Raw genomic sequence first — 72,089 nt, 5'->3', positions numbered from 1 at the left:
AACTAAAACATAAAAGGCCTTCGCTATATTGCTTGTCATTTGCTAAAACGGCCGATAACTCAGACGGCAAACCTAAACAGGAAAGCAAAAGGTTAAAACATGGACATTCCATCAGGAAGTGGCTGACAGTTAAATCTTGAGTACAATGTGGACAAAGTGGTGGGGTAGCGCCACTTAGCAAATGACGATGGCTAAAAAGGCAGTGCCCAATACGCAGCCGAGTTAAAATAACCCCCTAACGTCGGGAGGACCGAGAGGAGGTCGTTAGAGGAGGTCGTCCAAGCCGCTGGGAGAGGCTTAATAAGCCGGAACTTATTCCCATGAAGGGAGGACCATTGGCGATGCCAAAGGGACACCATCTCCTGACAGACGGCAACACAGAGATCATCGGAGGATGCATAGGAACTAGCGGGCTGAGGTATGACGACTGCAGCCTTGGCAGCAGCGTCAGCAGCCTCATTTCCTGGCAGACCGACATGACCAGGAACCCACAGAAACATCACACTGTCTGCACCAAGAGTGAGCAGTTGACAGTTTTCCTGGGCAGAGGACACAATTGAATAGGTTGTGTCGTTATCTGTATTCCGTGGCCTGATACAAGGCGAAGAGCTCGGCTGTAAATACTGAGGAGTGTGCCGGAAGCCGATATCGAAAGACACGGGTGCCAACGACGAAGGTACTCCCAACCCTACGGTCAGTCCGAGAGCCATCAGTGTATACAAAGGTACTATCGCGAAGCTCGATGCGAAGGTCATGAAACTGAAGACGATTGACCGAGGCTGGAGTAGTGTCCTTAGGAAGCGAATGAAGGCCAAGGTCCACACTGGGTGCTTCACGAACCCAAGGTGGTGAAGGTTTTACAGCCACTGGGAAAGGTGCAGGTAGTGTGAAATTAAGGCGCCATGGCTAGTGCAGAAAGCGGTTTCTAGGAAGTAACAAAAGAAGGAAGAGCACCATACTGACGATCAAAGGAATCATCAAAGAAGGAGGTATAGGATGGTAGACAAATAGCATGCATACCTGCTGAGGAGGTCAATGCGGTAGGATAGGGAGTTCAGCCGCTTCAACATACAGATTCTCAACCGGGGTGGTGTAAAAGGCGCCCGTGGCCGAACGCACTATGGTCGATAGTGTTGAGACGGCTTAAGAGGGATCGGTGTGCAGACGCATAAACGAAGCACCCATACTAGAATTTCGAACAGACAAGGGTCCGGTACTAACGGAGGAGGGTGGTTCAATCGGCACCCCAGGAAGTACCATTGAGGACACGTAGGATGTTGAGGAACCGTGCACAGCGGACTCCCAGGTAAGATACATGGGAGGACCAAGAGAGTTTATTACCGAGCCAGAGACCCAGGAATTTCGTAGTTTCAACGAACGGAAGGGCAACAGGCCCAAGATGTAAAGATGGTGGGAGAAACCACTTCCGTCGCCAGAAATTCATACAGACGGTTTTGACTTTTACACATAGAGAAGGCACTCAACCTACCTAATGTAGCAGTAAGATACACGGCGAAGCACACAAGATAATATAATCGGAAGAAGCCAGCTGAAATATATCGTTCCGGGAAACCTGTGGGCCAGGTTCCAGCGAGCGGAGTGACAAGGCAGGGAAATCTTGTGACTGCACAGCGAGGAAGCCAGCCTAGCCGATAAATTGTGCACATTGGGTATTCAGCGTGCGTCGCCGAGGGAAGAATTCGAGTTAAGGCCGCGCCAGGACGGGGAGGCGGCTGGCAGTGGCCCGTGTGTGTGTGTGTGTGTGTGTGTGTGTGCGTGGTGTGGGGGGGGGGGGGGGGCGCCCTGCTGCGGATTTACTGCGCCCCGCGGGTACGCCGGCCACTCTGCGGTCGGCAGGTACGTCACACTGGTCGTGTCTCCCTCTCTCTGTGACGTCAAGTGTACTTAACTGCGAGAAGGTGCACTCTAGTCTAAGCTTAATCTCTGATCGAAGTCTTATTACGATGAAAACATTATACGGACGTCCTCAGAGAGGAGCGGATTTTGAATGTGTATTCATGAAATTCTGGCATTCCTCCAGAACAATAAACTTAAGGGTGTAACTCCTAATCTAAATTGTCGAGTCACATTGTTATGGCCACCAATTAGTATCAATTGACCAGTATCTGATAGTTAACAGTCTTCTAATTCGCCAAACTAAAGCACATATTCAGGGTGATTATTATTAACGTTCGAAAACTTCCGAAGCGACATAGATGTCGTTGAGAGAAACAATTTAATGTAAGGCGCAATGAGTCGCAAATGTCGGCAAATACTCCAAAACTGGATGAGTTATGCTGGACATGTGAAGTCATCAGATGACGTACCTCACTGCATGTCCAGCTGTTGGGTTTGGGCGTGAAGGGATGACTGAACGATGCAATACGAGCATTCGAGCAAACGATGCAAATTTCGAACATCTTTTGTAAATGTGATCTGTTGTAAATGTAGAATATACAGAATTAGTGTCCTCTCTCTAACCAAATAAAAGCTGTTCCCATTTGCTGTTTCTTTCCTTCTGTCCCTTCCTTTTTCGTTTACAGACGCTATTTAGTAAGGAAAACGTTCATCATTTACTGGTAACGATGCAATTCGTATTCTTATACTCATTTACTTGTGAACCAATACGGTGGGTTTTCGTTGCACTATACTTTGCAATATGTGAGAGGAGATGGCGGGAGGGCAAATGAAATAATGAATACCCCGTCAATGTAAATACCTAACGCAAGACTCGTGAGCTGCCGGAGCTGAAGTCGTGCACGTGGGCCCAAACCCACACCGACGTGAATAATTGACTTGGGTTGGGGTGATCAAGTGCGACAGACCGACAGGGTTAACCTTTGGTGACGTACATGTACTACGTCTGTCATCCACTTTTGAAGTATTACCCAACATTTGCGACCCTATGTGTCTTATATTAAATTACTTGTATCAGCGTCATCTACGTCGCTTCAGAGGTTTTTACATACTTAGGACTACTGACACATCAAAAGCTAGCATATTCTCTTCCAAATCATCCAAGCCTGAATGAACCACAAGTACTAAACTGCAGAACAGAGGAACAGAATCCACGACTATCATTCACACACTGAAGGTCTTCCTCACCTATGAAAATATTGCAGGAATCTTCTGTCCTGCCAATAGTACCAATCCCTTTCAATGCGGCGAAGCAGAATTCTATTACAGCGATGCGTTATAATGCAAATTACCCTAATTTTGAGTGAAAATTTGATAACTAGGTCAATTAAATTTCAAATTAAATCCAGTCGAAACTGAAAGACTACAGAACCACACGTTTATTTTCAGTTTCAATACAACAACAGTGATTGCGTAGGTGATTACTTCATTGTCTTCCATCTAGAGACTATGAGATACTTCACTGCATGTACTGCGTATGGCTAAGGCGATTTTTGCTTGTTGTGCCAACCACAGAAGAATCATTCCAGTTGCTGCTGATGTGCGGCGGCCTCTGTTGACAGAGAGGGTGAGGACGGATGTTAGACATAACTGTGCACTGTGCTGTATCTGCTTCCTAGAGAGACTGTCAGCTGGGAACACTCTTCAACATTTTTCTGGTAAGAAAGTCCGCGAAATGTTTTTTCTGATGGAAAGAGTGTTTGGTAACGAACTTGGCCACTTTTCTCTGGACCATTTTTAAGAAGAAAGTTTCTAAGGGAGGTAGCTATCACGAACACTTTCTAAAAGACATGTGCAGTTCCTGGGAACACACTTCTGACATCTGTCCGGCATCTAGCCTAACATTGTTTCACTTTCTTTTTTCTGTTTCTTTGCTCCCAATCTGGAAACAGCACGTAGAAGCCGACGAATGTAAGACATCTTGATTGACTGGGATATTATGTAAAATTTTTAGACGCAAGTTTCTGGAACAAGAATTTCAGTACCCGTGACTGGAAGGAGAGCATTTTTCCTTCGTGATGGGAATCTGCTTAATTTTTTTATGGGTAGAACAAAAATGTTTCTTTTTGATTGGCGATTGCTGCTTGAGGCGCAGGAAATGTCCGCAGAGCTGAACGCAATCTGCTCTTCTAACTGCACTTCGAATTTTGCTCTGAGTAGAGCGACTTCATGCACAACTTGCGGAGGGGACACTTCAGCCTGTGTTTGCAGCAGTCACTTCACGTCTTAGACACTTCGCGTTCCGCAAGCTACTGGGACACTCCGCGGCCACACACTCAAGATGGAGACTTCAAGTAGCAGACTGATGAGTCCACCCTCTTCTGAGGGGGATGCAGCAGCGCCACACACACAGCTACTGATTCACTCATGCGGTAACTCATTACCGACCAGCCCAAACCACTAACATAAACTTGAAATATACAGACGGTATTGATCGCATAGGCATCTTTTAAGAACAGACTTTTCGAAATTCTACTCCTAAGAGGGTGAAATAGGTGGTGTAAAAATTTTTGAAGGTATTTCATAGGGAAATTATTTTTAAAGCTACATATAAGAAAATTTTGGTTTCTGAGTCAGAAAAAAAATGTCTCAGTGTTTTTGGAAATTCAAAAATCTAAGGCTGTGAAGTAAAGGATGAAAAACTTAGTGAAATTATTTCATTATGAAAGCATTTCCAAAGCTAAAGCTATGAAAATTTATATTTGGGTATTTCACTATTTTTAGAAATGCAGTCCCTTAAAGCAGTGAAATAGGGGATGAAGGTTTTTAAGAAAGTACTTTATTTGGAAATTCTACAATCTAAGGCAGTTAAGTAGAGGATGAAAAACTTAGTGAAATTATTTCATTATGAAAGCATTTTCAAAGGTAAAGCTACGAAAATTTACATTTGGGTTCTCTGTTATAAATATAAAAATCAGGTATTTCACTCTTTTTTAGAAATTCAGTCCCTTAAAGGAGTGAAATAGCGGATGAAAATTTTTAAGAAAATACTTTGTTACATTAAGAAAGTTTTGAAGCTAAGTCTATGACAACTGGTACTTTATTCCTCGGTTAAATGTAATAAAAATATGTGTTATGGAACGCATGTTACTATGGAAATTTCACTACAAGAGCCCTAAAGCCGTAATTAACAAAAAGCTTGTACTTCACCCAGCAGAATCGCTTTTTGGCCAGAAGTGCATTTGGAAATGATCATGCTTCTCTGGCTTTAGTTACCGTGAAATGTTTGGAAGGTGTTGCAGTTTGTGAACAACATAAAAATTCGATCAAAGGAAAACAAATAAAATCCATGAAATGTATTCGCAATGGTGGATATGGACGACAACCAGCTGTATGTAATGTATTGACGATAATGGAAATTTTTGCATGACCGGAACTCGAACTCGTATTTCCCGCTTATCGCGAGCGGTCGCCTTACCATTTTTTTTTTATTTTACACTTACAAATATTGAAATATGTTCCGGATACTCAACTGAACTGTAATGATTATAAATGTACTACCTAACGCGCCATAGGAAAATTCGTCTCCCACCGGGATCTAACACGGATTTCTCGCTTATCGCGAGTAGACACCCTACCACTTTCGTTCTTGGTGCCCAAAGCGAGGGGTGGGGGCAAAGTGGGCAGGGGTCGCAACCCGAGGCCTGGTCCCCATGTCCCGTTCCTAACCTCCAGGAACCAAGGAAAGCGTAGGGCATGTCGAACTAAGGCACAATGAACATCAGTGATTCACGTATTTATTTTCCTTTTTTGGTTTTTGTTTTCTTTTTAAATTAACATTATCACAAACGAGAATTGCAGGAAACCGACCTCAGGAGGGGGAGGGGGCGGACGCATCGAGATGTCAGACTCAATACGACTATCGACGCATATATTTTTGAAGTCGAACATTCCGATGACCGGAGAATATATCGATTCTATGTGTGGAAGAAGGAGGGATCAATTCTTCATGGCAGGACCACCCCAGCTCAGAAATAGGGTAAGAAAGGCACTGCGCCGGCCAGGGTGGCCGAGCGGTTGTAGGCGCTTCAGTCTGCAACTGCGCGACCGCTACGGTCGCAGGTTCGAATCATGCCTCGGACATGGATGTGTGTCATGTCCTTAGGTTAGTTAGGTTTAAGTAGTTCTAGGGGAATGATGACCTCAGATGTTAAATCACATAGTGCTCAGAGCCATTTGAACCATTTGAAGACGCTGAAAATGAAATTGGAGAAAAATTTTCAGCATTTGGCATTGTATACAACTGCACAATGTCGCTCATTAAGGAAGTTCCGAAGTCAAGGATACTTTTCTCGCTATCAGAAAACAGGTAGTGAACTTCGTGTACCCAAATCCACTTCACGAAGTTGGTCAACGCTTGCGGGAAGTGCCCCGCGTCCGGAAAGAGGAGCAGTTCAGTAGGTATCTGATGAGGAGTGTATGGACAATTAGGACCAACGTATGTCGCACCAGTCACCTGACACCTCTTGCCGATCTGCACACTAGGCGATGATCGTCTGTGTCCAAAACATCACAGGCGACACACAATGGGGTGTCTGAGAGGTGAATCCTGTGAAGGCGTACTTGCCTCCCATTGACAGTAAGGTACCATGCAGACTGGACGTCAGTCTCAAGATAAGGGGCGCACACTGATTGCCAAATGGCACGCCAGTCGACCGACGTGGGGATGCTTTTCCTCAACCACATTCAGTGACCTGCTGCTGAAGAGAGCCATATATCGCCTTCGTGAGTGTGAAATGCGATGGCATTATTGCAGTACGGACGTAGCTCGGGCAGAGGAAAAAATGGTGGAAAAAGAGCGGCGGGACGTCCGAAAGCGGTATAGGTGCTGAGAGAGTGTGTGGTGCAAGGGTCTCCAGCAGCAGGCTGGTAAGGCACGTAGGATAACGGCGTCACAATGCAATGCGAGAGGCAACGAAAAGGGCTATTGCTAAGTCAGGCACATTATACAGACCTAAACCACCCCCGCACTGGGTGAGGGTGAGGGTCACGCATCTCATCTTGAACAGCAAGCCGTGGCAAACGAATGAACCCAATGCCGCCAGCAAGCGGCAAGCCACGAGTGTTGGAGTAGGAGCGGACTGTGCCACGTGGGTGATACATGACGCCAAATATCATTTACATATTGTGACCGTTGCGAAAGATCGAGTGATTGTAAGCTGTGATCTCAGAGCTCAGTTGTGAAAGTAAGCGCAAACAGTTGAGGGCAATTATGCGCCCCATATCAGTGGTGAAATCGAGTGCTAAGCATAGGATAGTATCAACTGCACGTAAAGGAGCACCGCTGTCCGCAGGAAGGCCAGCACCTACGCTATTGCGGTCGTCAAAGCAGCCACTAGAAGCTTCGCCGTAGGTGGTAACCCACGTCGGTAACTCCCTGACCTCAGCATCGCTACGGAGAATGATGTCGAGATCTTCTGCATAAGCAGTGCAGCTAAATAAATGTGGCCTCCGAGAGCCATCACAGAGAGACGTTGATGGAGCCCGCAGAGCAACGGTTCTATGGGGAAAGCATACAACAGTACAGAGATCGGACAGCCTTGACGCACCGCAGTGAGACGGCCATTGTAGGGTACACGGAACGTTGCTATACGAAGGAGATGCATTACGATTTCGACGATAGTATGAGGGTATCCTATATTGCGGAGCACCTCCTCCAGGTAGTCGTGATCGAGCCGATCGAATGCTTGGCTGAAGAGCTATCAGAAGTCCAGACACGAGCAGCGTGAGCAACAGCGAATTTTTCCCGATGGCGACAGAGGGCAGTGCGGCTCCAAAAGAAGTTTAATAGAGGGAAACCACTTATCGACCCGTCCGTTTAAGTCGTGCTGCCAACAGATGGGTAAAGATCATAATGTCGCAGTTGAGTAATTCAAAGGGCAGTAATTGCTTGTCCATGAGATACCCCGAGGCTTGTGGGTGGGAATGAGGAAGCCGTCTGCGGTCGGCACGAATGGTGACATAAGGTGCTGACAAATTCCCGTTCAAATGGCTCCGAGCACTATGGGACTCAACTGCTGAGGTCATTAGTCCCCTAGAACCCAGAACTAGTTAAACCTAACTAACCTAAGGACATCACAAACATCCAAGCCCGAGGCAGGATTCGAACCTGCGACCGTAGCGGTCTCGCGGTTCCAGACTGCAGCGCCTTTAACCGCACGGCCACTTCGGCCGGCGACAAATTCCCGTCCACACTGGCGTCAGTAGGGGACGAAATGCCCGACAGAACTGCAGTGGAGGCCATCAGGGCCAGGCGACCTGATCTCAGGATCCGCCTGGAAAGCATCCTCTGTGATGTTAGCAAACACATCCGTCGCTGCATCAACAACGGTTCAAATGGCTCAGAGCATCATGGGACGTAACTGCTGAGGTCATAAGTCCCCTAGAACTTAGAACTACTTAAACCTAACTAACCTAAGGACATCCTGTCCGAGGCAGGATTCGAACCTGCGACCGTAGCGGTAGCGCGGTTCCAGACTGTAGCGCCTAGAACCGCTCGGCCACTCCGACCGGGTATCGCTGCTTCCATGGGACCCAAGCCAAAGGAGAGTCTGGAGATCAAGGGTGAGGTGCTGGAAAATTATCGCTAGCGCCGCGCACGGGGAGTGACGTGTTAGTTGGTGCAGTTGAAATCGCCTCCCATGATAATGCATCCTACCGACCCAGGAAAAGAGGCGTTACTGTCTCAGAGAAGAAGGTGGAACGCTCACAGCGGCGACCAGAACCAGATGGCTCATAGGTATTGTCTATCCTAATGTCACTAAATGTGAGAACCATACCTATGGCACCAGGGAGACAGGCAAGTGGATCAGCGAGGACACCGTCACGTAGGAGGATCACTCCACAGTTATGCGCCTTCTTGAGCTGCTATTGTTTGGCTTAAGGAGTGCTCCAGACCTGGCTCCCAAATATCGTGCAGAAAGATAAGATTCTGTTTGTACAGTAACTCTAGTGGTTCAACTGGCCAGTACAGCGGTGGCTGTGTCATAGACGCCGGTAAATGAATCATAGGTCTTACTGTATCACACCTAGTCCCGGAGATTGTCTTCAATAGTCTCATAAGCTCGTGCAGAAATACTTCAATCACCCCTTGCACCTGCTTCTTTAATCGTGCATATGCTCTAAGCAAATTCGTGAGTTCCTCTGAGACCTCTCTCTGCTTTCCGCTGCAAATCGCCAATTCTGGCACCCCTGAAAATACTTCTTCCCACCTATTAAATACTAAAAGACCATTTGTGGCTAGAAAACACAACATCTGGCTGTCTGGAAAACAAATCTCCACCATGCAGGTGATGCAGACTCCTTACTCTGCAGAGATGTACGGTATTCCCAAAACTACATTCTTCTTCTTCTTCGCCTGGGAACCTGAAGATGAGGATCCATATCACATCTTCCCTCCCAAAAAGCCTGCTGTCTCTGAACCATGATCATTTAATTGTTCTTCTGCCAAGACGACCACAAATACATACATAGGTCTACCCTTACTAATATCAACATTATATCCTGCACTACGCTTAAAAATAAACTGCACAAAATGGATACACATAACTACTCTCTTGACAATATATAACGAGCCTGAGGTATCGAGACTTTACTCTCCCGTTGTTCATCGTTTAATTTTTTCTTTTAATATCCTTCCTTATCTCTACTAGCACTTTTCGTGGGATCGCCTCTGGCGCATCCTTGAATGGTCGCAGACGTTCCACACCCACAATCGTCGTCCTTCTTTACCGGTGACATAGTTTCGACTACTTTTAAGGTACTTGATATTTATCAAGCCTGTAAGCAGCTAATGGTCTGGATTTCATTGCAATATCATACATGGTAAGGGTCCTGGTACAGTGTAAGAAACTTGTTTGTTTCTGCATTCGACGTATATGGACTCGGCACATGACCCATTGGCTCACGTTATACCGCAGTGACGTCCCAACATGCCTCACTGCCTCTTCTTGTTTCACCAAAGCCTTCGTATTTGATGTTTGTACGCTGTTTCACACCTCCTTTAATTTTCTTGCAAATTTGCGGGCTGTTTTATCCCTTTCTGCCAAAATGATTATCTGCTGATGGTTTGCTGAATAGTCCTAATACGCCCAACCCAATGAAACTAAAAGTTCCGTTGCTTCTGGCAGTCTTTGCAACAATACGTGCTGCCAACTAGAATTAGCACTCTGAGCATAATCCATAACATTCTTGCTTCCGTTCCACCAATACTTCTCTGCCACCCTTCTATTTGTTGCCCAGCATCCACCACGGACTGACAAAATGTGATCATGTATCACACGTAACGCTTCCAATTTTAACTTGGCTGGCACCGCCACTCGTAGTCCTAATTTTGTCTCTCTGCACAATAATCCGTCACGCATACCAAATTGCTCCTGTTTCCTCTACTTTTCCACATTCTTCGTCATGTTCCGTGCTGCTCACCATTCCGCAAAATCATGACCCAGTGCGTGTATTACAGCTATCTTTCTCCTTAGCCCGTCTGCGTTTCCATCTCTCTTTCCTGACTTGTGGATTACTTCGTACACAATCTCACCGAGTTTCAATGCGTCTGTCGTTTATCTCCTAGACGGGTCCTTCAAGCCTAGCAACCGCTTTTAAGCGGCATTATCCGCAAATGCAAAGGCAACAGACTGTTCTTGACCATCGACTTCCTGGCTCAAAACACAGCCAAGCGCATTGTTTGGCTCATCGCGTGACAACCTAAATTATTTCCGAAAGTCTGGAAACACCAAAACTGGACTGGATTTTAACACCTTCTTTAACTAGTCAAATGCTTCTCCGACCACACAAACTTAATACCTTTGTTCAACAATTGCGAAAGTACTCTTGTAATATCTGCAAATGCCTTCACGAACCTCATATAATTATTCGCAAGACCGACCAGAAATTGTACTCCTAGCAGTTTGTGGTGCTGAAAAATCATACACTGCTTGCGCCAATCTCAGATCAGTCGTTACACCATCCTTACTTATGACATGCCCCAAAGTTTTAACTTCCTCCAGCGCAAAGCAAAATTTTTCAGAATTAAGTGTGAGACGTCCTGCCCACAATGTGCCGAAAACGTCTATAGTCCTGCATATCCTTTGAATGGACGATTACGTCATCAAGATATACTGAACACTAGTGTGGTTTCAATTCTCTCAGTACTTCGTCCAACAACAGTTGATATGTCACTGATGTATTTTTCAACCCAAAAACCAACCTCCTATATCGGTAGTGTTCCGCATTCGCTGAAAAACTTGTTTTTGGTCTATCTTCAGGAGCCATTAATATGTGATGGACCTGCTCTTTAAATCTAGCGTCAAGAAATACTTTGTTTTGCCTAGGTTATCTATGGTCTGAGTGATATTCGAATTAGGGTATGAATCTGTTGTAGTCTTGCCATTCAAACAGCGATAATCGCAACCAAACCCCTACTTCTGTGAACCATACACAGATTTCTTAGATACGATTACAATTTTTGCCCCATGCACTGTTACTTCCTTCTGTCATTCCGTCAGTTAATTTTTGATCTACGAACTCTTCTGAAACTGGCTGCAACGGCAGCGATGTTCTATATGGTCTTCGGTATACCACTGCTTCATTTCCTGTTGGAATCCTGTGTTGTGTTACTGGCTTGGCAGGCAACGGCCTCTCGGAAAACAACAGATCGTGGAATTCCAGCATCAGATCTTCCTACAGTGCTCTTTCTGCTCCTTTGAAATGTTCAACTTCTCACGAACTGTAGTTCTAGCAGCGTCCTGCACTCCCTTACGGCTCATACCTTCTGTGTGGCCATCTTCCTCATCCAGAATCTCAAGTGTAGGTAATAACGTCCTCTTCAACAAGTTAACATCTCCGGCGGCAAAATTATCGACATTGAGAGGTACCACGTTTTCTCCGTCCCTTTCCTGTACTCGTAAATTACTACCAAATAACATGCTGCGTCTAATAACCTCCAATGGTTCTATTAAGTATGTCAGACCTTCTGGTAAGTTCGGTTCCACATTCGCCCATAGTGAATTTTCCAGTGCCTTTCGATACACTATCATGCGAATCAAGACTTAATGTTATTGCTCGCGTTTTAACTGGACTAAGCACTCCCCACGACAGAGAACATTGAAAACAATATTCCCTAGTCGGAATTCTTCCCACTCCATTCCACTATACATCGTCGAACGTCAATTATGGCATGACGTTGATGCAGAAAATCTAGCCCTAGAATCATGTTTTACTCTGACCTACAAGAGACACTACGTCCACACACTGCCTAAACTTGGTTGTCCCATCCGAAAAATTCACTACTAGTGATCCCAATGATCCTATATTATCATACCAAACTCCACGTACATCGTATCGTGGTGGATTACACTGCCTCATATCCACTAAGTCTCTCCAGACTACTGACACATACGATCGTGTGCCCAACTACATACACTACTGGCCATTAAAATTTCTACACCGAGAAGAAATGCAGATGACAAACGGGTATTTATTGGAAAAATATATTATACTAAACTGACATGTGATTACATTTTTAACGCAATTTGGGTGCATAGATCCTGTGAAATCAGTACCCAGAACAACTACATCTGGCCCTAATAACGGCCTTTATACACCTGGGCATTGAGTCAAACGGAGCTTGGATGGCGTGTACAGGCACTGCTGCCCATGCAGCTTCAACACAATACCACAGTTCATCAAGAGTAGTGACTGGCGTATTCTGACAAGGCAGTTGCTCGGCCACCATTGACCAGACTTTTTCAATTGGTGAGAGATCTGGAGAATGTGCTGGCCAGGGCAGCATTCGAACATTTTCTGTATCCAGAAAGGCGAGTACAGGACCTGCAACATCCGGTCGTGCATTATCCTGCTGAAATGTACGGTTTCGAAGGGATCGAATGAAGGGTAGAGCCACGGGTCGTAACACATCTGAAATGTAGCGTCCATTGTTCAAAGTGCCGTCAATGCGAACAGGAGGTGACCGAGACGTATAACCAATGGCTCCCCATACCATCACGGCGGGAGATACGCCAGTATGGCGATGACGAATACATGCTTCCAATGTGCATCCACCGCGATGTCGCCAAACACGGGTGCGACCATCATGATGCTGTAAACAAAACCTGGATTCATCCGAAAAAATGACGTTTTGCCATTCGTGCACCCAGGTTCGTCGTTGAGTACAACATCGCAGGCGCTCCTGTCTGTGATGCAGCGTCAAGGGTAACCGCAGTCATGGTCTCCGAGCTGATAGTCCATGCTGCTGCAAGCGTCGTCGAACTGTTCGTGTAGATGAATGTTGTCTTGCAAACGTCCCCATCTGTTGGCTCAGGGATCGAGACGTGGCTGCACGATCCGTTACAGCCATGGGGATATGATGCCTGTCATCTCGACTGCTAGTGATACGAGGCCGTTGGGATCCAGCACGGCGTTCCGTATTACCCTCCTGAACCCACCGATTCCATATTCTGCTAACAGTCATTGGATCTCGACCAACGCGAACAGCAGTGTCGCAATACGATAAAACGCAATCGCTATAGGCTACAGTCCGGCCTTTATCAAAGCCGGAAACGTTATGGTACGCATTTCTCCTCCTCACACGAGACATCACAGCAACGTTTCACCAGGCAACGCCAGTCAACTGGTGTTTGTGTGTGAGAAATCGGTTGGAAACTTCCCTCATGTCAACAGGTTGTAGGTGAATGTGTGAATGCTCTGAAAAGCTAATCATTTGCATATCACAGCATCTTCTTCCTGTCGGTGAAATTTCGCGTCTGTAGCACGTCATCTTCGTGGTGTAGCAATTTTAATGGCCAGTAGTGTACTATCTTCCAACTGTAACATCTATTATATCACATTCCACCTCTGCATTCATTCTGACTGAACTTATCCACACCGGGAACTCGTTTCAGCGACCTTGGAGCTCCCTTCTGAGTTTAATCGACTCTTTCTATTCCCTGGACTACCTGTACAATTATCCCTATAAGAATCCCGTTGACCAAAATCTACTCTATTCCGCTGCAGAGTGAAAGTCTCATTCTGGCTACTCTACTGCCATTTCCAGAAAATTGTCGGTGACTCTTGTTACTGCAGTTGTGCAGTGGGTTCCATGTTTGGTATTATTTGTGCATATCCCATTCGACCGCAATTAAAACACTTAATATTCGATATAAATACAAATATCCACTTTCTTACCCCAGTCGACCTATCGATTTCTTCATATTCCAAAGCTAACCTAATTCCTTAATGAAGGACCTTAGGCACCCCCGCGCTCGCTATACTAGAAATTTCCGGTGTCAAATCCCTTAAAAAAGCATCGAACGATCTTTACTCTGCCTCTTGCAGCACCGCTTTATTTACCTCTTCATTTAATGAGAGCTCATACGTGTTAACGCCCATATTTGTACTTCTGTCTGCAAAATCTTCTAGTGCCTCATTATGTCTGATGGAGACCATCCCTAATTGTTACAAAAAAACCTTACACTATTATGCTTCCTGTATCATTGTTCCATTTCCTGTCTCAGCTGATCAAAAGTTTCTGCGTTTCATAATGCTTCTGTGAACCTTACTAGTAATTTTGCTTTTCCTGACAAACGAAACCTAGCCATCAGCAACAACTGTTTATCTGACGAACCCCCTATTTCATGTGATGACTTACGATCCTCTATGAATCCCAACACATCCTCTAAGGCTGCACCAGGGAAGAAGAAACAACATTCGCCACAGTCGGTTCCACCCCTAGGGTTTGAGACTTCAACACTTCTATCTAGCAATTCTTTCCTTACAGTTCATTAAACATAACAACAGTATCCGCTATCAACTGAGCCATCTGATCCACTAATAACTGCACCGTTTCTTCATTGGTAACAATTCTTGTCTCTAATTTTGCCTCTGCGTCCATCAGTCACGATAAAGCTACACTACAATAAACAAAACTCACAGAACCGTTAGTACAGATGTGTCCTATCAAATTACATCTTCTCTCTAATCATGAGCCGGTTACAAGTAAATGAGTTCCGCTTCTGTTTCAGCACAAGACGCAGAATGCTCGAGCAAATTATATTGAGTGCAATATATAGATACTAGCCATTCGTCTTTACCACTACTCCTATATTGCCACAGAACCATAGGTTCCTCCGGTTTCGTAAATGTAACTTTCATTAAATTTCTTCCTCTAAACCTTGACCCCATGGGTACCATCACACAAGAACAAAATAGTCTCATTCACTCCAAAGACGACACTGCGGGATACGACTCGAACGACGTGCTGCATATGTGGCACAATCGCCACTGTTGATTGCTGCAACGTCGGCCTTCTTGACGCCACTCTGTATGGACCATTGTGTGGTGGCACCTCTGCAACTGGTGCTGAGCGTGTGTTGAAGCCGTAGGTGGTGCGGAACCATGGAAACACTGTGGACAGTTTGAAAATATAACTTTATTATATCTTCAATACTACACGAGGCAGGCTCGTCTCTCCTTGTGAGCTCTGGACGGTGTAGCTGGCGTCGGCTGCTAGGACGGCGCCCGGCGATGCTGCGTCAGGACTCCGGTCCGACGGCCAAAGCAAAGCGACAGGGGCGATTTCTAGGGAAGCGACATATCAGGCGGCGGCCCCGCTGTTCGTCTCTCCGCAGTGGCGGGGGCAGCTGTGCACGGGTCTCGACCCGCGTTCCTCGGACAGGAGGCGAAAGGTGGCTGGCGTTGTGGCGCCTCCCTCCCTGAGCCTCAGCGTCGGCGGCTGTTGACACGGACAGCAAGCTGGCTGGGCTGTGGCGACACGTTCCGTGAAGGGCCCAGTGCGGCCTGCAGACGCAGCCTGGTCTCGAACCGGAGACTCCTGCTGGCGCTGCCCAGCTCCTCGCGGTGCTCCAGCGACGTGGTGCAGCTACCCAGAGGTAACAAAGTCCCCGAATCGATTGATGCCCTGTCCTCGAATTCAGGAATTCAGCCTCATTTATACTCCTTTACTTCCCATTTGTTTCTCTAAAAATACCTGATGCCTAGTCACGTCACCCATAAAAAGGAGACTCGTTCTTTGTTGCGCGGTGCAGTTTACTGCTGCGCTCATCTTTCCTCGCTTGGCAACTCTCTTGGGCATTTCTTATTGTGTCCTTCATGTCGACATAGAGTGGCTGACGGCCAGCGCTGTTACTGCAATATTCACTATACACTACAGGTGTAATACTTTTACCTAAGATACTGGGTAATGTCTCTACAATACAGAAGAATGAAAAAGAGGATGTTAGAAAGACCACAGTGCTGTCGATGCTAATAGGATTTACACTGTGTAGCGGGGACAAAGGGAAATGTGGACAACTCTGGATGCGAATATGTTTAAGATTCGTCGATGGTGGGTCAGGCTGGAAATAAATAGAGGAAGGAAGAGGGTTTGTCTAAGGAATCACTCATGTTATCTCCAGCAGTGAGTATTGAGACTAAGTGTAAGGTAAATAACAATGATAGGACATACACTGGCCATCCGAAAAGCTCCGAGACTGCGTCTATTCCTGGCGTATACGCAAAGTCAGCGCAGTAACTACTGCGACAGCTGAAAGCAACAACAGTAAACAACAGGTCTGCGTTCGACCACACAGTTGTGAGAAGGCAATGTGAAATAGTGGACGTACGCCAATAGTGTGTCAACGTTGTTATTCTGCTAATCGCATTGGAGTACAACTCTAAACCAAGTCTACAATAAAGTCTCCAGAATGTTTTGAAGAACAGAAAAGTGTGGGCAAAGTTAGTTCCGCACACTTTGATCCTCGCACAAAATGAGTCACTCGAGGACGCCTGCCCGGGTCAACACTTTGACCACATAACCGACATTCAAGCCAATCTGAAAAAAAAAAAAAAAGAAATTGGTTCAAATGGCTCTGAGCACTATGTGACTTAACATCGGAGGCCATCAGTCCCCTAGAACTTAAAACTACTTAAACCTAACTAAGCTAAGGACAGCACACACGTCCATGCCCGAGGCAGGATTCGAACCTCCGACCGTAGCGGTCGCGCGGCTCCAGACTGAAGCGCCTAGAACCGCTCGGCCACACCGGCGGCCAAGCCAATCTGACGTGAAAGTTGAACAACGTCCCAAAGAAGTACTTGTCTTACAGTTACTGTTGTTGTAAGAATGTTCTCTGTGTTGTATTCAAGTGGGCTGGAGAATGTGTAGAACACAAGTGAAGCACCGTGCGGGGTAGCCGCGAGGTCGTGGGCGCCTTTTCATGGTCCGTTCCGTTGCCTCCGTAGGAGGTTCGAGCCCTCCTTCGGGCATGGGTGTGTGTGTGTGTGTGTGTGTGTGTGTGTGTGTGTGTGTGTGTGTGTGTGTTGTCCATAGCGTAAGTTAGTTTAAGTTAGATTAAGTAGAGTGTAGATGGTCCCACAAGACCTCACCACAAATTTCCTACCAGTGAAACGTTAAAACCAGCATCCTAACGTTACTCTTTATTAATCCAGCCTGGAAACTTTTTGGACTGGTAAGATAGATAACGATCTTAACTTTCCTACATGCAAGTAAATGTGTCAACCAGTGTCAACTTCTCGATACGACGAGTGCAGTAGAAATTAAACACTCACATCCTATGAACTACTCTCTGATGGTTTCCATCTCTTATCCAGCATAATTTACAATATAAGTAATGTGGTTTTCAAATAGAAAACAAGGATTTCAATTATTTGTTACAGACAAACTGTGAAAGATAGAAACACATTACGCATGTCACTGGATAAAGGAAGATTCAAAGTTTTATGTTAACACAAACACTATACCATATACTCAACATGCTTTAGAAACATCGAAACAGTAGTGCATTGCAAAAGAATCAACAAGTTCATATTTACTGAATCGACAGCGTCAAGAATTTGTATTCTCAGCTCTTGAAGAGTAACCGCCATACGTGGGACAAAGACTGTCTTTTGTGTATCCTCAAAGAAAAAAAATCGCAAGGCATGACGTCTGGTGACGCGGAAGCCCAAGGCAATGAACAAGATCTGGTTGATCACCCCATCCAGCCCAAACTTGTGGAATGGTGTTATTAACATTAGGCCGCACCTCAAGATGAAAGTACGGCGGGATGCCGTCATAAACAAGAATGAAATTATTGGTATCTTCGTGAAGTTCAGCATGTCCAGGTATGACATTTCTGTCACAGTTTTCTTCACAAAAAAGAAAGGTCCATGAACTTTGTGAACAGAATCGTCACAAAACACATTAAGTTTCCGTGAATCTCTTTCATATTTGATGACGACTCCGCGATTTTCTGACCCCCCAAGTTTTTACATTATGGCGATTAACTTTACCCGAATTAGTCGATTCGTCCGAAAGGGTGGGTCGTTCGGAAAAAGTATCCTCTGCCATATCCTGGAGAACAAAAATGCAAAATTTGTACCTTCTGTTATGGTCGCCGTGACGAAATTGCTGCAGTAACTGCCACTTGCAAGGATTCATATGCAGGCGTCGTGTCGGACCACTCTACACAGTTGTTTGACGAAGTTGAAGTCTCTGGTCCGCCTGTCTTGTAGGCACCCGAGAGCTCTGTGTGATCGCATCTCGGATACGTTCGGCATTTTCAGCAGACGTGCTTGGCCGACAAGTACTCTTCTCTTTGTGTATGCAATCAAAAAATTTTGTATGCCAGTCAGAAATCTACTTTTGTAGAGGCGGAGTCTAGCTAAATCGACGCGGAATGCACGTTCCAGTTGAACAATGGATTTACTTCGCACAAATCCCAACACACAAAAGTATTTCTTCTGTGGTGTAGGCGCCATATTGTTATAAACAAACAACTACGCAGCTGTGTCAAAATTTTGAACCTTCCTCTAACGAATGACATCCGCAGTGCGTTTCTATCTTTCATAATTCATATGTAATGAACAAATAAAATATGTTTTTCTCAGTAATTCAGTATATTCGGGAAATTAAGAGATTTGAACTTGAAACATTCGCAGTCATCCTACATATTTCTGACGTAGGTACGCATTGCACGAGAGCCTGGAGTCGGCAAGCAGCAGTTTTCGCATTCTCCCCCTCTCTCTCTCTCTCTCTCTCTCTCTCTCTCTCTCTCTCTGTCTCGTATTATGAAAACGTTATTAAAGTCTGACAGCTAGCCGAAGCCATTTGTTATCCTACTAGCTAGTTTTTTTCATCCACGTTTCAAGGTTATTAGTCGGCGAAATGAAACGGCTGATTGAAAGTAATGGCTCCAGTGGCGTATCAGCTGCGACAAAACCAAGATTGTCGCTCATTATTAATCCTTACGTCACTTTCCGAGTTGCACAAATTTACGCGCCCGCAAATTGATGAATGACTAGTCTGCGAAAATCTTAATTAATCGTTCAGTGACCAGGCAAGCAATTCATCACTGCGACCGAAGCTGCAAAGACTAATTCAACGAAGAATATTTAAGATAGTCGTGGGCTTCTCCATGACTACTTGCTTTGTGTTACCAGCACCTTTTAATGTGAATTACAAGGTAAGTTATATCACTGTCAAAACACAGTTTCGATTGCTATTCTCTATTGGGAAATATTTTCGAGAGCAGCTTAATGCTCCCCTTGCTTTTGTCTACGTAAAAACATTTTGTTTCAATTTATTTCATTTGTGTTTTATATTCCACAAACCAGTCTGCTGTAGGTTTAAGGCCCGCATCTCGTGGTCGTGCGGTAGCGTTCTCGCTTCCCACGCACGGGTTCCCGGGTTCGATTCCCGGCGGGGTCAGGGATTATCTCTGCCTCGTGATGGCTGGGTGTTGTGTGCTGTCCTTAGGTTAGTTAGGTTTAAGTAGTTCTAAGTTCTAGGGGACTTATGACCACAGCAGTTGAGTCCCATAGTGCTCAGAGCCATTTGAACCATTTTTTTGTAGGTTTAAGAGGAACGTTTAATTTCGTGGGCAGAGGAAGCAATTTGTGGAACGGTGCAGACACTTACCATTTACAAGTTTCTTCTTCACGTTGGCTGTTTCAGAGATATAAACAAAACAAAAAAATATTTAAAAACCTTGCATGGAAGTGGTACTCTTAAATAATGACAACAAGCAATCGAAGTTGTGCATTTGACAATCTGTTACTCAATACGTAGTGGTTTCGAAGAGTCTGGTCTGTTTGACTACTGTTTTGGACGAAGGCTACTTCAGAAAGTGTGTACTTGAACATATTTATAGATCGAAAAATATAAAGCGAAATATGAAACAATAATTACTTTTTGAAACACCTATTTACTCCTTGACTTTTGAACTTTATCATATTGTGAAAATGCTTTTATTGTTTGCTATGTTCTGCTTAATACGATTCAGCGTAATGAACACAATGTTTATACAATCATCTATATGTTTATCCTATACTTCCACACTAATGTCAGCCACTAATCAGTCACATTTTAGTGGCGCGCGACTCTTATAATTTGTTTGTTGCGTTCAAACTCGGGTGAACATTTCATAGTCATGCGTTTAGTCTTGCTGTTTGACGATCGTGGGTTCCTGAGTTTAGCTTTCGCCGGGTCGGGTCTTTTCCTCTCGCGTCTGGATGTGTGCGTTGTCCTCATCATTATTTCGTCATCATCGGCAAGTGAGTCACCGAAGTGGATTCAACTACAAAGAGTTGGATCAAGCTCCCGAACATCCCAACCGGAGACTCTGGACCAATAAAGCCATATGCACATTTCGTTTCATTTTACTGGTACGTTGGGTAACAGCTTGAATACAATTCTTATACAATCCTCAACGTGCTTAATCCATGCCAATCCATTCTTCCATACTAATATTACAAACGCGAAAAATACTCTGTTTGTTACATTTTCATGACTAAACTGCTGAACCGATAGCTATGAAATACGGCTTGAGATAGCTTCAACCCTGATGAAGAACATACGCGGGTAGCACAAGACATCTATTGATTTGAAAAATTTTTCGCAAATTAAGGGAAAATATTTGCTCTTTAATTTTGAACTTTATCATATTTATGTAAATTCTTTTATTGGTTCAAATGGCTCTGAGCACTATAGGACTTAACATCTACGGTCACCAGTCCCCTAGAACTTAGAACTGCTTAAACCTAACTAACCTAAGGACATCACACAACACCCAGTCATGGCGAGGCAGAGAAAATCCCTGACCCCGCTGGGAATCGAACCCGGGAACCCGCTCTCGGGAAACGAGAGCGCTACCACACAAATTCTTTTATTGGTTGATATAACACCAGTATTGCGAAACCGACTCGCTTTTACAGTTTCACTGCTTTAGCGCTGAACCAACCCCAATCGTATTTGGTGTGAAGATAGGTTGAAACCTGAGGAAGACGGTATGCTACTTTTTAAAGCCTTATCTTTTTGAGTATTATTGTCATTTTTAGGTACGGTATACGTGAGTGGCGCGCAGACGATGCTCCCGCGATGGTCGGCGACTCTTAGTGTCTACAAATTATTCCGTGACAGTGCAAATCCAAATTTCTTGTGCGTGTGGCTTGTGGTATTGAGCTCCTACACTACGTGGCTTGGCTGGGGAGTTTTGGTGAAGATGCAATCATCGAATCGGACGGTTAGCGAGAGAATCATGTTTAAAACTACTGCTATAAGCCTCGAAAACTTAAATCTGATTTAGCGCATAGTTCTAAGACAGCTCAAGCTGTGGAAGTTACTGAGATCTAAAAAGAGAAATCTCATGTCCGCCGGAGCTTGGATGAAGAATGTCAGGCGGATTAAAGAGTTACAGAGTAGTTAGAACAGTCACAAGCTCGTCGCATTTTATACGATGAGCGTTATTCGTCTTTTACAGCTTCCAATAACACTTGAAGACCCACAACTACGGCGTCATTTAAAGACTGTACGACAAATAGAGAGTCGTATATTTACATATGGAATGAGAGGCTTTTGGTAAAGCTGAATTTGATTACGATGTACTTAATGACTATGTTAATCATACATTGTCGTCATAGGGGGACAGATAAAATACGTAGGCACCCTAACGCATTAAAATGGGAGAAACGTTTCGTATGTGTTGCTTCGGTGGCAAAATCTCACATCTAGTACTAGATAAACCAGAGAAATCGCTATAAACTCTACTTCTGTAGGAATGTAATGAATCGAGATATTTAATGCATGCTATAAGATTGGAAGTATGGTAAAATAATAGAAACTCCTTCATAACGTACTTACATACGGCACTGCATACATTTTTATACATATGTCTCTACACCACTACATAATTTATTAGCTTACTTATTCACCACCAAGCAACATAACGAAACTACTGACATGCGAGCGAAGCATCGTGTAACACCTACTTTTCCTATAACATGTTTTTCATCGAATGTTATAGTGAAAGAAGCTCTGATCCCTTAGTGCGATATTTACGGAGTTTTTTTTAAATTTTTATTCCAAGTTGCGAGATAGCATGCTAGCCGGTTCTGCTTGGTTATGGAACTTAATTTACAGAATAATTAAGGAAAATTTAAAAGTGAAGAAATCTAACATAAAAAAGTACAAAACTTGAAGCCTACGTTGGCATGTGCAACCAGTACTAAATAACACTAAGTATCTCAAAAAGATTCAACCGATTTCATATTCTACATTCTACTTGAATGAAGTTGAAAACTTGTGATGCATTTTAACTGACCCATCGAAGTTAAAGGTTTGTCTTGGAGGCAGCTGTATGTTTCCGGTTCATTTGGTTCCTGGGTAGGGTCCACCTGGCGCAGGTACGTCGCTGGGTCGTTCGTTACCCAAGGTGCGTCGAGTTGAATTGGCCGTAACACAGAGAGAAAGACGTTTTGTGCTTTTCGTTTCATTAGTCGCAATTCTGTTACAACAGTGCGGCCTGATTTTCACCGAGAGCACGGCATTTCACCTCCTCCAGTTCAGTGCATTCGACGGTAGCTCCGTTGACGGCATTTCACCTCCTGCAGTTCAGTGCATTCGACGGTAGCTCCGTCGGTTTCAATACACTTGCTGTTTACGTGACGGGAAATCCGTAGGTCAATAACATGTGCTCGTTCAAGATTTAGAGCGCACTCGACAGAATTTAGTACGTACTCTAGAAAATCTTCTCTTCGTGCCAGCCGAGTGTTAACCATTCCTCATGTGTTTCTTCTCTTTAACGGTGTCTTCCGAGGTTCAAACAACACATGACCCAACTGCTGAAAGCAACGTGTACAGTTTTATGAATTAACTCTCGACATAAAAATTAAAAATAATTCCCTTTCACGTTGAGCTGAAAAGGGAACCTCCACAACAAAAAGAATAGGTGGAACACAGCAGCCACATACCATATTCGATCATGAGGGAGTCTCCACAGTTTCATGCGTTTTTCGCCGATGCGGATAAAAGAATGCAGGCACGTTTAATTCACGGAAACGTCGGTTAAAGGAATCACGTACCTCAGTTTGTTGAAGATCTGGCTTTCAAAAAATTCATGATGATGAGGTTAAAATCTAACTATATATCTCTTGAGATAAGAAATATACTTCGAAATAACTTGTTTAGTGGACAACTGGCACACTTCAAGGGCACATGTCGGAGCTTTACCAAAACTATGTTGTTCCTGATTGGTTCAAATGCCAACAAAACGTTATAGTCGTGGATGTTATATGAAGAATGCTTATGGAAATCTTACTGGTCTGTAAGTACGATAAGAAAATCGAGTTGGCGTGAGATCACTGACAGCTAAAAACACTGTTGCCGGCTGTCACCTGTGAAGTACAAATGACTGCAGGAGTAAACAGTAGCCATTTTTAGAGCTGTGACAACAATGAGGCGTTACCATAGAGCATTGTTTCCACTTTTAGGAATTTCGCCCTTTTTAAGGGTGAACCGTCTTATATCATGTGTGGTTAAGAGCTATTTTATTTTGACAAGGATTTAAGGATTTTACGGGTAAAATCGGACATACGGTGGTAACCCTATTATATATGGTAGCCACCATTCAGTGCATTTCTTTACTCTTTCGCCCCACTGATTTATTAAAGGAGATTCCCTCAATCTCTTATTGAACGCAATCCGTGTACTTTCAGCTTATTGTATTTATAGTTGTAGTTCGTTAGGAGCCAAGTAGGAACTTAGTCGTAATATGCCTACAGTAAGCGCATGAAAAGTTCACCGTTTACAACCTTCGTGTAAAAGTGTAATCCCCAAGTAGTATGAATTCTGAAATAAACACTCTGTGAAAGCTGTTTTTAAACACTCTACTTTTATATGACAAAAAGCAATATCCAAAAAGCAGAAATCGAGCTCTCATCGAAGCAGAGCATTTTGGAGTTGGGGTTGAAGGTGAGAAAGAAATAAAAAAAAATTCCAGTTTAAATTTTTACAACACCATAGTAATCTTCAGCGATCGAGGGAATTTTTCTTCCGTAAACCTCGAAATAATCATTCAAGTTTTAGTAGGAGTCCCATCGTCAAACACTGACGTAGAAAGATCATTCAGTGGTCTCAAAAATGTAAAAAGAAACCAAAGGAATAGACTTAACAACGGAATCCTTAATGGGTAGCTTCATACAGATCTGGAAAAGCTAGAAAACAATTTCTCAATTTTAAAACCGGACAGTGCCATGCTCAATGAAGTGAAAAGACGTAAAAGTAATGCTTCAGTGATGTATTTTATGGTGTTAAGTATGTGAAATAATATGTCTTTCGCTGCTACGGTCGCAGGTTCGAATCCTGCTCCGGGCACGGATGCGTGTGATGTCCTTAGGTTAGTTAGGTTTATGTAGTTCTACGTCTAGGGGACTGATGACCTCTGATGTTAAGTCCCATAGTGCTTAGAGCCATTTGAACCATTTTTGAACATACCATTCTTTATTATAATTATACGCCCTAAAACCAGGAATTTTTAAGACTTTTAATGATATCTTAGGGACAATTCCGAAAGAATCTAGGGTAAAAACCAAACTCTTAATTGGAAACACTGCCACAGAGTCATTTACAAAATCGCGCTATTTTATTGGTAACCGATGGATAGATATGTTACATTACACCGGCGCATAAGAAAGTTTCACGTAACGACCCAAATTATTATAGGGCTTTGGCAGTGATCCCTTTCATTGGAAAACTAATCTGTAATGTACTGAAAGATCTCATAGAGAAAGAAACAAGTCACTAACAGCAAGAAGTGCAAGCCGGTTTCCCAGCAGGAAATTCGGTAATAGACACTATCTTCACACCACAATTAATATATGAAAAACGCACAAAGTTTCAACTTGAGACGCATGTGGCATTGGTTGACCTATAAAGAGCATATGATGACGCACCCAGGACTAAACGGGGCCCCGCGGAGTGGCCGCGCGGTTTGAGGCGCTGTATAACGGACTGGGCGCTCCCTCCCACCGGAGGTTCGATTCATCCCTCGGGCATGGATGTGTGTGTGTTGTTCTTAGTATAAGTTAGTTTAAGTAGTTTTAAGTAGTGTGTAAGTCTAGCGATCGATGACCTCAGCAGTTTGGTCCCTTAGGAATTCACGCACATTTCAACATTTTTATTTGAATGAACGGGGACAGGGGGAGAGGGAGTGTGAGGGGAGGAATTGGAAGAGGTGCTGTTTGATCAAAGATTGCTAAAGGCTCTTATGAAATAATATGAAAGTCATACGGTGAGAGTAAGGGCAGGGAATAGTTGGGAACAAGAATTCGAGGGAATAACGGTCTACGGCAAGCATGTGGCCAGTCACCGACCCTGTTTAAGCTGCACCTAGGAGCAGTCCTGCAAAGTTGGCATACAAAACGCCAGGTTATGGGACTGACGGTAGAGGACAGTAAGATATTTAGCCTGCATTTTCCAGATGACCGATTATATTAGCAGAATTTGATGATGATCTGACCTACAATAAATACAATAAGGGTAGCCTGAAGACGAACATGATGTAAATTACTTGGAGATAGATGGAGAAGTAATTGCAAGTGTGGAAGGGCAAAATATCTTGGGCTATTATTTTACAAACAAGGCACAAGCAATAACGCAACCACTTGTAGCCTATCTCGGTTCTGCCGTTTCCATTTACACTGCAAGTGTGTACGGTTGGGCAGCTTGAAATTTATTTTCCTTGCTTACTAAACACTTCATTTTGTATCTCTTATGACCATGCTAATGAGATAAAAGAAATTATTCTGGTAGTGAAGGGAGACGAAAATTTAATAGTAATGGGTGACAGGAATTCGACAGTAGGAAAAGGAAGAGAAGGAAACGTAGTAGGTGAATATGGATTGGGGCAAAGAAACGACAGAGAAAGCCGCCTGGTAGAATTTTGCACAGAGCATAACATAATCATAGCTAACACTTGGTTCAAGAATCAAATGGTTCAAATGGCTCTAAGCACTATGGGACTTAACATCTGTGGTCATCAGTCCTCTAGAACTTAGAACCACTTAAACCTGACTAACCTAAAGACATCACATACATCCATGCCCGAGGCAGGATTCGAACCTGCGACCGTAGCAGGCGCGCGGTTCCGGACTGAGCGCCCAGAACCGCTCGGCCACCGCAGCTGGCTCAAGAATCATGAAAGAAGGTTGTCTACACGGAAGAACCCTGGATATACTAGAAGGTTTCAGATATATTATATAATGTTAAGACAGAGATTTAGGAACCAGGTTTTAAAATGTAAGACATTTCCAGAGGCTGGTGTTGACTCTGACCACAATCTATTGGTTATGAACTGTAGATTAAAATTAAAGAAACTTGCAAAAAGGTGGGAATTTAAGGAGATGGGACCCAATAAACGAAAAGATCCAGAGGTTGAACAAAGTTTCAGGGTGAGCGTAAGGGAACAATTGACAGGAATGGAGGAAAGAAATACAGTACAAGAAGAATGAGTAGCTTTGAGTAATGACGTAATGAAGGCAGCAGAGGATCAAGTAGGTAAAAAGACGAGGGCTAGTAGAAATCCTTGGGTAACAGAAGAGATACTGTATTTAATTGATGAAAGGAAAAAATACAAAAATGCAGTAAGTGAAGGAGGCAACAAGGAATACAAACGTCTCAAAAATGAGATCTACAGGAAGTGCCAAATGGCTAAGCAGGGATTGCTAGAGGACAAATGTAAGGATGTACAGGCTTATCTCACGAGGGGTAAGATAGATACTGCCTACAGGAAAATTAAAGAGACCTTTCGAGAAAAGAGAACAACTTGTATGACTAGTAAGAGCTCAGATGGAAACCCAATGCTACGCAAAGAAGGGAAAGCAGAAAGGTGGAAGGAGTTTATAGAGGGTCCATACAGGGGCGATGTTCTTGAGGACAATATTATGGAAATGGAAGAGGAGGTAGATGAAGATGAAATGGGAGATATGATACTGCGCGAAGAGTTTGACAGAGCACTGAAAGACCTAAGTCGAAAGAAGACCCCGGGAGCAGACAACATTCCATTAGAGCTACTGACGGCCTTGAGAGAGCCAGTCCTGACAAAACTCTACCATCTGGTGAGCAAGATGTATGAGACAGTCGAAATTCCCTCAGACCTCAAGAAGAACATAATAATTCCAATCCCAAAGTAAGCAGGTGTTGCCAGATGTGAAAATTACCGAACTATGAGTTTAATAAGTCACAGCTGCAAAATACTAAAGCGAATTCTTTCAGACGAATGGAAAAACTGGTAGAAGCCGACCACGGGGAAGATCAGTTTGGATTCCGTAGAAATGTTGGAACACATGAGGCAATACTGACCCTACGACTTATCTTAGAAGAAAGATTAAGGAAAGGAAAACCCACGTTTCTAGTATTAGTAGACTTAGAGAAAGCTTTCGACAATGTTGACTGGAATACTCTCTTTCAAATTCTAAAGATGGCAGGGGTATAATACAGGGAGCGAAAGGCTATTTACAATTTGTACAGAAACCAGATGGCAGTTATAAGAGTCGAGGGGCATGAAAGGGAAGCAGCGGTTGGGAAGGGAGTGAGACAGGGTTGTAGCCGCTCCCCGATGCTATTCAATCTGTATATTGAGCAAGCAGTAAAGGAAACAAAAGAAAAGTTCGGAGTAGGTATTAAAATCCATGGAGAAGAAATAAAAACTTTGAGGTTCGCCGATGACATTGTAATTCTGTCAGAGACAGCAAAGGACTTGGGAGAGCAATTGAACGTCCCTGCCGACGTCCGCTTCTTCCACCATTACCAGGAATAATGCAACCCAATTACCGCACCGCCAATCTTACCGTCTGGCAACGATGAATATCAATATGATTAGGTGCATGCAGTGATTCAAATCCTGAGAGTAACAATACGAACCGTATGATTCGACTTTGCACTCCTGCAAGAAGAGCGAACAACAATAGTCTCAAGCTTCTATGCCTGCGCAACGTACGTGGTGTCTGGTGGTCCCACAGACACCGGGCTGGCGGTTTTTAGTGCGTGACGGTATCGAAGCCGTCGACTTCACAAGTCTCCCCTCTGCACGAGGATTATTGGTCACGGCACTTGAAACTCTATTCGTTCATGTTCACTCGCCGTAGGGCAACATCAAACGTCGAGACCGGGTCAGACTCTACACCACTGACATTACTTCCCTTTTTCTAGGACAGTACGAACACAGCGACTTCGCTGGTGATTTTTTTTACTTACTTCGTCCCTAGGACGAAATCCCGCACTACAAGCCTTGTCCAGAATTGGGTATGGTGAGTCACGATTTACACTTGTGCGCACATGGGGAAAGATATATGGCAAAATCACTTGATACAGGCATCTTACCAGTTATTCAGCTAGCCGACTGGATAGCATATATACGTTTCAAGATCTTAGGGAATTTTGGGCCTTGAACGATCGCCTATGGCCTTCTCTAATGACTTTGGCTACGTCTGCACGATGCGTCTTCACCAAGTCTGACATAGTAACAGCCTTTGGATGATGAATGTAACGCACCTCCAGGATCTTTACTGCCGTCAGCAAGTCGCCACGACTTGGGCCAACTGTGAAATGCGTCCCTACCGATATTACTCGACTTTGGCGTGCTGCCTCCGCAGCGCTAAACCGACAAGACATTTATGCAGTATCTGGCAAGGATATTGTTGCTGGCACTGGCAGAAACTGGACTTTACTATGCGGCGCTCTAACCCCATCGCCGGACAGGCAAGGAGAACACACCAAATTAAGGACTAAATATCATCATTGATGAAGCTCCGCTTAGTAGGGGCCGTAGTCCGCTCGCGACGACACGACCGAATGGCTGCATAGGTCCCCACCATGCCCACATCGTGGCGGATATGTACCGATACTACCGATAGTTAATTACACCCCTTAAGAAGGAAAAAAGTCGCTCCTGTGGGATCCAAGCAACCTTAGTGAAAGACACAGAGGATCAAATTTTATGATCTTTACCAGGAAAGAGCCGTAAACGACGAGTCCACTGCGGAAGCATTACAATAGGTGACAAGCACTGTCCGGCAGGACATCGGCGACGGCAGTCATGAGGAATGTCTCTGAGTGGGTGGGGGACGCCTTGGACGCAGCTGCGTTCAATGTCTCCAGACCCCCGGCGGATTACCAGTCGAGTTTTACCATAGTTCCCGTGACATCAAAAGTGGTTCAGATGGCTCCAAGCGCTATGGGACTAAACATCTGAGGACATCAGTCCCCTAGACTTAGAACACACATCCATGCCGAAGGCAGGATTCCAACCTGCGACAGTAGCAGCAGCACGGTTCCGGACTGAAGCGCCTAGAGCCGCTCGGCCGCAAGGGCCGGCACCGTACCTCGTGATGTCCCACTACGTTACAATTTTCCGAGAACTCTTGTCCCCGGCGTGCCCAGTGCCACCTTCCTTTGCTGAAGGATTGTAATTAGGCCACTTACAATCTTACAATGTTGAATGCAAACGCCATTATGAAACGGACTTTACTAAAATTTCTGCAGAAAACACGTCTTAGCAGAAAAAAGCCAACGTACATTTCGCCATCGGCGACTGCAGGGACTTAAAGGTGATCGTATCGTCATGCCACCTGCGGGTGGCGATCGTCTCCATCGATTTCAATCGGTCCTTCGACAGAGTCCACCACAACTTATTCTACAAGTAATGGACTATATGGAATTCCCCCCACCCACCTCCCCGTACCCATCGATACCTTGCGGTACCTTCTGGCAGGAACGGACTCTCGGGTCCAGGTCAAAGGACGGACAGTAGGTCAGATACTTGTCTCAGCGACAAGGTCTCCCCATTTCTACTTGTTTTTCTGCAATCGTGCTCGAGCGACTATTTGGGGTCTCAGCGAAAAGCTACCTGGTGTCATCCTGCGGGACATCACCTTCCGCTAAAGGGCGTACGCCGGCGACCTCCTTTGCTGGTTCGTTCCGCCGAGGAAGCACGCCGCGCAATGAACTGGATAGAGCGATATGGACAGGCTGCGGGCAGTCTACTGAACGCCGACAAGTCGGCAGCGCTAAATATCGGACGCAGTCTCGAGCCGGGCGCTATCGCCTTCCTCCCACGAGTTACTGAACAGAGATCTTTGGGTGTCACGCTTACGGTGGATGTGTGCGGAACGGCTGCGGAAAACTGTCGACGGTTACTACAGATTGTACGCCTGATGGTGGGACTTGAACCAGTTGCAACTGTGGAATATCTGAACCCTTTATGTTGCATCTCAGTCGCGTTGCACATGTCCTCCCCCACCGTCGGCGATAGGTCACTGACTCCAGGTGAAAGACTTCAGGCGACCTTCGGTTATTTCCTAACCGCAGGACACATACTTGAAGTACATTATGCCACTCTCCGCCCCTTCCTAGGCGATGGAGGGCTCGGACTCAACATCCCAGCAAAGGCAGCGGCCCATTATGTGAGCAATAAGTGGAAACGATGGGCCAGTCAACAAGCCTCCCTCACTGGTCGTCTATTGGACGTCCTGATGCCGGTCTCTCACGTCCCGCCGGTGTCAGTGGCGCACGTCGAGACGCAGCTCTCCCACACATCGACGTTCATTCTGGAATGCAGCTATGTGGTCTCTGGTCTATCCATTTTTACACTACCCTTCTGCGGGCAGTCCCGCGTAATGTGCTAGAAACCAAGTACCCAACTATCAACTGCCCACGAGTGTGGAAAACGATGCACGTCCACTTTCTGCCAAGAACCGTGCGCGCGACGTGGTACCAAGTCATCACAACAAAATGAGACGAAACACCGGCTCCACGTTGTCGGATTTACGAACTCCCGAATTTGCTCCGACTGTCGTCTCCTGGACACCGATGAGCACCGCTTCAAGTGCGTGTCGTCGTCAGAAAATCTTAACTTGTTACCTCCGTGCCACACCTGACGTGATTAACTTTCGTCCATTCTGTGACCATATGACTATTGCATTGCCTTTTGCCAAGTATCATCTCAAGGAAATAACAATCGACTGTATCTTCGTCGAAGGGAAGAAAGTGAAGCTTTATTACTAGTAGTTCCTGCAAACCGGTCACACCGATGTATCTGACATTCTTTGCAAATTATTTATGCAGTAATTTCGTAACCACCGCGTAGAGTGCCAGGATCAGTGAAATGCACCGCCCAGACAAAATGACCTCAATTGCAAGCAGTGAGAAAGGAAGGAGGATGGTTAACTGAATGACCGCTGCATTCATTGAAGCATTAGCAATGAAGTATGATTATGTTTTAGATATTTTAAACAGCTTTGTTGGAAAAAGATAACGCCGATAGTAGCGGACAAAAAACTTCGGCTGCACCATTTCTTGCAGAAAGGTCACTTTAGTTGAAGCTATGAGAGCCATGTACAAGGTATTTTAGATTATACTTCGAATCACATTTTTACAGTAACATAAGATTTGATGGAATTTTCAGTTGTTCACGTTGACTGATTACAATGACTTAATTAAAATAAATAAATAAATTCGTAAATAAAAAATATAGACCCGTGGAGCCCATCTCTTTGGGACAATTTCTGTCTGAAGAGGGATAGCACATTATTTTATGATAGGGGTAAAGCGTTGATGCAACTAGGTATAGATTTGATTTCCTTTTATTTTATTTTTGGAGATGAAACTTACTTACATAAGGAGATAAGCCGCCCTCAAAAACAAAAAAGAAAAAGAAAAAAAAGAAAGAGTGCTAAAAAAGTCAAAACTTTCTCGGTCTCGAGTTTGAACCCCCAATTGCTTAAATTTAATAAAAATCATCACTAAAAGCGGCCGAAGATTTTCGCCATAAGAATATCACTATTAAATTCAGAGGAGAGAGCAGATGGACGGAAAGAGTATATTGGAGGCCTCTATAAGGGGGAAGAGATGTCTGATGTGATAGAAGAAGAAAAACTAGTCGATTTACAAGAGACAGGGGATCCAGTATTAGAATCCGAATTTAAGAGAGCTTATGAGGACATTAGATCAAATAAGACAGAAGGGATCGATAACATTCCATCAGAATTACTAAAATCATTGAGGGAAGTAGCAACAAATCTACTGTTCACGTTCGTATGTACAATGTATGACTCCGGTGACCGACCATCTGACTTTTGGGAAAATATAATCTACACAATTCCAAAGACTGCAAGCGCTGACACGTTCGTATGTACAATGTATGACTCCGGTGACCGACCATCTGACTTTTGGGAAAATATAATCTACACAATTCCAAAGACTGCAAGCGCTGACAAGTGCGAGAAGTATCGCACAATCAGTTTAACAGTCCATGCAGCCAAGTTGCTTCCAAGAATAACGTACAGAAGAAAAGAAAACTGAGGATGTGCTGGATGACATCAGTTTGACTTTAGGAAATGTAAAGGCACCAGAGAGGCCATTCCGACGGTGCGGTTGATAATGGAAGCAAGAGTAAGGAAAAACCAAGACACGCTCGTAGGTTTTGTCAACCTGGGAAAAGTGTTCGACAGTGTAAAAGGTGCAAGATGTTCTAAATTCTGAGAGAAATAGGGGTGAGCTACAGGGAGAGACGGGTAGTATGCAATATGTGTAAGAGCCAACAGGGAATAAGAAGACTAGACGGCCAAGAACGAAGTCCTCGGATTAAAAATGGTGTCAGACAAGGATGTAGTCTTTCGCCACTAGGGTTCAATCTGTACATCGAAGACGGAATGATAGAAATAAAGGAAAGGTTCAGAAGTGGAATTAAAATTCAGGGTGAAAGGATTCAGTGATACGATTCGCTAATGAAATTGCTATTTTGAATGAAAGTGAAGAAGATTTACATGATCTGCTGAATGGAATGAACAGTGTAATAAGAGCAGAATAAGGACTGAGAGTAAATCGAAGAAAGACGAAAGTAATGAGAAGTAGCAGAACTGAGAATAACGAGGATCTTAACATCAGGATTGATGGTCACGAAGTTAAGCCATTCTGCTGCACAGGCAACAAAATAACTTCTGACGAGCGGTGCAAGGAGGAAATCAATAGCAGACCAGCAATCGCAAAAAGGGGTTTCCTGGGCAAGAGAAGTCTCGTGACATGTAATACAGGTCTTAATATGAGGTAGAAATTTCTGAGAATGAACGTTTGGAGCACAGCATTGTATGGTTATTAAACACAGACTGTGGGGAAACCGGAACAGAAGAGAATCGAAGCATTTGAGATATGGCGCCACAGAGAAATGTTGAAAATTAGTTGGACTGTTAAGGTGAGCAATGGGGAGTTCCTGCGCAGAAGGGGAGGGGAATGAAATATGTGGAAAACACTAACAAGGAGAGGGGACAGGATGATAGGACATCTATTAAGATATAAGGGAATGACTTCCATGGTACTAGAAGGAACTGTAGAGGACGAAAAGTGTGGAGGAAGACAGAGACTGAAATACACCCAGCAAATAATAGAGGACATAGGTTGTAGTTGCTACTCTATGAAGTGGTTCTCACGGGAGAGGAATTTGTGGCGGGGTGCATCAAACAAGTCACAAGACTGACGACTCGAAAAAAATGCCCGGAACAATGGATCGTACTGTGATGTAATTTTGAAAGTACATTCAGTGTTATATGTAGAAATTGTCTGGAAAGAGTTAGTAGCACATAAGCAATAAATGAAAATGTCATGTGTGATGCTTAAGTTTTACTCTATGAGAATGTAGTACGCGGTAAATTTTTTGTCCTGTCGTCACCTTGTAGGGTGTGACAGCAAGAACAAATTCAGTAAGGATTTGAAATTATGTGCAAAGTATGTTCCAAGTTGCTAGCAGTGCTCTCATTGTTTGTTACTGGATGAGTAGAGTCAGCCGGCCGGGATGTCCGAGCGGTTCTAGGCGCTACAGTCTGGAACCGCGAGACCGCTATGCTCTCCTTAGGTTAGTTAGGTTTAAGTAGTTCTAAGTTCTAGGGGACTGATGACCTGCGAAGTTAAGTCCCATAGTGCTCAGAGCCATTTGAACCATTTTTTGAGTAGAGTCCGAGTAGTTGCTCGCCGTCAGTTAAGTTGCCTCAACACAATCACACAGTTTCTAACTCTAACACTTGTCTTATTGTGTTAACTTTTACCGTAAGCTGTTTGTGGTTATATTATGACAGCATTTCCAGTTTTTAAACTCGGCCAATAATTATGCAAATTATTGGGAGTCAAATACTTTAGTTAGGAAACCGGCTAGTGGTATTGGTTTCCGGGTTCCGGGATAGTCCCTAGTAAAATACATGGTACACATGCTCGTAAGAAATTTCCTATCATATTATATTTGTGCTAGAAACAGTAACTTTTCTGTACAGAATGTTGCAGGTTGCATTATCCTCATCGCTGTATCCAAAATGGTCAAGCTACTGAATCTATTATACGTAGCACAGTCATATTTTCTTGCAGTAAGATTGAGTTCAAGCCTATCACTTGTATCATATGCTGATAAGGGAGCTTTCGGTAAAGTACCAGAGATAAATTCCAAGATGTTAATAGTTAGTGAGCCAGCTTAGTGTATCATGCCTTGAAAGGTGGCTACACCGAGTCACAGCGCCAGAGATTGCGCCAAAGATTATTATTCCGCCGCCTCCACTGGTGCAGCAGTAGTTCAGAGGTTGCCGTGGGCAGTGCTTGTTGAGAGGATGTCGAGAGCAGTACTAGTTCAGAGGATGTTGTGTGCAGTTGTTGTTCTGTTGGGCGAGACAATAGATGCTGTTCGGTTGGTGTAATGTATAGATGGAAGATGTTGGAATGATCACAGTGAATTTTTCGTCAGTATATATGGAGGTAAAAAAATTTTTTTATTTCACATTTCTTTAATGACAATGCCTCTGGTCGCAGGTTCAGTCAACAAAGCATCTGGCTCGTGTTCATGTATTAGACTTCTAATTCTGGTTTCTATGTGCAATTAATGTATTTCTGGTTTTTCAATTAGTTCATTGTAAATGGTGTTTAAAATATCTTGTCGTATTGAGGAAGAGCAGTGCCAGATACATGTACGTTGAATCACACTTCCACACACAGAACAGTTACACTTGTGCTTTGTTGTTTCGTGCTTTTATAGTTGCAGGGGACTTAATTAATCAATTGTGTTAACGGAAATTTCCTTTCATTCTTTATTGTTATTTTATGCATTCATATTGCGTACTAATACTACTCAGGGCCAACCGGTTACGAGACTTCGTAACCGGACACTCAGCTACTAAAATTATTGCATTTTAATTAAGCCCCCATGCAGCCTGTTCCGGTACAAATCATAAAAATGTCGGTAACTGTTTACTGGCAGCAAAACCTTCAGGACGAAACTAACTGCAGGGCATAAGTAAATTTCTTCACTTACGTTCATTGCAGGATGATTCCAGTGTGAGAGTCTGTCTTGTAAATCATTTTATTTAACGAATTATATAACATAACAGAACGCAAATGACAGTAACTTGGATGAATCTGCAATAAACAACAACCAAACAAAAAATTAATAAGATTACTACATAACAAAACAAATGTCAGTGCATATATTACTCACACCATAGAAATAAATACTGAGTAACATTAACTGTTGACAGCGCTACGAACACTTTCCTATCGCCAGTCGTCAGTCTTCTTCTGCCTGATGATGTGGTACACGTGTTTGTAGACGGGCACCTTGACTGCGTAGGGCTTCGGCACCGGCACCTCAATGGGCTTCTCTACCTCGACGTGGTACGGCTTCTCTATAGGGTAAGGCACCTTCTTCTCTACTTCCACTGCGTACGGCTTTTCAACTGGGACGTGTATTGTTCTCGTGACGGGAACTTCGACGCGCTGGACGTCCTGAACGTAGACCGGGTACGGGTGAGGAACGGGCACGCCCACCAGCTCCGCCACAGGAACCGGAACCTCTTGCGGCACCGGTACGCGCACCACTTGCACCTGCAAACAGAAGCAAAGCTGCAGCGAACGTCTCGGTGAGCCGCACAGCACTCCACTGGCTGCGTGTCGCTACAGCCTAGCTGCCACTCACACTCCTAACTCCTCGAGGCACATCGTCGCCTGCATGATGAAACGATGGAACTCATTGCACTGTTACGCTAGAGGAAACTAAGGCCAGAGACCTTTCTATATGTCACTGACTACCATACTCTATTAGTTGCTCATCTAAGTGAGATCGCTCTGCAATGTCGGTGGATTTAACCTGTCGTTTGCCGACGTCGATGCTGAGCGGCCGAGTAATGTTGTTGTTGCTTGTAACGTTGTACGTGCACAAACAGAAACTGAAGAAAGCAATGTAAACTTTTATTTTCGGTATGAACTTTCATTCCGCAGTACGAGGACTCGAGCATGGGTTGTGGCTGTTGCGAGCATGTGTTCTACCGGACGTCGTATCGAAGTCCAATTCACGACGCGCGCTCGCCACTATAATTCAATTCTTTTATCTTAGCGGTTCACGCATGCCCGCCCAGACGGGGGAGACTGCTATGTTGCCAGTTGCAGAGAGAAGCAGCGCCATAGTATAGTAAGTTCGCAATTTACGTTTAGGGGGGAGCGCGCAGTTGATGAAGTAAAGCCACCACGGCCGCATGAACTCTTTCGCTGCTACAGAGGCTTTCTCCCCGCATTCTGCGCTGTGCGCGATTTTCTCATCACTACACTGCTCGCCTGTGCACACACATGGTGTTCCGACTGCTTTGACACACTTATCATTCGATTTCACAAAAACTATTTGGCCCAAAAATTAGATTTTTACACATCTTCTTGACTGATACCTTCCCCCCATATATAACTTAATTTTGTTTCGATGTTCAACGCAGTTATTGTGCAGCATTAAATGTAGTAAACCATTGCACGAAATTCTGAAGAGTTTGCAAAGGTAAAAGTCCATAGCGTATACTTTCCTTATGGTCGATTTTAGTTGCCATAATGTTGAGAACTAAATGTGGACAAGATACCTTAATTTCATATAAAATTTACTGTATAACAATATCTCATTTAAGTACCAAATAGGTGTCGTATGTAATGTAGAGAAATAATCCGTCTCTCGCGACTGTAGTAAAAGTTTTATTTATACCAGAGTAATTTTGCTTTCTTCTAAAAAGTTCTGATTAAAACAAAGTTGGCGAAGTACACAAAACTGAATTGTGGACGTAATGAAACATAGAAACTAAAATATATTGTCAGTGAGGCGCATGGCGCAAACAATTTGTGTTTGTCACAACGGACAGCAGATACTTGCCAAAACATAGATTAGTCGACGAGAAGACTGAATATGGTGATGTTGCCAAAGCAGCGAAGCAAAGAATTGCGTCAGACAATCAAGTAGCTCGGCAACGTACGAGCCGAAATTCTGCTCTAAATAATACTTTTAATACTGTCGCAAAAGAATATATCTCAACATGAATAGTAAAACAGTGACTGCGGAAGAGAAGATATACAAACAAGACAGATAACATGAGTATTGTATGTGTGCCTTTTCATTGTTTTTAATTGCTGTGAAAAGAAATATTAGAGGACAAAATTAGAAAAACCGGAAACTTATGATTATAATGAAGAGACAAAGCACTAGAAATTTCAGAAAATTACATTCAAACGAATAAAATTCATGAAGTAAGACACTTCGATATTGTTTTTAAGTAAAGAAAATAGTGAGCACCAAACAATGCTTGAACTCACAACCTTCAACTTAGCAGCCATACACCTTAACCATTACGCTGTCGGAGCTCATCGTTCAATAGACGTCCTGGAGGACTCTAAAACATCACGCAAAATACCGACGAACACTGTTGGTATGACTATGAATTACTCACGTTTCGTCGAAGTACAATAGGAAATAAACAATTACCACTGTTCTTCATTGCGAAAAAACGGCTCGTGAGAATAAAACAAACACCTTTCCTTGCTATCGCCTGAATTAGGAAGCTCTTTGCTTGTTTGGTTTAATTAATTAATAGAATATAAATCAATCGGTATAAAGAATGCTTTTCCAAACTTTCTATAAATGAAGTCTATCAACACATTGGTTTTTCTTCAGTCCCTAAAACTGAAGACACTCGTCCGTGCTCTGCACTGCAGTCGAGCTCTGGCAGCGTCGCTCTCTGTTCATTTGCTGACTGTGTCTTGTGACGTCAGATGCGCAGAACGAACCTACACTCGGTCGCCATCGTAAATGACGCGTACTATTGTTGATCTGTTTTAATGTGCTACTGGGCACAATATTTAATTTCTTTTATAGTATTTTCTAGAATATAACATGTAGCATAGCCCGAGGTCTAGATTTGGTTGGTAAGCGACAATAAAGTCTAGAATTGTCCAAGCCAGTCAATCTGTATACCATATTTTATTGTAACGTACTATGAAGCTACCATGAGGAATAGGTTAGGGTGAAACGTCACGGCGTGCATCGAATGTTCCAGAAAGAAACTCCACCAGGCATATAGGGTACGCTGAGAAGTTTCTGGGAGTGATGGCCTCAGATGTTAAGTCCGATTTGAGAAGTTTCTAATGCATTTGACCATGAAAGGAAAAGGTTCTGGTTTCAGTTTTGGTCCATCATCTACTTTTAATCCGCCTGAACGCTTCCATCGAATGTAATTCCATGAGGGTAATTCTTGATACTGACCGTATTTCCACACATTGGTTTTTTCCTGAGTGGTGTGTGCTCATCACTTTGGTGACTTCAACAGTCAAAGCAGACTTGTGGTATCAGCAGGCTCAGTATTCCCTGCCGAGCACCATCACTGGTGCCAGGATACTGCTGTCGTCACCAAAACACAGCTCTGCGCATTTCATTCCGCCGGTTGTATCTTTCGGTATACTATCGAATGGAAGTCTACACTCCGCTGTTTGGGAGGAAAAGCTGGTTGTCTGTACCCTAAATTGCATCTCAGCTTCAAGTACAAGGTCCACAATAGTCTTACGCAGTAGCTTGGGAACTGGCCATAATTTCTAACGAGTTTCATGTGCGTAATGGCTGCTTGTCTAGTTTATGGAAACCTGTGTGTGAATCTGGTTATCACTCTCCTACTAACCAGGAAGATGAACATGTGTACCTTCCTTGGATGACCTGCAAACTCATTTAATATACAATGCGCAACTTTCTACAAAAGAACCAATCAGCATAGTGCAAGCTCACAATGCATCTCAGCTCAAGTTACGAATCTTGTCCAACGAAGCACTTCTGACGTATGTACAATATTAGCCACGTATGGTGCTCTACTTTCAAGTAGCAGTTGCGGTCGAACCAGGCTGTTCACGTTCAGTATGCGTTTTGTACCACACTACAGCGGAACCACATGATTCTCACTCGTTGTCCAACATTCGCTATCCGCACTGGGGTCTTCACTTTGCCTACAGTTCATTCACTCATTGTTGCGAAGGAGCACTGGCAGAGTTCGAGATACCAGGAAAGGGAAACGTGACAGCTATCTACATTACCACACAGCGATAGTTGTTTTAGAAGGAAGCACCAACCAATGCGCAAGCTGGTACAGTCATGTGAAATCTGCTTGGCTATAGAGCCCGAGAAAGAGCTGCGTCTTTAGAGGACGTGGGCTGGTGGTAAGATGCGTGTCCGGAAACCGAAACATCACGGGATCACGGAAACGTTCATTCTACTTTTAATATGGGCTTCACCTCTCCCCAACAACCACCAGCGTTTCGGATTCGACCTTGAACTGCTGGTCCCCTTTCCCCAGTTCGATAACTGGTATGAAATTAGGGACACGCAACTGGCTGAAACGGCGTCCAATTGGAAGACATGCCCCCGGGCTTTGAGCCACACAATTATTAGGCAAGGTAATATCCGCCGTCTTCGGCAACTTCCACCGAGCTATGCGACGTTCTCACGAACTACAGTCGAGTGAAGAGCATGTAGATTGGCCACGCACCTGCACTGTTCTAGTTTGTACTCCGTTTCAGTCACCGACTTTACAGCCGTCTCCCAGTACTCAAAGTAAATATGGCGTTCCAGCGTCGTGTTTTTAGAAATATTCAATTTTTTAACTCCATATCAATACTTTTGCTAAGAAAGGAAGTTAAGATCACAATGTATTGTTTTCGAAAATCTTTATGGGTAAATTATTTGCCGGCCACATAATACACAGCGATTCACACATGACGTAAGCGTTGCGTCCCTCATTACGTGGAAAACAATAATCTCGCAGGCAGGCTGTTTGACGCATCATCTTGTTGAGCAAGCTGTGGCAGGTGGTGTGTCTGTTTTAGTCGACCGTGCAAAGGGGCCCTCGAAATTCCTAAAGCGAATGATCAACTATTTTATCGTTAAGACTCTCCGCAATAATGTCTCAGATGAATTGGCATAATGCGGTTTTGTAATGTAATGCATTAAATAACCGTCAATAAAAAGTTTGCAGTTTGTTGTTAATGTTCAGGTTTGATGGAAAATCACGCCCAGTCGCAGTCCAGCTTCTGTTTTCAAACGATGTAGAGACTTTTAATGCAACTGATTACGAGTTGCAGAGCTACAACATAGATTTCTCTGCGGGCTGAAATACCCTGATAAATGTAACCAATTAGAGAAAAGAGAATCAGTCTCTCTGTCGCCCTCAGACTGCAGTAGCCAGTTGCACTACTGATGTCGAGCAACAGTATTTGAAAAAATCAGATTGAGTATGACAGTCGCTATGGACACACCAATTGCTAAATGGCCGCACGCATTTTCTCCAGACTTTTCACGTACCCTTTTAGTTTACCGCTTTTAGTTTATTCTAACCGACACGCCTGCACAGGTATGGCTTCCCATGCAACGCCGGACCAAGTTTTTGAGTCGTACTTGTACGTTAGGGCATATAATCTAGTGCTACGGTTCATTCAGAACGGTCATAAGGCGCACTAAGACTATTCATGAGTGATAAATAATACGTTGTAAAAGGGTAAAGGACAACAGACAAATTGTAATTTAGAATACAGTAATGTTCTCATGCTTAATACTTCGTTAAACATAATTAATATACTGAATAATGCACTCTGATGACATCCCCCATTAACCATGGACCTTGCCGTTGGTGGGGAAGCTTGCGTGCCTCAGCGATACAGATGGCCGTACCGTAGGTGCAACCACAACGGAGGGGTATCTGTTGAGAGGCCATACAAACGTGTGGTTCCTGAAGAGGGGCAGCAGCCTTTTCAGTAGTTGCAGGGGCAACAGTCTGGATGATTGACTGATCTGGCCTTGTAATACTAACCAAAACGGCCTTGCTGTGCTGGTACTGCGGACGGCTGAAAGCACGGGGAAACTACAGCCGTAATTTTTACCGAGGGCATGCAGCTTTCCTGTATGGTTAAATGATGATGGCGTCCTCCTGGGTAAAATATTCCGGAGGTAAAATAGTCCCCCATTCGGATCTCCGAGCGGGGACTACTCAGGAGGACGTCGTTATCAGGAGAAAGAAAACTGGCGTTCTATGGACCGGAGCGTGGATTGTCAGGTCCCTTAATCGGGCAGGTAGGTTAGAAAATGTAAAAAGGGAAATGGATAGGTTAAAGTTAGATATAGCGGGAATTAGTGAAGTTCGGTGGCAGGAGGAACAAGACTTTTGATCAGGTGAATACAGGGTTATAAATACAAAATCAAACAGAGGTAATGCAGGAGTAGGTTTAATAATGAATAAAAAAATAGGAGTGCGGGTAAGCTACTACAAACAGCATAGTGAACGCATTATTGTGCCCAAGATAGACACGAAGCCCATGCCTACTACAGTAGTACAAGTTTATATGCCAACTAGCTCTGCAGACGATGAAGAAATTGAAGGAATTTATGATGAGATAAAAGAAATTATTCAGGTAGTGAAGGGAGACGAAAATTTAGTAGTCATGGATGACTGGAATTCGAGAGTAGGAAAAGGGAGAGGAGGAAACATAGTGGGTGAATACGGATTGAGGGAGAGAAATGAAAGAGGAAGCCATCTGGTAGAATTTTGCACAGAGCGTAACTTAATCATAGCTAACACTTGGTTCAAGAATCATAAAAGAAGGTTGTCTACATGGAAGTATCCTGGAGATACTAGAAGGTATCAGATAGATTATATAATGGTAAGATAGAGTTTTAGGAATAAGGTTTTAAATTGTAATACATTTCCAGGGGCAGATGTGGACTCTGACCACAATCTATTGGTTATGAACCGTAGATTACAACTGAAGAAACTGCAAAAAGGTGGGAATTTAAGGAGATGGGACCGGGATAAACTGACTAAACCAGAGGTTGTACAGAGTTTGGGGGGGGGGGGGGGGGAGCATAAGGGAACAATTGACAGGAATGGGGGAAATAAATACAGTAGAAGAAGAATGGGTAGCTCTGAGTAATGAAATAGTGAAGGCAGCAGAGGATCAAGTAGGTAAAAAGACGAGGGCTAGTAGAAATCCTTGGGTAACAGAAGAGATACTGTATTTAATTGATGAAAGGAAAAAATACAATAATGCAGTAAGTGAAGGAGGCAACAAGGAATACAAACGTCTCAAAGATGAGATTGACAGGAGGTGCAAAATGGCTAAGCAGGGATGGCTAGAGGACATATGTAAGGGTGTAGAAGCTTATCTCACTAGGGGTAAGATAGATACTGCCTACAGGAAAATTAAAGAGACCTTTGGAGAAAAGAGAGTCACTTGTATGAATATCAAGAGCTCAGATGGAAACCCAGTTCTAAGCAAAGAAGGGAAAGCAGAAAGGTGGAAGGAGTATATAGAGGGTCCATACAGGGGCGATGTTCTTGAGGACAATATTATTGAAATGGAAGAGGAGGAGATGAAGATGAAATGGGAGATATGATACTGCGCGAAGAGTTTGACAGAGCACTGAAAGACCTAAGTCGAAAGAAGGCCCCGGGAGCAGACAACATTCCATTACAACTACTGACGGCCTTGGGAGAACCAGTCCTGACAAAACTCTACCATCTGGTGAGCAAGATGTATGAGACAGTCGAAATTCCCTCAGACTTCAAGAAGAATATAATAATTCCAATCCCAAAGTAAGCAGGTGTTGCCAGATGTGAAAATTACCGAACTATCAGTTTAACAAGTCACAGCTGCAAAATACTAAAGCGAATTCTTTCTGACGAATGGAATAAAACTGGTAGAAGCCGACCACGGGGAAGATCAGTTTGGATTCCGTAGAAATGTTGGAACACGTGAGGCAATACTGACCTTACGACTTATCTTAGAAGAAAGATTAAGGAAAGGAAAACCCACGTTTCTAGCATTAGTAGACTTAGAGAAAGCTTTCGACAATGTTGACTGCAATACTCTCTTTCAAATTCTAAAGATGCCAGGGTTATAATACAGGGAGCGAAAGGCTATTTACAATTTGTACAGAAACCAGATGGCAGTTATAAGAGTCGAGGGGCATGAAATGGAAGCAGCGGTTGGGAAGGGAGTGAGACGGGGTTGTAGCCGCTCCCCGATGCTATTCAATCTGTATATTCAGCAAGCAGTAAAGGAAACAAAAGAAAAATTTGCAGTAGGTATTAAAATCCAAGGAGAAGAAATAAAAACTTTGAGGTTCGCCGATGACATTGTAATTCTGTCAGGGACAGCAAAGGACTTGGAAGAGTAGTTGTACGGAATGGACAGTGTCTTGAAAGGAGGATATAAGATGAACATCAACAAAAGCAAAACGAGGATAATGGAATGTAGTCGAAATAGGTCGGGTGATGCTGAGGGAATTAGATTAGGAAATGAGACACTTAAACTAGTAAAGGAGTTTTGCAATTAGGGGAGCAAATTAACTGATGATGGTCGAAGTAGAGAGGATATAAAATGTAATGTAGACTGGCAATGGCAAGGAAAGCGCTTGTGAAGAAGAAAATTTGTTAACATCGAGTATAGATTTAAGTGTAGGGAAGTCGTTTCTGAAAGTATTTGTATGGAGTGTAGCCATGTATGGAAGTGAAACATGGACGATTAATAGTTTCGACAAGAAGAGAATAGAAGCATTCGAAATGTGGTGCTACAGAAGAATGCTGAAGATTACATGGATACATCACATAACTAATGAGGAGATATAGAATAGAATTGGGAAGAAGAGGAGCTTGTGGCACAACTTGACCAGAAGAAGGGATCGGTTGGTTGGACATATTCTGAGGCATGAGGGGATCAAAAATTTAGCATTGGAAGATAGCGTGGAGGGTAAAATCGTAGAGGGAGACCAAGAAATGAATACACTAAGCATATTCAGAAGGATGTAGGTTGCAGTATGTACTGGGAGATGAAGAAGCTTGCACAGGATAGAGTAGTATAAAGAGCTGCATCAAACCAGTCTCAGGACTGAAGACAACAACAACAACAACAACAACAACAATGTATTCTAATGACATCAGGTTCTTCTTCTTATGTAGAGAAAATAGCTGACAAGCCTCGCATTTCCCGGGTATTCATTTTACCCATTTTCTATTAGAAACGATAACGAAGAAATGAAATGCTTTTATAGTGTAATATGGGAAAAAATTCACTTCCACCTATTTATGAAAACACCTTCGAAATTATGGTTGGTTGGTTGGTTTTGGGGAAGGAGACCAGACAGCGTGGTCATCGGTCTCATCGGATTAGGGAAGGATGGGGAAGGAAGTCGGCCGTGCCCTTTCAGAGGAACCATCCCGGCATTTGCCTGGAGTGATTTAGGGAAATCACGGAAAACCTAAATCAGGATGGCCGGACGCGGGATTGAACCGTCGTCCTCCCGATCGAAATTATGAAACATTCGTATAAGGAAATATGCATATGTACAAAGTATAAGTACATTAACCAAATTAAGAAACAGAGTTCGTAAAACATAAATTCTCTGTAATGGTTCTTTTCAACTCAGTACTGGATTATAAACAATATTTTTAGTAACATTTCCAGCAGCTACGATGAAAAGTGTTTGAAGCAAAGAAGTAATAAACTTTAAGGTCATACATGATGTGTCGGTTTTTCACGCATCTCAGTGTTTATGACTACGTATCTGTTGAACTATGATACGCAGACAGTTCTTACCCACACAGCGAATGTTGCCTGACAACATATACGAAGTTTGGTTGAAATCGGCCGTTATTTAGGAGCAGATGATGAACTTACACATAATCACACATACATACATCCATTTTTATAATATACACTGCTGGCCACCGTAAATGAAACACCAAGAAAGACAAGAGGTAGCACAACAAAATTTACTTTGTAGATAACATGTTGACCAAGCATCAAATGATTACGTTTACAGACGTCTGTGACATGTGGTTCCTGCCAGAATCAGTAGCCAGAGTAGCCGCCATTGTTGGAGATCACCGCTGCCACACGTCTCGGCATTGAGTCAAAGAGACGTTGGATGTGTTCTTGGAGTACAGCAGCCCAAGCAGCTTCCACACGTTGCCAAAGATCATCTGGTGTGGCAGCTGGGGATGTAATCTGGGTCACTCGTTGAGCAACCATGGACCACATGTTTTCTATCGGCGAAAGATCCGAAGAGCGAGCCGGCCAGGGAAGCAATTCTATCCGGTTATTGACGAAGAACCTTTGGACAATGCGTGCCACGTGTGGTCGCGCATTATCCTGTTGAAATATGGCTGTGGCCGAGCCCTGAAGGTAAGGAAGGACAACTGGCTCCAGCACCTCGGATATGTAGCGCCGGCTATTTAAAGTACTAGAGGCGTGCGAGAGAAATATCCAATACCGCCCCATACCATAATACCCGGTGCAAGACCAGTGTGGCGGTGCATAATGCAGCTGTCCAGCATCCTCTCTCCACGGTGTCTCCACACTCGAATCCGACCATCGTGGTGCTGCAGACAGAAGCGTGCCTCGTCAGTAAAGACAACGTCATTCCATTCTGCCGTCCACATCCGTCTGTCATCACACCATTGACGACGGAGACGTCTGTGGTTCTGCGTCAATGGTAGACGAAGCAATGGACGTCTTGCGGACAGACCACTCTGCTGTAAACGGCGTCGAATGGTACGCGCAGACACTGGATGATGCGTTACAGACGCAATGTGCTGTGCTAGGGTTCGGGATGTCACTGAGCGATCCGTCACTGCCATGCGCACAATTTGCCTATCAGTACGTGCAGTGGTGCACCGAGGTGAATGCGATCGACCACGTCGGTCCGTCGTACCCTCCTGCATCCAACGGTCACATATCCGCATTGCAGTTGTTTGGTTTCGTCCAACACGACTAGCGATTTCTCTGTATGATAATCCACAATCTCGGTAAGCCACTATCCTTCCTCTGTCGAACTCGGATACTTGATCAAAAGATGTTCGCTGTTGTCTACGAGGCATAGCTGATCGTCTTGTGAAACAACCACAAGGTAAACACACGTGCCGAACGTACACTCGTCGAAATCGCCAAGCCTTAAATGGCGCTATGAGGTGGCGCCACAGGCACGCGTGATGTGCGTCTGCGCTGAAATTCTAATCAGTTGCATATCTCATCGCTGCAAACTCATGGTGTAAATTTCACTAGATTCGGACGCTTCCTTCAGGGTGTTGCATTTACGGTGGCCAGCAGTGTATATGGATACTACTAGGTTATTTAATGTGACTTCTGTAGCTATGTTCCATGTGGCAGAAATCCTAATGAAAACTTAATAATAATGAACTATTATGCAGCTGTAACCATTAACTTTATGAATGAAAAAACCATTGTTCAGTTTGATGACTCACATTAAATTGGTGACTCACTGTATGTTTGTTACAACAAGCTGGAGTAGATATATGTATAGATGTAATTACTTCGTTAGTAAGTAAGAGAATAAATATCTCTTATCTAGAACAAATATAAGAATATATAGCAGTCTTCCGACGAATCTACCGTGCAAGAGATACGTACAGACAAACATCTTCACAAGAAGTACTGAAACTCTTTAGCTTTAGTTAATATTCTAGTAACAGGCATCTGCACAGAGCCATTATGGAGAAACCCTAGCATCCATGGTCAGTACCGATGCGGCCATATAGTGGGTCAACGTAGTGAATGTAGCTCAGACATCAATAGCTACTCCCGTAAAGTTTTATTTTTATAGTTACTTAGTAACAGTCAATAACGATTAAAATCTAACATAGTAACCGATTCCATCATAACTCATGCAATTTGCAGCCAAAAATAAAAGTTCCATTCCTCGTGAAACACTGAACACCAATATGATATCTCGTACACATCTCTGTAGTGTGAGGGTCCACATTGAAGTGATATCACGTCTCGTGTTATTTATGTAATATCTAAGATATTTATCCTCAGGAGTAATTTCTGTAGTGATCCTAATAGCAGATGAAGGATTTGTGGTAGAGGAACGCGATATGAATTTGATTCCACAAACCCTAAGTTGGGTTAAGTTAACAGATTTTAGGTTATTGTTTTGCAAGCCCTTGCGGACAGTTGTAACAGGTACAGCGAGACGCTGATAGCCCCTCACCCCCCCCCCCCCCCACCCCCACCCCACCCCGCAACCCACCCAAACGTCCCAGCCTTACTAGACACCAAGTAGTAAAACCCCCATCACGACACAAAAGTGTTAAGGTTTTCGTGGCGACTTGTTGATAAACTGATTGTTGGCTACTGTCTCGGGCTCTTCGGCCGAGTTTGTTTGATGATTTGCTGACCTTTTGCCTGCACGAGTAGTTGACATTGTCAAAGCTTGACCCTGCACCAGCAGCAAAAGAGGGTGAAGATTTGACAATGTCAGCCACTCATGCTGGAAAAACGTCAGAAAAATTATTAAACGCCGGGCGAAGAACCCGAGACAGAAGTCAACAGTTAGTTTTCCCGCTCACGACTCCAGTCATGGCGTAATACGTTTACTTTCTTGTTGTTGTTGTCATCTTCATTTCGAAGACTCGTTTGATGTGGCTCACCACGCTATTCTACACTGTGCTGACTTCTATATCTCAAAATAACTATTGCTAACGACATCCATTTAAACCTGCTTGCTGCATTCGTCTCATGGTCTCCCTCTGAAAATTTTACTCCCCACGCATCACTCCAATAATAAACTGACGATTCACCGGTATTTCAGAATGTCTCCTACCACAGGATCCCCTCTTTTTGTCAAGTTATGCCACAAATTTCTTTTATCCCAAGTAACGTTGAATACCTTGGCACGATCTGCCAATCTAATCTTGAACATTCTTCTGTAGCACCACATTTAAAAAACTTCAGTTCTCAGATTTGGAAATTTGTGGTAAGGTCTTAAGGCACCAAACTGCTGAGGTCATCGGTCCCTAAGCTTACACACTACGTAATCTAACTTAAATTGACTTCCGCTAAGGAATACGCACACACCCATGCCCGAGGGAGGACTCGAACCTCCGTCGGGGAGAGCCGCGCTGACCGTGACAAGACGCCTCGGAGCGCGGCTACACCACGCGGCAGTTCTCTTCTCATCTGAACTACTCACTGTCCACGTTTCATTTCAGTACAAGGCTATACTCCACACAAATGCATTCCGAAAAGACTTCCTAACCCTTCGGTTTATATTCGATGTTTCCAAGTTAACATTTCATATCCTCTCTACTTTGGACATCATCAGTTCTTTTACTGCCCAAAAAGCAAAAGTCATCTAGCACTTTTAGTGTCTCATTTCCTGATCTAATTCGCTCACCATTGCCTGATTTTATTCGACTACGTTTCGTTACTCTTGTTTTGCTTTTATTAATGTTTATCTTATATTCTACTTTGAGGACACTGTCCAGTCCGAATAAATGCTCTTCAAATTCCTTTTCTGTCTCTAGTATATTTACAGGACGTTAGCAAACCAATGAAATATATGGAGATGGAACATGGTTAGATAAACAGGAAAGATTCTGAATATTTGTTTTACTGGATTTAACAACTTAGATATTGTCAGCCCAGTAGAAGGTATCGTATTAAATGTACTTACCTGTCGCCTTCGTCAATTACCTTTACTCTCACACTACTTACAGTGATAAAATCATGAACTGAATGGAGGCTGTGCGCGCTGTTTACCTTGGGCCCGGCTCCTAAGTTGTGTAACACGGCCACCTGCTGGTGGATGGGCTTGAAAGCGTCTCCTCCGTAGTCGCCGCTACCGCCATAGGCCTGGTTACCCAGCAGAGCTTGATCGCCAATGCCGGCAGTGGCAGCGTGCACTGCAGCCAGCACAACCATCAGCGAGGTCAACAGCTGCACGTTACCAACACGCTGCACAGAAAATAAGCACATGGAGGCACTGCACTACACACACTAACCAATCTCGATATGATTGCACTTGGCCTCTCTTAGCCTTTGTCGGAAATAAGCGGGTTGAGTTGTTTATGGAGGGGGAGAAGGGGGAGACCAGACAGCGATGTCATCAGTCTCATCGGATTAGAGAAAGGCGGGGAAGGAAGTCCGCCGTGCCCTTTCAAAGGAACCATTCCGGCATTTGCCTGGAGCGATTTAGGGAAATCACAGAAAGCCTAAATCAGAATGGCCAGACGTGGGATTGAACCGTCGTCCTCAGAAACAAGAGATGATGTTACAGTGAACAGGCACTTTGGTGACAAAGGGTACACATCGCATTGTGAATGATTTAGAGACAGATGTGCATATACTATCAAGACTTTGAGCGTATCCTCGTAAACTGTAACGATATAAACTCGCTATAAGCCGAACAAAGCGCCTTCACCCCAGGTTCAATAATATTGTAAACGATTAGTACATACCCAGTATTAGTTATAAATGTGAAATGATGCTTCTGCGAGTATTTTCTTGCATTAAAAAGTTTGCTAATAAGTTCCCACTACAGTCTCTGTTATAATGTAACAGACCGTATGAAACAGTCTGTTGATGTAATACATTTGTGGTTGGTTGGTTGGTTTGGGGAAGGAGACCAGACAGCGAGGTCATCGGTCTCATCGGATTAGGGAAGGACGGGGAAGGAAGTCGGCCGTGCCCTTTGAAAGGAACCATCCCGGCATTTGCCTGGAGCGATTTAGGGAAATCACGGATAACCTAAATCAGGATGGCCGGACGCGGGATTGAACCGTCGTCCTCCCGAATGAATACATTTGTGGGATCGACCTTAGTGATAGTCATACACGGCTGGTTCACTAACCGAAATTCATTGAAAAAAACCGAAACGCCAACTAGGTAATCGACGATGTATTTGTAGTGTGAAGTAAAGAAAGTCTAGCTCAAGCAATACCAAGCGTTATTTCTTTGTATATCCATATCTTGTCGTAATAATACATCTCTTTTTCAAACGAAAGTAACAATCCCAGGAACAAGAAGTGCCAATATGCAGACCTTATTCAGGAATGCACTGTATCAATGTCCTTAGCGCAACCACGGCGAGTTTACTTACTACCAAATTGCATTTTTGGGTGAGCCTAAAGGATTTAATGAGAAGCAACTATGATATCAGCAGATTTCCCTTTGTCAGAAATGCTTTTATTCCTACTGAGCCTGCATTTTAAATCCCCTCTACTTCGGCTATCATAAGTTATTTATCTGCCAAAATAGCAAAGCTCTCCATAACTTTTAGTATCGTATTTCCTGATGTAATTCACTCAGCATCATCTGATTTACGTCAATTCCACTGCTCTTGTGTTACTTTTGGGATGTTCAGCAGCCGGCCGAAGTGGCCGTGCGGTTAAAGGCGCTGCAGGCTGGAACCGCAAGACCGCTACGGTCGCAGGTTCGAATCCTGCCTCGGGCATGGATGTTTGTGATGTCCTTAGGTTAGTTAGGTTTAACTAGTTCTAAGTTCTAGGGGACTAATGACCTCAGCAGTTGAGTCCCATAGTGCTCAGAGCCATTTTTTTTATGTTCAGCATGTGTTTTCCCTAAAGTTACTAGTGCTCGGTGGCGGCAGCCAGTTGTAGCACAAAGAAGCATTTAAGTAATACTGCCCCATTGGGTGTTGCTATATACCTCGCAGGAGCAACAGGTTGTAACGATCTGCATCCCTTGCGCGACATGTGCGTTATGTGACATTGCTCGGTGCTGATATTTCAAATGGTTCAAATGGCTCTGAGCACTATGGGACTCAACTGCTGTGGTCATAAGTCCCCTAGAACTTAGAACTACTTAAACCTAACTAACCTAAGGACAGCACACAACACCCAGCCATCACGAGGCAGAGAAAATCCCTGACCCCGCCGGGAATCGAACCCGGGAACCCGGGCGTGGGAAGCGAGTACGCTACCGCACGACCACGAGATGCGGGCTGCTGATATTTCTTAGCCTGTAACACATTGACAAGCCCAGTTTGTAGATCTGAACCACGTTCGTAGTTGCAGCTTATTTCTTTCCCTGGAACTGTATTCTGAAATTGTGTTAACTCTCTGTCATCTGTTTAATATTTGTTTTCGTCATGCCCAAAGAAATCGAGACTGGAGCGAAGGAAGGAAGGATGTAAAGTCCCGCCAAATAGGTTATCTAATCTAGAGCACTGATTCAACCGGGAAGTTAATGAAGAAAATCTCTGGTCTCGTTTACGAAGGATTATTTACCTTTAGCTGTTTAACAGTATTTCAACATAGATGCTTCCGAATGGGGGTACGGTAGATGAAACATTCACTCTCGCTCATCACAACCAACACATTGAGCTACGAATTTACTTTTACTTTCTAGTAATTTACACAAAACTCTACATTATTTAAATAAAAATACGCAGCAGATACTAGAGAGAAATTTGACTGTCAGAGAAGCATAGCGCCTCATTCATCTGAGATTTAAGATTTGACATTTGAGGAAATAGTTCCGGACAAGCTGTAGGCTTCATTCACGTTGGATTAGTAGTTTAGTCAAGTTACGGTTATTTAGAAACTAAACCTAACAGCGTCATTTAAAAGAGCAGCCAGAGCAGTCCATTAAAATGGGAAGTACACAGTCCATAGCCGCAGTCAAATCTATCTATCGATGGATACCGACTGGGGCGGTCTGGTTTCAAAAATGGTTCAAATGGCTCTGAGCACTATGGGACTCAACTGCTGTGGTCATAAGTCCCCTAGAACTTAGAACTACTTAAACCTAACTAACCGAAAGACAGCACACAACACCCAGCCATCACGAGGCAGAGAAAATCCCTGACCCCGCCGGGAATCGAACCCGGGAACCCGGGCGTGGGAAGCAAGAAGGTCTGGTTTCCGTCTGTCCACCAGAGCCCTCTGTTGCCAATCATCATCCATTTTGCTTTGTGACCGCCAACACTGAACATTGTATTGAAGTTGCGACGGTCAGTTTAAGTGCTGTTAATGTGGAACAACAGGGTCTGTGAAGCGTCAAATTGCCCTTGTTACCAACTAAGTCGTAATCAATGAGCTTGAGCTGACAGTGAGAATACTGTGATTTCGGTTTGTAGAACCTTACAAACATGCGTTTAGTATGTTGTATTACACTTGAATTTCTTCATCTAGTATGTGTTAGTGTCCTGACGAAATAAATGTCGGGTGAACAGCCTGGTATGAGTGGTAGGACACAATATTTCGGCAATCGACCACGTTACCATCATCAGGCGCTCTGATTACTGCACCCAATAGCAATAGATTATCTCCCTGCCTCTCAGTGAAATGTGGTTTTGGATACCGGAAACACACGCACTAACTTTTAGGAGACGTCCGAAACCATACATTACAGAATTATTTTACTGGTCCAGTGTGAAGCTGCCTTGTACAACAGCGTAACTTTCCAGCAGTAACTTGTCACGGGAAACTGCGCAGCACGGGAGAGGGCGGATCTCCGTCCTTGGCCGACAGAGCAGAGATTTTGCAGCGCGTCCCTGTATCTCTCTCCACGGTCAGCGCGCGTGGACGGCGCGGCCGGAACGCAATTAAACAAATAACCGCCGCCGTAATTAATTGCCTGCCGGCGAGACAATAGAGAGGCAGAGATGGAAACGTCCCCGTTTCGCCGCTTTCTGTGATGCTCGTTCGGCCACGTCTGTTACTGTGCGGTACAAAGCACGCACCACAAAGAGACCACTGTTTTTAAATTTCACAGCAGTTCCCAGAAAGTCATCCCTAATAATTAATTTTATTAACACCAGCGAACATTGTGAAGCTGAAGAGAGTTTATTATGTCCTTCAGTGAACGTTGGAGTGTAAGGGCGTGCGACGAAAACAGTACTACTCAATTAGGTGGGCAGGGGGGGGGGGGGGGGGGGGGGGTACGTCATGCGAAACACACTCTATTTAAAAGATATCCCAAATCCACAAATCTGAGGGTACGACAACGAAATTTTATACCATACTTTACGTGAATTAACACATTTATTCGTAAGTTCACTGGCTTACATGTATTTAAATTTTTTCATACAATTCAAAAATTTTATTTTGAATATATAACACATTTACCTCTTTCTAAGAAACTATTGAAGAGACTTAAAAAAATTCGTGTAATCTCTTTGTCTATAGTAAGCTTCTTTGAGTATTTTTGAATATGTGGCATAAGAGAAATTTATTAATTTTCAATTATAATTAACATCGAGTATAGATTTAAGTGTCAGGAAGTCGTTTCTGAAAGTATTTATATGGAGTGTAGCCATGTATGGAAGTGAAACATGGATGACTAATAGTTTGGACAAGAAAAGAATAGAAGCTTTCGAAATGTGGTGCTACAGAAGAATGCTGAAGATTAGATGGATAGATTTAAGTGTCAGGAAGTCGTTTCTGAAAGTATTTATATGGAGTGTAGCCATGTATGGAAGTGAAACATGGACGATTAATAGTTTGGACAAGAAAAGAATAGAAGCTTTCGAAATGTGGTGCTACAGAAGAATGCTGAAGATTACATGGATACATCACATAACTAATGAGGAGATATAGAATAGAATTGGGGAGAAGAGAAATTTGTGGCACAACTTGACTAGAAGAAGAGATCGGTTGGTAGGACATGTCCTGAGGCATCAACGGATCACCAATTTAGTATTGGACGGCAGCTTGGAGGGTAAAAATCGTAGAGGGAGACCAAGAAATGAATACACTAAGCAGATTCAGAAGGATGTTGCAGCAGGTACTGTGACATGAAGAAGCTAGCACAGGATACAGTAGAATGGAGAGCTGCATCAAACCTGTCTCTGGACTGAGGACCACAACAACAACAACAGCAAATACAAAGCTCATGCAAATTTCAAAGCAGGTGGCACCATATCTCAGCTTACACTCAGAATTTCAAGAATTACTCTTGGGCCATATTTTTTGGGTTTATAGAAAGAAGCGTACAAAATTTCAAAATTCTTAATTTCATAGACTCTGAGAAAAAGGCACATAAACTTCAAAAAAACATGATTTTCAGGAAATACAATTTAACGTTCAACCTCTCAGAAGGCCCCAGGTTTTAACTCAGGGCCGTCCTTCCCTTCAGGGCTTCTCTTCTACCTTCTTTGCTTTACCAGGTCTTCAACTATTTTTTTACTGCAGAGGGGCGCTATAACTCTATTTTACTCAAGATGTCTTGAGTGAAATTTCCTGTCATAAAGCCCATTATCCCTATTATCCTCATACTCCCTACTTTCCCGTCATAAAATATAAGAATTGCATCATAAGTTGCAATTCTGATAATTTTAGCTGATGACAATCTGGTTTTAGGGCTTCGTCCGCATATGAGTGAATCAAGAACCTGTATGTGGGTTTGACCGCATCCAGGATGGAATGTGAAAGCATCTTCTTGTTAAAGTAGTGTTTGTTATCCTTCTGAGTCTGCAGATATCTACACCAGCCCAAGCTGCATTTGTCATGTCGAGTACATGTTCTGTAATTACCGAATGATGAAAGAGACTCACTTATGTGTAAATCTTCGTCAGTGGCACAAGGCAAAACAAGAATTGCTTTTTCGTAAACAAAGCAGCTGGTTTATTATTGATTCTGACAGACGAAACGGAGTCGCTGATGATCTGTAAAGTAAAAGAGTATATATGACGGCCTTCTAGGTGTATCTCGTACAAGTTCGCTTGAAAACAATCCACGGAATCGTTGCTCACCGATCTGGTATTGAAGAGTTGCTTAAAAAAGTGTGCGTGGCAGCAAGGTCGCGTCACACGTTTAATTATTTTTCTGGCATTTGAGGCGCGATTTAATTATTTAAACTTTGTGAATGTAAGGTCCATGAGTTTTACCAACAAATATAAAATAAATTGAAAATTGTCGTTTTCAGTCAATTTGATGAACGTTTTCCCTTAACCACTACCACCTCATATTGGACATGGTGCTAGAGCGAGGACTAACTCTAAGCAGCAAACTGAAATGGTAATATCTAATATTATCATCACTAATGTAATGGATACAGGAATGGAACAGTAAATCTCCAAAACTGTAAACAGAAAGTAAAGGGGGTGCTTAGAGAAACGAAATGAAGCATAAATCGCGAACTTTATCTGGAGTACAGCTTGTAAGCGTACCAAAGATTAACTCCTCCCATTTGAGTATAGTTGATATAGTGATGACAGACTTAATTACCTAGATCCAAAATTTTTCCGTGTTCTCGCTGCCTCGTCACCTTAAATGCTCTCTGAAAGATTTTCAAGATGTTATGGCGATGGCTGCTATATGGGATAGGGTGCTACTTGCGGTTGTCCTTTGAAAAATGGAACAGTCATTGGATTACATCAAATAACGTAGTAATAACAAGAGATTTGTGTTAACTCTTAAAACTAAAAGTGGATAGACAGGCAACAACAATTGAGAAAAAACACAGGAGGAAATAAAATGAGCCTCCGATAATATTTTTGCATGTCTATGATGCAGAGGGAAGTGTAAGAAACACACGTGATGAGAAGTACAACCTATCACAGGGCATCTAAATACCTAGAAGGTAAATCTGGAAAGAGGTTTACTCATCTCTACAACAAAATTTACTTTTCCGCGTTACGAACCACTATCAAGCGGATTCTTTACCGTTTTTTGTATCACATTTCTTTTCCGTTTTATTTCCATATGGATCGTGGAGTGAATGACAGCCCATACGTTCCTGTATGAGTGTACCAGTGTTTGTCTTTCAGAGTATGCGATTGACGGATTCATAGGAAATTGAAGGAAATTCCTAATGTTCGCTTCGAAACCACGATATCTGAATTTTCTAAATCAGTTTCCGACGAACACAACGTCTTTCTTTGTGTACATTTTACGTCTCGTATCTTATCTTTCTTGTTACGTTATTTCACATGCAATATACGTTCAACGTTATCAAGTCGACCTGCTATAGAACCCACGCACATGAGCAATAATCCAGTTTTGGAAGCAAAAGTGTTTTATAAGCAATATCTTTCGTAGATAAATTGCATAGTGGTGTGCCAGTAAATCGAAGGATTCCACATCATATACTTGTACATTGTTATTTATAGGCTTTCATATAACTTTCCAGTGTAAGACAGCTACATTTTTACCTGTAGCGCACACTTCTATACATCAGAATCTGGTAGATGTCTCTGTTCAAGACTGATAGTTCTTCAAGATGTAACTGGTGATTATTATAAAAAGTTTTAAGAGATAAAACTTAGTTAGAGATAATTCCATCATCTGCCAAGTGCATTAACACATAAGACAACAGCTAACACTACCCGCCAAAACTGAACCAGGAAAGAAGTCAGAAATCGCCCGCGATTGAATCTACACTTTATTGCAGATCTAGATTTCAGCTATAATACGCACTTGTGAAGGTACATAGCTTACTTCAAATTGATTTTACTTATATGGTAAGTTCCTGTAGTAACATGTGCATTTATAACCCTGTCCAGTTTACAAAGAACACTTCATACGCACTGATGAAACGGGTAGCTATACTGTAGCTGAAATATAGATCTGCAATGAAGTACAGATTTGATCGCATCTGACTGCTGACTTACTTCCTGTTTTAATTGCATTACTGTCTCTGTACACAGAGGTTCCAATGGAATCCAACTACCCTGGGAGAAAACAGGACACTACTTTTGCGCATTAGGTTTTTCGGCCTCATCGTGTATTGATGACGGATGTTGCGCCCGCACATTCGTGCCATTTCAGATAGCTTTGAAGCCAATGATTAGCTCATTTTTATACACGTAGACTGTGCTACGACGAAGATGCCACTTTATTTCTGCAGTTACATCTACAACCTGCGAAAAAAAGTGGGTATCATACTCTGCTTCTTACACTATCAAAAGTTGATATATCTGTCGTTCCCTTCAGCTTGGGAGAAATCTGCAGCGGACTGAAGGATATTTGAGTATCCTTGTCCGAAAAAATTTCTCACGCTAATCAAACAAGCCTATAAGTGCTGGCGCTGCCGTTCTTTTCACACTATGATACTGTTTTGGGTACTGCGGTAGGATGACAGTATAGCGCAGACAAGTGTCCAGCTGGTAACACGAGAGTCAATTCAAAAGTCCTGCACACTGCGCATGCGCGGACATTACGGTGGCGTAATAAAGTTGAAATTTTCTTCAGTTGTCAGCGAGACTTAAGGCGTGACGGTCGTGTAGGTGCATGTCTGCGTCGTGAGTAATTCAGCTTTAAAATGAAACCCAAAATCGAATCATGTCGTATTACACATGGTGACCAGCGGCCTATATCTAAATCTAATCTGTACGTTGAAAGAACTCAGCGGAAATTTACAACACTTTGAGAGAAGTGTATAGAAATATTGTTGTGGATCGTTGCTCTGTATCACGGTGGTCTACTCATTTCCTTGAAGTTCGGGTAAGCACTGAGGACAACCCAAGAAGTGGAAGACCGTCAACTGCAACTGACTACATCTTTCCGGTTATTGTTAATGACCTTTTGAGAGAGAATCGACGAAAAGCATGTGAGGAAATTGCGTATGAGGCCACAATGCCCGTGACTTTATTTTGCAGAAACATATCTGAAAAGTTAAAGTCGAGAAAAGTTGCTGCCAGATGGGTTGCGCATGATCTGAGTGAAGGGCAGAAAGCAGGTCGCAAAAGAATCACAGAAGAATTGCTTCAACGTTGTCGAACAGAAGGAACATAAGCGATTGCTGCACTTGATGGGACCTTGATACGAGATTTTCAGCCATAACAGACGTCTCAGACGTCACGATGGAAAAGTTCCGACTTTCCACGCCCGAAAAAAGAAAGATCAAAGGTGGAACTGATAATGATCTTTGTGTATGATGCGAGCTGACTCATAGCTACAAATAGAGTATCCTAGGGAAAACCTGTAACAAGCTGTTTCTCTAAAATGTTTCACACCTGAAAATCGTAGAAGATGGACAGACATGCTTGTAGCAGGTGTCCTTATTTGGCACGATAGCGCAAGACCGCATATTGCCCTACCAGTGAGAGAAAAGTTCGACAAATATGGCTGGGAAACACTTCCCCACCGACCATACGGTTCTGTTGTCAGTCCATCAAACTTATATTGGTTTCCCAAGAAGGAACAACTCCGTGGAGAACGTTTTGATACAGCTTCCAGTGAGGTGACCCAAACACTTAGACAGCTCAATACTGAACGTGGTCTATCCGGAATACAGAAGTTCCCAAAACGTTCGGAAGCCGTCATAAGCAAGAACTGAGATTATATTGAAGCTCTGTTAAGGTATTTAGTCAATTAGTTTTCTTCAGTTCTGTCTTACTGTGTGCAGAACTTTTGAATTAACCCTCGTAGGAGATAGATGCCAATTTGTTCGCTTCTAAAACGTGTGGTTTCAGCTGAGAGATCCACCGACAAAACGACAACTCACCGGTGTTCATCGTTGATTTTCGGCCAGCGGAGTTCGATAGGAACGAAGGACATTCGAATCCGCAAGCCATATTTATTTCCTTATGGTCTGGCATAAACACTTGGACATACATGGTAAGCTGGGCATTTAAATCAGCAGAGAATATTAAAAGAACAATAAAGTGAAAAGTAAAATAAACGGCTGAAAAACATTAAAATCAACAATAAAAAGAACATTAGAATGAGAAATAAATTAAATATTAAAAGAATAATAAAATGAACATTAAATTTACACTAGAAAAGTTAATAGCCGATTAAAGAAGATGGACGGCAAGCATAATCATTAAATGCTACTACCTCAATAACCCTGGCAGTATACTGCAGCATCCTTCAGTTCATGCCGACATGGGTACGTTCTGATGTTGCAGCCACCCACAATGTAGCCCATTGTTTGGCAGAAAGGAACATAGTCACATTATGTGAATAGTTTTTGTATATCTTAGAGATCGTGACTATGCAAATGACTCTAAGGACATGAGCTTTGGACCCATTTGTACTATAGGTCCTGGCAAACTCTGTGTGATGTTCGAATGCTGTTAAGAGCTTTCTATTGTCGACGGGGGAGTTCGACTCCAGTAGGTCTCTGTGTGCAGTCGGAAGTGGACGATCGAATCGTCAAATAACCAGGGCCACCATCTGTCCGACACTGCTCATTGATGCTGTAACTTGTGTCTAATAGTAGCTCTGATAAGACTGGTGGGGTTTTCTAGCATCTTAACGTCCTCTGTGATACTTGAGGAACGTCCTTATGCTCTGGCAGCTTTGAGTCACTTCAGTTGATAGACCAAAAAGCCAGATAACAGCTTTCACTTTGCTTCACAACACTACGCTAAAGCTCAGCTACCTAGAGAACAGTGTTGTTCTCAGAATAACGTTTTGGACAAAGTAAGCAAATGTCGCAGTGGAATAAAAAAATATAGCATCTTCTTTGAACGGAAGTCGTATTTGTGTTGAGTGTTCCGCAATAGTATCAATGTAAAGAAGAGGCAGGCAGCCAAGTGAACCATATGATAGGACTCAGCTTTTCCAATATCACCTTCAGTATCTTGGATTGAAGCAACTTTGGTAGGTTATTTTTCTCCTGACACAAAGTGATGATATCCCAAGTGTTGAAACTTACTTCAAGAATGGTTGTACTAAAATAACTACTGAGTGTTCATACGTTAGTATAATCGCGAAAATGATATATAAACATATAAGGTAAACAGAAATAATAATTTACTTACGGAACAGTAATAGACTATAGCGAGTCATACGCATAACTCGACAACCACACATTAAAATCTACTGATATTTAAATGCTTAATTGTAGAAGAATCATAAAAATTCCGAAGAGGAATGAATGAAAGTGCAAGGGGTAAAGAAACCAATGCTAATTTTTGTAGCTGACCTTGAGAACAACTTCTGTCTGGATATAAGGAAGACGTAGACTGATAAAACGGATGGATAGCAAGTAGGGACACACAAAGATTGAAGTGTTCATAACAGATTGTAGAGATGGCTGGTGTTGTAGTTGCGAAATTAGACATAAAACACTGAGACGATTACATGCGCTGGCTGACGTACAGGAGATAGTAGGGGCACACAAAGATTAAACTTGCAAGGTAGATTGTAGCTGATGTTATGTGGTGTAGCTATGAAGTTATGCATGAAAATATTAGCAATGTTACACACAATGGTGGAAGCAAAGAGGATAGCAGAGGCACACAAAAGCTGATATGGGCAAAATTGATTCCGTAGGGAAGTTACATCTAGTAGTTATGAAATTAGACTCGAAAAGACTACCAAGATTACACAGGGTAGACGAAGGAGTATAGATAGTAGGGGTACCAAAGAATTTAAAAAATGCTAAAAATACCACTGAGGATTCAGCTCTAAAGCTGAAGACGAAGCTAGGGCCGGCCGCTGTGGCCGAGCGGTTCTAGGCGCGTCAGCCCGGAACGGCGCTGCTGCTACGGTCGTAGGTTCGAATCCTGCCTCGGGCATGGATGTGTCATGTCCTTAGGTTAATTAGGTTTAAGTAGTTCTAGGTCTAGGGGACTGGTGACCTCCGATGTTAAGTCCCATAGTGCTTAGAGCCATGAAGTTAGGGATGAAAATATTAGCGCAAGACAGGGAAAGATGGCGGAGAGAATGGAACCAATGCAGACAGTACAATTAAATAAAAGTATCTTCTCAGAATTTGGAAAGAGAAAAAACAATCAAATTGAAAATGCACCTAATAAATACAATATGTGCAAAGCATATCGTAGAGGATATCTGGTTTAGTAATTGTGAAGTTAGACATATAAAAGATTAACAAGTCTACACATGATGGCCGAAGGGAGACAGTACATCTACATTTACATCGATACTCCGCAAGCCACTTGACGGTGTGTGGCGGAGGGTACCTTGAGTACCTCTATCGGTTCTCCCTTCTATTCCAGTCTCGTACTGTTCGTGGAAAGGAGGATTATCGGTGTGCCTTGTGTGGGCTCTAATCTCTCTGATTTTATCCTAATGGTCTCTTCGCGAGATATACGTAGGAGGGAGCAATATACTGCTTGACTCCTCGGAGATGGTATGTTCTCAAAACTTCAACAAAAGCCCGTACCGAGCTACTGAGCGTCTCTCCTGCAGGGTCTTCCACTGGAGTTTATCTATCATCTCCGCAACGCTTTCGCTATTACTAAATGATCCTGTAACGAAGCGCGCTGCTCTCCGTTGGATCTTCTCTATCTCTTCTATCAACCCTATCTGGTACGGATCCCACACCGGTGAGCAGTATTCAAGCAGTGGGCGAACAAGCGTACGGTAACCTACTTCCATTGTTTTCGGATTGCATTTCCTTAGGATTCTTCCAATGGAGCACAAACAAACTAAAATACACAATAAATATTGAAAAGAATGTAGGCTGTAGAACTTTTGAAGCTAAATATGAGAGGATTAGTGTAATTACTGCGAATGGCCAAAGTAGGATAGACAGTAGGATTACAGGTAGAATGAAAACGTGCTAAACAAGTTATAAAGGATTTTGGGTACAGTAGTTGTAGAGATGATAGAAATAGCACAAGATAGGAAAAGGTGGATGAACAGAATGAAATCACTGAAAAGTAAAAGGAATGTCTTGAATGAAGATGAAAAGAAAAATTTTGCGAATGAAAAGTCCGTACGAAAACTGCAGAAAACGTGGGCGGTGTTGTAAAATAATATGAGAAGCGGAGGATCTGGAATTGGAGCGCGGCGCGACTCACCGTGTGCTCCATGGTGCTGTCTGGAGGACGAGTGATCCCAGAGGCGGACGCGGGCTTCTCATATAGCGGCGGCGGGCGTTGCGTGCGGCGCGGCTCGGCGCCACGTCGTCTCGGTCCGCTTATAACGGCGCCGCCTCGCGTGGCTGGCTTAGTGTGGAGGTGCCGCGCCACCCAGGGGAAACATCGCGGCGGCTTCATTTGCCGCCTCTGCGGGGCTCTGGCCCGTGAAGAGAAAACACCCCACCCAGCGCCGCGAAAAATTCTGCCGAGAGAGCGGGCTTTTGTCTACAGAAGCCCAGCGAGGTCTTCTGCCGGCTTAGCAAACGCATTGCAGTGTCGCTCTCTGTTCGACTGCGTAGGTTAGCGAAGATGGTGTGAGAGAACCTTATCTACATACTTTCACTGCTTTTTCAAGTTTAAGCTTAGTCGACCCTCAAAAAAGCAAGATGGTCACTTTGGAGAACTGTAAACAGTCTGCAGTTTACCTAATTTTTTTTATTGTTTTGACGCTATAGCTTCATACTTTTCATTGTAATTGTAATATATACTCTCGCCTTCCTTCAATATTTCATCACATTTTATTTTTTAACTTGTATTGCTTCTACCTCACGAACAAACAAATGAACACCGTCTGAGTAGAACGTGAAGACCCAACGGCACCGACCGACCGCCGTGTCATCTTCATAAGCGTCACCGGATGCGGATACGGCGGGGTATGTGGTCAGAAATCCGTTCTCGCGGCCGTTGTTAGGTTTCGCGTCCGGTGCCGCTACTTCTCAATCAAGTAGCTCCTCAACTGGCCAACAGTAGCCGCGCGGGGTAGCCGCGTCGTTTAAGGCGCCTTGCCACGGTTCGCGCAGTGTGTCGCTCTCCATTCGACTGCATAGGTTAGCGAAGAGGGTGTGAGAGAACCTTATCTACATACTTTCACTGCTTTTTCAACTTTAAGCTCAGTCGACCCTCAAAAAAAGCAAGGTGGTCACTTTGGAGAACTATAAACAGTCTCCAGTTTTTCTATTTTTTTTTATTCTTTTGACGCCATAACTTGATACTTTTAATTGTAATTGTAATATACAGAGGGGTCCAAAAAATTGTATTCACTGTTCAAAAGTCAATAATTTGCAAACTAATTAACGCAGTTGTCTAATTTTTGGTGAAAGTGTAGCTTAAAGTCCAACTTAAGGATATCACTGTAGGTGTTCGACATGGCCACCATTAACATCCACACACAAACGATGCAGCCGAACTGCAGCACGAACTACTGACTGGATATCTGCACATGGATGTACGATGGATTCTCGAAGTTCATCCATTGTGCGTGGCCTTTTTTCCATAAACGACGTCCTTTAGTTCTTTAGTGTTCCCCACAGGTAGAAGTCCAGAGGAGTTAGGTCTGGGGAACTTGGTGGATACTCCACAGCACCTCTACGGCCTATCCATCTTCCTGGTAGATCTTCGTCGAGATACGCCCTAACACAATTTTGATAGTGGGCTGGGGCATCATCTTGTTGAAAGTAAACTCTTCCGTCTCCAAACAAGTCTCGGATAGCAAGTAAAATGAATGTGTGAAGCTTCTGATGGTACACCTCACCGGTAACTGTGTTGTCAAAGAAGAATGGCCCAAACATGCCCCGGTAAGACAACCCACACCACACAATTACTCCTGGCAAATTCACGGCTTTGTCTACATGGACGTTCGGATTTTCGGCGTCCCAGTAGATGTAACTGTGGAGATTTACTGTACAATTCAGTTTGAACTGTGCCTCATCAGACCACATAATCATCTCGGAAAACTCTTCATCGTTGCGCACCATGTTAGTAAACCACTCACAGTACTCCATTCTACGATCTGGGCCGTCCTCGTTCATTGCGTGTAGCAATAGTGGGATGTAGCACTTCCACCTTGCTGTCTTCTAAATTCGCCGAACACTTGAGCGACTCACTCCAGTTTCACTGGCACACTGTCTCACAGACGTGTGTGGTGAGCGAGTGAATTGTTGTAACCCACGACGGGAGTTAGCTGCACTTGTTACTGTTACAGGTCGTCCATATCGTTGTTTGTGTATGTCTTTAACACAGCCTTCGGCTTCAAATTTGTCTCGAATGCGACGAATCGTTAAACGTGTCGGTGGCTCTGTTTGATATTTCGCCATTGCCGTTGAACCTCAATGTTTTCGTACTTAAAATACCACTTCAAAACTGACTTCCTCTTATCGAACGTAAGCCTTGCGCCAGCCATGTTTACTCAAGTAACTAGGTGCAACTAAGAAGAAAACACTATCTGGCGACTGTCATCCGCCGGCCGGAGTGGCCGAGCGGTTCTACAGTCTGGAACCGCGCGACCGCTACGGTCGCAGGTTCGACTCCTGCCTCGGGCATGGATGTGTGTGATGTCCTTAGGTTAGTTAGGTTTAAGTAGTTCTAAGTTCTAGGGGACTGATGACCTCAGAGGTTAAGTCCCATAGTTCTCAGAGCCATTTGAACCAAGCCATTTGACTGTCATCTGACAAAACAAAACAACGCAATACAACGCTTGTGTGGTGATTGCTGGAACTACAAACTATTACACTACCAAAGATGAGACAACTCCGTCAATTAGTTTGTCAGTTATGGACTTTTAAACAGCGAATAACTTTTTTGGACCCCTCTGCATACTCTCGCCTTCCTTCTATATTTCACCACATTATATTTTTTAACTTTTATTGCTTCTGCCTCATGAAGAAACAAATAAACACCGTCTGAGCAGAACGTGAAAAATCAACGGTAGTGACCGACCGCCGTGTCATCCTCTGGCTTAAGCGTCACCGGATGCGGACACGGCTGGATATGTGGTCAGGAATCCGTTCTCGTGGCCGTTATTAGTTTTCGTGTCCGGTGCCGCGATTTCTCAGTCAAGGAGCTCCTCAACTGGCCGTAAAAGGCTGAGTGCACTCCGATTGCCAACAGTAGCCCCGCGGGGTAGCCTCACGGCTTAAGGCGCAGCTCTCCCCCATCGGAAGTTCGAGTTCTAACTCGGGCATGTGTGTGTGTGTGTTGTCCTTTGTGTAAGTCAGTTCAAGTTAGATTAAGTAGAGTATAAGCCTAGGAACCGATGACCTCAGCAGTTTGGTCCCTTAGAAACTTACCACAAATTTCCAAAATTTTTGTCAACAGTACTCATCAGACGTGGATCCATCGAAGTGCTAGCCAGGCCCACAGCACTTAACTTCAGTGATCTGACGAGAACTAATGTTAGCACTGCGACAAGGACGTTGGCCTTAAGTATTTTCTACATCTACGTCTACATCCATGCTCCGCAAGCCACCCGACGGTGTGTGGCGGAGGTTGTTAAATTCTAATGTTTTACTGTATTCTGTTTTAAACAAATAAGCTTTTGTTGATTTATGTCATTATATGTTATTTATGCTACAGGTGTCCCATCCTATTAGTTAATGAATTTAAAGCAACTGGCGGTTGATGCTTTCTGTCTTTAATGGGATGATTGGTGACCATGATGCTGTGAGTGTAACGTGTTACTAGCCATAAATTTTTATGGTTTAATAAAATGTCCTTGCTCCCTTCCGCTTCACGATTTTTAAAATTGTATTTCTGATCTTTTATTACTTTGACTGTTTTATGTCACTGTCTTTATACAATATTTATACATGCGGTTATTTATAATTTTACTGTGTCACATTACATTGCCTTTCACGCACCTCATATGTTTAAAACTTAGCAGTTTGAAATATAGCAACAGCGGCTTTAGGACAGCCTGAATCCATAATTATAATTTTCTTTATATTAATAAATGCTGTAATTGCTAGCAAAAGTGTTTACATTGTGCCGTGTTGTACTGCCTGTGTCAGCTTGTGCACTAATGGTACACCGGTAAGTAGTAGGAAGTGACTTAGGACTGTATATGGTTTTCAACAAATACGTGTGTCAACTTCATTGCGTTTTTGTAGTATGCATCTTACCTTGTATTGCATGTCTCTAATACAGAGCTGATGATAAGGATATCCCGAAATGATTAACGAAGGAATGTTAGTAAAAATCATATTTTTTACCAAGACTACTGTGTTTCCATTTGATGTGGAACTGGTACCTTGCGATAGTGATCCTCCACTGATTACGTAAGTCATGACAATGAAGTGTCGTGTGTATGTACCACGCGGCTGAGTCAGTTCAGGTCAGTAACATGAGTCGGCGTGGAGACGTCACAGCACGATAGAGAAGAGCTGTCGGGCATGCAAGTGTACATGACCATAACGCGAATGAAATCGCCGGATCAATTAGCGCTCTAACGTGGGCCGTTCCACGTGTCTATAAGGAATTCGCGGACGTGTAACCGAGTGTATCGTGATCAGAGGGTGGTGCAAACGTCTCATGTCTGTGAATGGCAATATATTCAAACCCGACAAGAACTGATGCAACTAATAAATTAGGTACATCTCATCCAGTTTGCGAGTGACCAATGCGAAAGTAACTGCAGGCAATAGGCATTTTGTGTCGGATACCACGGAAAAAATAATTTATATTAGAATTCAATTAATACCTCCTGCTGCTGACAGGTGAAAATGTATGCCCCGACCGGGTCTCGAACCTGGAATCTCCTGCTTACATGGTAGACGCTCTATCCATCTTTTTTTTTTTTTTTTTTTTTAAATCTCATTTTGTTCTATATTGTTCGTTGAATTTGTTCGTAGCGGACGTCCGGTGACACATGTTCATGTTGTTCGGTGATCCGTTCACTTGGTTTTTTTTATTACATAGAGTAGCTAAACCCTCTGGCCGAACACGCTGAGCTACCGTGCTGGGATCCATCTGAGCCACCGAGGGCACAGAGGATAGCGCGACTCCAGGGACCATCTCGCGCACGCCTCCCGCGAGTCCCACATTCTCACCTTGTATGTCCACACACTACATTCGTAGTGTCCCACCCCAACACACTGATTACTAATGGAAAACATTCTTACCAAGTCCAGTAACAGTTCAGGGAATATGTGTGCATCCGCACAGAAGAAGAAGGTCATTTGGTTCCCAAGTATGTGAGTGGCTCGAAGACTTCTTAAGTAATAAAACCCAGTACGTTGTCCTTGATGGTGAGTGTTCATCGGAGGTGAGGGTAACATCTGGAGTGCCCCAGGGAAGTGTGGTAGGTCTGCTGTTGTTTTCTATGTACATAAATGATCTTTTGAATAGGGTGTATGCCAATGTGCGGCTGTTTGCTAATAGTGCTGTGGTGTACGGGAAGGTGTCGTCGTTGAGTGACTGTACGAGGATACAAGATGTCTTGGACAGAATTTGTGATTGGTGTAAAGTATGGCAGCTAACTCTAAATATAGATAAATGTAAATTAATGCAGATGAATAGGAAAAAGAATCCTGTAATGTTTTAATACTCCATTATTAGTGTAGCGCTTGACACAGTCACGTCGATTAAATATTTGGGCGTAACATTGCAGAGTGATATGAAGCGGGACAAGCATGCAATGGCAGTTGTGGGGAAGGCGGATGGTCGTCTTCGGTTCATTGGTAGAATTTTGGGAAGACGTGGTTCATCTGTAAAGGAGACCGCTTATAAAACACTAATACGACCTATTCTTGAGTTCTGCTCGAGCGTTTGGGTTCCCTGTCAGGTCAGATTGAGGGAGGACATAGAAGCAATTCAGAGGCGGGCTGCTAGATTTGTTACTGGTAGGTTTGATCATCACGCGAGTGTTACGGAAATGCTTTAGGAACTCGGGTGGCAGTCTCTAGAGGAAAGGAGGCGTTCTTTTCGTGAATCGCTACTGAGGAAATTTAGAGAACCAGCATTTGAGGCTGACTGCAGTGCAATTTTACTGCCGCCAACTTACATTTCGCGGAAAGATCACAAAGATAAGATAAGAGAGATTAGGGCTCTTACAGAGGCATATAGGCAGTCATTTTTCCTTCGTTCTGTTTGAGAGTGGAACAGGGAGAGAAGATGCTAGTTGTGGTACGAGGTACCCTCCGCCACGCACTGTATGGTGGATTGCGGAGTATGTATGTAGATGTAGATGTAGATGGCCGGAATTGCCAGAACTACATACTTATATGGATATGGTGTCTGTTCATTCGGACATGTCCGAAAGAACAGACACCATTGATGACCTGCAGGCAGGCGCCTAGAATGAAATTAAAATTATGTTAATACCTCCACCTGCTGACAGACATGTCCGATAGAACAGACACCATATCCATATATATAAATAGAAATATCATTTAAAGCCGAACTTCTGTGAGTCAAACAGCACAGAAACTGCATAAGATTTTGTTAAAAGGATACCCGCAACTGAGCTAGTTATCGCTAGTTTTCGTGCACGGCTGTCCGCAGCTGGGTGTTTAGTACGCGGCGACCACGCGCCTCGTGGTGTAAGTTTATTATGTTGTTGCGTGGTGTCCTCTTTGTATTTCTCCACGTTTGTTCTTTCTTTGGCCGCTCACATATCTTACGTTATTTTGTTGACTGTTGCGACAGCCGTGTTTCATTCTGACTCACTCGACCGTTCAGTTTCATATTTACTGGTAGGCAGTGAGTCCTCGCTAGAATTATAGCAAAGAAGTGTTAAGTGTTATATTGTCCCTTATTATAGTTCCTTCATTTAGCTACCGTCTCTTATTATATTACCTTAACTTACCTTGTTCTGTCTTGAATGTGGACTAATAATAGCTCGAAACCGTTCGTGATTTTGAACCAATAAGACTAGTTACAACTGAAGCGATTAACTGTCTGATTCGGACATAGAAACAGGTTATTAGCCGGAGACGTGTTGTGTGCTCGGACGAGTTGAATCTTTTGAAACACTTACGGGTGTCGAGTGCATCAATGGCCTAATGAGGTATTTGACGCGCAGTTTGTGATAGTGTAGTCAAGCTATGATGGTTTTCGCATCATGATTTACGTCCACCGCCGGCCGCGGTGGTCTCGCGGTTCTAGGCGCGCAGTCCGGGACCGTGCGACTTCTACGGTCGCAGGTTCGAATCCTGCCTCGGGCCTGGATGTGTGTGATGTCCTTAGGTTAGTTAGGTTTAATTAGTTCTAAGTTCTAGGGGACTGATGACCACAGATGTTAAGTCCCATAGTGCTCAGAGCCATTTGAACCATTTACGTCCACCCATTCATGTTTCCGTGAACATGAACCAAGAAGTTTTGCTCTTTCCTCTATGTATTCTACGAAGATGACAACAATAGTGTTTACAGGACTGTATGCACCCATTCCTGGTTTGATGAAGATTTAGGCATCCGGTGGCACCTCGAGCGGTCCACTAAATGGCTGGATTACTTGGAACAGCTGATATATTTTAGATGATCCTTCACCGAAGTGGACGTGGGCCTGCGTCTGGTCATAAACTTCTGGCAGTACAGAATAACAACAGCCGTACTTCTTACAAAATGTATTAATTAGGAGACCAATTTCGATATTACACAAGTTGGATGTCACCCTTCAATTTGCATTTAGGCCTGAAGATAACACTGGTGTTGAGACTGGTCTTGTAATTCATATATTTGATAAAAGTACGGCTGTTAATATTCCTTATTTCTACAAGCCCCTCATATTTGATACATATACGGGCTCTAACACGGGAACGACTGGTTTTAGTCACATGTGGTGCAAGCGAAGAAACTCTCCTTCACCGAACTGAGGCCATTATCAAGGTGTATCTCTCCTGGAAGATGAATTCTGCGTCTGTGATCAGGAAGGAAATGATTTGTGAGAGATCTGCAACCAACCGCATTATAATGTGTTGAACACTTCGTATTCTTCCGTTGAACAGCCTTAGAGCCACAGATCCATCATCACGTGATGGGTACGTAATAATGCATACCATCTGCGGTTAGTCGCTGTAATTGTGCTGCTAGTGAGGATTTGATCAGATTATAGTTCATCGTAACCAAAACAAGAGAGAGCGTTTCAATTTTGTTAGTTACACACTATTCACTGAACGACAAAATCTTTTCTTAAGCAAATAACAATCTCTTTAATATATCAAGCCATAATGTTTCGAAGACTTTTCTCGGTACTAAGGTGACAAACATTAATTACTGCTGCTGCAGAGTCATCCCAGGACTCAAAACTGCAGAAATTTCTAAAAACAATGCAGACGTATTCGACGAATACCTAGGAAGCGATATGGTATAGTGGTTAGCACGCGGAATCCTGTTTCTGAGGTGCGGGACAGAAATCCCCCTCCGGTCACTCACATTCAGATTCTCCCTTGTCTTCCTGAATTGACCAGACCTAATGCAGAAATGGTTTCCTTGAAAAGGACTTGTTCACGTCGCCGACTTCTTTTCCCGTCCTTGCTCTATACGAGGTTTTCCTGCGTTTTCTAATGAATTAGTCGTCAACGGGACGTTAAATCTTAATCTTCCTCACATTTTTCCGGATGCATCAACAAAATTTCCATACTTGATGTAGCATGTCCAGTTTCTTCGCATCTGTGTTTCTTGTTTTCTTAATAAGTGCATCAGATTTACACCCAATCTACTAATCACAATGTACTCCACCTATCTCACAGCCGGCCGAAGTGGCCGTGCGGTTAAAGGCGCTGCAGTCTGGAACCGCAAGACCGCTACGGTCGCAGGTTCGAATCCTGCCTCGGGCATGGATGTTTGTGATGTCCTTAGGTTAGTTAGGTTTAACTAGTTCTAAGTTCTAGGGGACTAATGACCTCAGCAGTTGAGTCCCATAGTGCTCATAGCCATTTGAACCATTTGAACCTATCTCACATGTCATCTATGTCAACACAAATAAATCTAACGATAGCGAAAACTACAGCCAGAGCCCAAGCTATATGCAACACAGGCAACGTTTTTATAAAATCAGTGCTACGATCTGCTAAGATTTGTCTCCATACAAAAATAGAAGTAAAGTATATCCTTCCATTCTACATATAACGCTTGGAATCAATTAGCTATATAGATAGTTTTCCGCATCCAAATGAGTTAGGACTGTAAAAAACAGCTTTTGGTGATTTCAATAGGTTTTAAGATCTCAGTAAGACAGAATACGAAGAGAAACGTATTACACATTTCGAACATTTTGTAAACACTATGTGGAGTGTAGCGCTCGAATTCAGACATCTCTGGGGAAATATGCAATTAAAGTACGAATAACCTATAGGTACGTCATCGCAGTTTAAATATGTGTTGTTACCTTAATCCACGCAATGCTATTGTATTCACGGAGATAAACCTATATTCTTTTGTACAGTTTTTCTCGCCAGTGCTTCTTGAGAACAATGTTGCTAAATTAGGCACTAAAGTTTTCACCTGACAATTGATTGTAGCGTTCGAGTCGTGTTTGGTTAATATATCTGTAGCATATTAGGTACTAGTTATGGATATTTATTTGAAGCGTCAACATATAGTCACAGCAGCTACCTGTGAAAACACATTGTGTGTATCTATGTAGAGTGTTTTAATAAGGAGTTCCCTCCCCCTGCACATTTACTTGCGGAGAGATGAAATAAATATGTAGAGAGTGACGTGATAATAACAAAAAGTTATAGAAAAGTTATAGAAAAGACAAGGTGAAAAATAGAATAGCATTATTATTTTCACTCTGCTGAAACACGAAAAAATCTGTAGCCTTGAGACGAACTCCACACATATTTAAACCCGCTACAGAACTCTTAGATTAGACCTGCCAGAGAGATGAGTATTGGAGAGGAAAATGTTGTATTTTAAGCCTTACTGTATTTGTATTCGATGCCACAGCGCTAATTACTGTAACTTGCTAGTGTTTGTATTATATCTAAACCATCTGCTGTCGAGAACATTAATTATTTACTTAATATAGCCACATTATTCAATATTTTCAAATACGCTAGCCAAACACCACATAATTACAGCTTATATTATTAAGATTCACAGAATTGTTTGTAATGAAGTAAAGTTAGAAAAAGTAATAAATGGTTTTTTTTAAAGAAAAGGATCAGTTTCTTTCCGTTTTTTACCGGAAACGAACCGCTGTTTTGAGTAAAAGCTAGCCGGCATGTAAAAAAAAGATGAAAGAAAACCCTCTTCATGTTAAAGGTACTAGCAAATTTTATA

General features: G+C 43.3%; 1 protein-coding gene across 1 annotated transcript; it reads right to left on the bottom strand.

The window, feature by feature from the left end:
- Positions 1 to 35,569: 35,569 nt before the first annotated feature.
- On the bottom strand, positions 35,570 to 62,228 carry LOC126456016 (uncharacterized). Its single transcript, XM_050091772.1, has 3 exons — positions 62,031 to 62,228; positions 49,109 to 49,303; positions 35,570 to 36,094 (listed from the first exon to the last, which is right to left on the bottom strand). The coding sequence occupies exons 1-3, from the start codon at positions 62,226 to 62,228 to the stop codon at positions 35,765 to 35,767; spliced, it is 723 nt and encodes a 240-aa protein (XP_049947729.1). The 3' UTR covers positions 35,570 to 35,764.
- Positions 62,229 to 72,089: the final 9,861 nt, after the last annotated feature.

Source organism: Schistocerca serialis, chromosome 2 (genome assembly GCF_023864345.2).
Source record: "Schistocerca serialis cubense isolate TAMUIC-IGC-003099 chromosome 2, iqSchSeri2.2, whole genome shotgun sequence".
In the NCBI taxonomy this organism is placed as follows: Eukaryota; Metazoa; Arthropoda; class Insecta; order Orthoptera; family Acrididae; genus Schistocerca; species Schistocerca serialis.
Note: the sequence above shows the minus strand (reverse complement) of the source record. Positions and strands in the feature narration are given on the sequence as shown.

What these genes read in the sequence shown, in the direction of transcription:
- LOC126456016 (XM_050091772.1), bottom strand. Translation starts at nt 62,228, where the DNA reads ATGAAGCCGCCGCGATGTTTCCCCTGGGTGGCGCGGCACCTCCACACT. An exon ending in ACAGCACCATGGAGCACACG is followed by an intron (nt 49,304 to 62,030) that starts GTGAGTCGCGCC and finishes TTTTCTGTGCAG; the next exon opens with CGTGTTGGTAACGTGCAGCT. An exon ending in ACTTAGGAGCCGGGCCCAAG is followed by an intron (nt 36,095 to 49,108) that starts GTAAACAGCGCG and finishes TTCTGTTTGCAG; the next exon opens with GTGCAAGTGGTGCGCGTACC.